The following is a 72089-nucleotide window of genomic DNA, read 5'->3' as shown; positions in this document are numbered from 1 at the left end:
TGGTTAGACAGTTCAGTTGAATGTCTTTTTCTCTGATCTCCTGCTTAAGAAGATTTGACTATGTCTTTAAAATAAACACTTTAGAAGACAGAGATTGTATAGGCTTGAGGAGTTTTACCAACTCTTTATCAGCATCTACTACTACACAAGGTACATGTGCTTCTGTATTATTGTGCCTTTCCCATCAAAGATTATGAGCACGAAAAGATAAGAAAGCACAATATATGATACAACTAAGTTGCACTGGAGTAAGCTTTTTCCAGCTTACAATGATTATCAGAAACATAGTTCATGTTTCTTTTAGGGAATTTCTGCCCAATATATTTTCTCCAAAGACGATGATCTTTTCTAACTCTAGAGATATGATCATGTGGAGAAAATGTACTAATGTGAGAATTCTCGGAGACAGCTAGATCTCTCTTAATTCTTTCAATGAGATTTTCATAAGATTTTCTGATTCTAAGGACTTCCTTATTATTCACATTAGTGTGATCATTTGAAACAACTATCGGAAAATCTTGATTGTTTCTTTTGGCAGAAATTCTCTCTTTCCCTTCCTTCTGAAGTCGTTCCTCATCAAAACCAGAACTGTTTCGATATGGGTGCGGAGGAACCTTTTTCCGGAAGCGATTATCAACTCTTTCCTCTGACTCCTTTGATTTGATATTATTGGGATGTAGTATAATCTGTCTTTCTATCGAGGAATAATCTTTCAGTTTTTTAAGACAAGAAACTTCTTTCAAAAATTTTACCACCGGATGTTGAAGAAGTATAAGTTTCCTATCAAGTGACTGAAAATTGTATTCCTAAGAGTCATCACGGAATCGGTTCAAATTTTCCTTTGGACAATATTTCGTTTGATCATCATTTGATCTAGAAGTTGGTTTCTCATCCTCCTCTAACTTGATGTAGTTAGGAAAACTACTATCATCTTGATCTGTTTCAGATGTGATTAACCCTGTTTTGTCACAATCTGTAAAAGTCGAGCAAGGACTTTTAGTTTCCTCATCAGAAGAAATCACAACAACATCATTAGTCAGAATCATAGGACGTGTCTCTTTATCTGTAAGAGATTCACCAAGAGATTCTAGTTTGACAGAGAGATCCATTTTCCTTTGGTTAGACAGTTCAGTTGAATGTCTTTTTCTCTGATCTCCTGCTTAAGAAGATTTGACTATGTCTTTAAAATAAACACTTTAGAAGACAGAGATTGTATAGGCTTGAGGAGTTTTACCAACTCTTTATCAGCATCTTCTTTTTCTTCAGAAAAAGACATAAATGTTTTTGTAACTCCTGGATCATGAGTTAACGAAGTATTAACATCTTCAATTTTTGAGCATTCAAACTCTTGCATAACGTTAAATGAATATGACATTAGATTCAATTCTTATAGGTTGGATCGCACCAAACACATATTGTTAGGTATTTTCGTGTTTGCCTGCTCTGATACCAATTGAAAAGGCGAGGGTACCCAAATATACCTCAAGCTAAAACTTTTCCTACCTATAAGTCCTTTCTCCGAAAGTGATTGTCTATGGACTGAGTCGAGATAATACAACTAATCGGTTCACACTTCGTGTGATCGTCTATGGATACGATATCGAGACAATACAACAACGAAGTATGTTTACTTGATACAAAGGTTCGGACTTAACCTAACACAATGGGATTGCTTATCAAGTAAATAGGAATTAACGTTTGTGTAATTTAATTTAATTATAATGTGGAATATAAAAGTAAATGACACGGAAAGATTTTGTTAACGAGGAAACCGCAAATGCAGAAAAACCCCGAGACCTAGTCCAGAATTGAATACTCTCAGGATTAAGCCGCTACACAAAATTACATTAACTTCGTATAGTTGAGACCAAATAACTAACCCTATAGTTCACCTAGTTCCTTATGTATTCCCACGCCTCAAACTTATAAATAAGTCACGTACTTGGAACAATTCCTTTGGTTCGTATTCCAAACAGTAAAGAAACAACAAATCTGTTTGGTATCAACTCTATTTAACCAACTGATATGAGTCGGACAAAGGCTCTTCCGTTTATCTCAACATAAACTCATTCGTCAGGTCCTTGGATCTATTTTATATTCAATCACCCAAAGGTAATAGATTAAGATTAAGCCAACAACACCTTTAATCCGAAGAATCGTGTTGATGCCGATCTACTTAATTAATCAATCCAATCTACCACAAGGATAGACCGATTATTAATTGGATCCTCTTTTACCGAAACAAGTATTGTGCACACCAAAGATTATAAAACCTAAGTTAAATCTTCAATATCTTCTTTGTCTTCAAATCTTCTTAAATCTTCAATAAAAATCTGCACATAATCACTTGAATCTCTTGTGATCAATCACGCAGAGAACGAAGTCTGTTAGCAATGGATTATCACAAGATCGTCTTTAGAAATAACAACCGTCTAAATATCCCTGTCGAAACTCTAAACTAGTTTGAGTGAATCTTATATCAAAAGAGAAGATTCTCAAGAAATTCATAAAAGCACATATTCGGTTTTCACAATTCCTGGAAATGCTATGTCCAAAAATAACGATTGAAATCTCTCGGAAAATCTAATTAGTAAATGCAAATTACTAATTTTTTAATTTCCCTATAAAATGAAATTAATAACCTTAATTAAAAGATTCTTAACTTACTTATGTTTCGATCCTGGGATTCTCTTCCCTTAGCCGTTAAGGAATATCTTTGAACAATTAAAGAAATATACATTCACAGCACGTGTTCAAAGTTTGTCGACATCTTAACTTTATAATTTATGTTTCACACTTATAACCTTGAAACCGATTTTCTACACTTCCAAACAAGTTTAGAATTGGTTCATCTGACTTTCAAGAACTATGTGATTGATCAAACCAACATTCAATCACAATCATGGGTTTACGGTTCTACCAAAACAAGTTTCGGTTCTACCTCCATGTGAGTACTGTGCATAGTCACACTAGCTTTCCAAAAATTCAGTTGACTAGGTACTAGGATCGGTTCCCCACATATATATGGTATCTAACTTATATGTGTTGCACATGTCCATAGGATAGGTTCCCCTTTTCCTAAACACGTGTTGCACATGTCCATAGGATCGGTTCCCTTTTCTGCTATAAACCTTGTTGCACCATATATAAGGATCGGTTCCCTTTGATGTACTGCTCCCGTTACAAGGATCGGTTCCCCTTTCCTTTTAATTGGTCAGAAATACAAAATCCGATCATACCACGGGTGATTACTTAAGATCGGTTTTACTAATAAAAGTTATACCAATACATAAGTCAGGCCTTTGTGAATAGTTCTACCAAGAACACAACAAGTTCTGAGTGGTTATACTCTATCACACATATTGGTTGTTCATAAGATATGCAATGAATAACAAAACCAATAACACCTGGCAATTTCCTTTTCGGTCCACAAACAAGTTTATGAACTTACTTCCTTAGAACACATGTAAACATTGTTCCCTATGATGAAATCCTCACCTCATACCCATACATAATCACAATAGCATTCAAATGATTACGGCGGTGTCTTATCTATAAAGTTTAATGGTTAAGCAATAAACCTCGTATTGTATTCCTTAATACTATGTCTATCTAGATTTCAAATATGCTTCGCAGTTATGTTTTCAATATGCACGACTTGAAAGATACGTTAGGGAATGAAACAGCTCAAGCCAAATATCACTAACCTCAAGTGGAAGAATGATTGTTGTCGTTGTAGCTCCTTTCTTCTTCACATCTTTTAGACTTCGCAATACTTGTAATGTCTCATATCCTAATAATTTCAAGCTAACCTATACGAAGTTGACTCTAGTACATAATCAAGCGACTCTTAACATGAGTTTTGATTCACTAAAATATGACAACTGGCATACCAACGCTTGGTGGGTTCAACCGACCAATTCTCTAACAATCTCCCCCTTAGTCAATTTTAGTGACAAAACTCTTACATCATATAGATAAACAAATTACAAGGATTCATTACAATCCGCTTGATTCCCGATTCAACAGCACGGTAAAGCTGCTTACATTCAATCCTTGAAAATGATGTTGTTGACATTATAATAACAAACCTAATACTCCCCCTAAGGAAGATAGGTATATATTCAATCCGCACGTCTTTGTTACACCAATTTATATAACATGTTACTCCCCCTTAGTCTGTGCTTATACTCTTTCGTCATTCAGTACCAATGTTCTTTTCCCTAGCGATGCCAATCAACATAAAATAAATGCCAGCATCACCTGTTTACTCCATATATTTTCCCCCCTTTTTGTCACAAAAATGACAAAGAAACGAAAAAATAAAGGACAACACAAAAAGAATCTTATAAATCTCAGAATAGACTTGCAAACCTGTAGAGTTAGGCACGAGGGTTCCACACATCACGTTCTGATAACCAGTATCAAAATCGAAACTACAAGTATTCTTATTTTGATATGTTACGAAGGAAACAATTGTCTGAAACAGTTTTTCCAATTTAGTTTAGCAAACAAAAAACAACTAAGCACATTAGTCCCTTTGCTAAACCGATTGTTCAAAAACAACCTCTTAATTCGATAAGACCAAAATAAAGATAAACTCCATTTTTCTCATCAGGTTCTAATTATCCATAAACTTAGACCTTTCAATTTTAAACAAGACAAGTACTAGGTTAGTTAACTAGCATTCCTTGTTTAGGCATTCGATTAAACATGAATAAACCTCACTTTGATAAGACTAAACAATTGATATCACACAATAAAGCAAGATAACAATAGTTTTTCTTAACCGGAACCAATTGAAACACACATCCACACACACATCATGGAATAAATATCAATTGAACCGAAATTTTGTTAAGCAAAAGCAACAAATATATATAATATAAACTCAGGCTTTTCTTAAACAGGAAAACAATTAACTAACAAGATTGTTGCCTCAAATTTCGCATCCACTTCTCCAATATGATAGTATCTTCGTCCAGGGAGAATTGATATCGAAATATCACCATATTTTCATCCTTATGCATAAACAAAAGAATAACAACACACCTCAACCTTTACCAGAGAAAGTTTGAAAACCGGTTTTAATAATTGCAAGCAAAAGTTGAAAACCGTCGAAACACATATGATTTTATGCTAAACCAAAACCGATTCAGCATATTGTGACTTTTTCACATATTCTTTCTATCAGAACCCCTCATGATCCTTTGATAAAGCCTACCTACTAGGGCTAGAACTTAATCACGCTAAATCAAAAAGTCACCCAAACAATAAGGGTTCACAATATATGAGATCGAATATTAGGTAGTAAAACCAAAATCAAATATCCCATAAACATACATAGAAATAAGATAAAAGCAATTAAGCACAGGCTATGCAAACCAAAAACTATCACAAGAATCAAATAATTTTATTCATAAAACTTTTATTCATAATAGACCAATACAATCAATGAAAGAAATCAAAAATTGATGTCTATTAAACTAGATTAAGTATTACAGTAAATAACTTAATTTCTAGTGGTGCTGTTGTTATTCACCGAGGTCTCTTCAGTGTTCAAACTCTTAACGCATGTCTCAAGAGACTTTCCTGCGACCACTTTTATTTCAAGTTCTTCAATTAGAGCTTTGAGCTCAGCAAGAATTCCTCTTGTTCGTTCGTACTTCTCTTTTACCCAATCTTGATTGAATAGTCATAGCAAGATTGGTTTCTAGTTCATCAAAACCTTGGATATATTGAGACATACTATCAGAATGAATCTATTGGGTTTTGTTGGATATTGTTTGGTGTAATAACAGACATGACTCATCTTGTGATTCAAATTAACTATCAGAGTCATAATCAGACATAATGCCTTTCTTCTTTCTCTCTGTATTGATTCCTTGACAACCCTTAACCTTTTGAGCTTCCTCCTTATTAGTCTTTGAGACACTGCGAGTTACTAGAGGCATGATCGATTATGAACGAATATAAAGGATTCCTCAGGGTTTCGAATACAGACAAGAAAAAGTTTCTCCTCTTAAAAGACACAACTTTCGGACCAAAAGACCTCTGGAAAATCCGAAAATATAAAAAAACATATTTTGTTCCCTTAATCCGAGAAACTTAAGTTGGAAGGTTTATTAAAAACATCTGAAAATTCCAAATAACTCCAATTTGGAGAAACATGTTTAAACATGAACTTTTTCTAGACTTCCATGGATTCGCAACAACCCATATACTATCACAAAGTATTTCTGATAAACTACTACACAAGGTACATGTGCTTCTGTATTATTGTGCCTTTCCCATCAAAGATTATGAGCACGAAAAGATAAGAAAGCACAAATATGATACAACTAAGTTGCACTGGAGTAAGCTTTTTCCAGCTTACAATGATTATCAGAAACATAGTTCATGTTTCTTTTAGGGAATTTCTGCCCAATATTTTCTCCAAAGACGATGATCTTTTCTAACTCTAGAGATATGATCATGTGGAGAAAATGTACTAATGTGAGAATTCTCGGAGACAGCTAGATCTCTCTTAATTCTTTCAATGAGATTTTCATAAGATTTTCTGATTCTAAGGACTTCCTTATATTCACATTAGTGTGATCATTTGAAACAACTATCGGAAAATCTGATTGTTTCTTTTGGCAGAAATTCTCTTTCCCTTCCTTCTGAAGTCGTTCCTCATCAAAACCAGAACTGTTTCGATATGGGTGCGGAGGAACCTTTTTCCGGAAGCGATTATCAACTCTTTCCTCTGACTCCTTTGATTTGATATTATTGGGATGTAGTATAATCTGTCTTTCTATCGAGGAATAATCTTTCAGTTTTTTAAGACAAGAAACTTCTTTCAAAAATTTTACCACCGATGTTGAAGAAGTATAAGTTTCCTATCAAGTGACTGAAAATTGTATTCCTAAGAGTCATCACGGAATCGGTTCAAATTTTCCTTTGGACAATATTTCGTTTGATCATCATTTGATCTAGAAGTTGGTTTTCATCCTCCTCTAACTTGATGTAGTTAGGAAAACTACTATCATCTTGATCTGTTTCAGATGTGATTAACCCTGTTTTGTCACAATCTGTAAAAGTCGAGCAAGGACTTTTAGTTTCCTCATCAGAAGAAATCACAACAACATCATTAGTCAGAATCATAGGACGTGTCTCTTTATCTGTAAGAGATTCACCAAGAGATTCTAGTTTGACAGAGAGATCCATTTTCCTTTGGTTAGACAGTTCAGTTGAATGTCTTTTTCTCTGATCTCCTGCTTAAGAAGATTTGACTATGTCTTTAAAATAAACACTTTAGAAGACAGAGATTGTATAGGCTTGAGGAGTTTTACCAACTCTTTATCAGCATCTTCTTTTTCTTCAGAAAAAGACATAAATTTTTGTAACTCCTGGATCATGAGTTAACGAAGTATAACATCTTCAATTTTTGAGCATTCAAACTCTTGCATAACGTTAATGAATATGACATTAGATTCAATTCTTATAGGTTGGATCGCACCAAACACATATTGTTAGGTATTTTCGTGTTTGCCTGCTCTGATACCAATTGAAAAGGCGAGGGTACCCAAATATACCTCAAGCTAAAACTTTTCCTACCTATAAGTCCTTTCTCCGAAAGTGATTGTCTATGGACTGAGTCGAGATAATACAACTAATCGGTTCACACTTCGTGTGATCGTCTATGGATACGATATCGAGACAATACAACAACGAAGTATGTTTACTTGATACAAAGGTTCGGACTTAACCTAACACAATGGGATTGCTTATCAAGTAAATAGGAATTAACGTTTGTGTAATTTAATTTAATTATAATGTGGAATATAAAGTAAATGACACGGAAAGATTTTGTTAACGAGGAAACCGCAAATGCAGAAAAACCCCGAGACCTAGTCCAGAATTGAATACTCTCAGGATTAAGCCGCTACACAAAATTACATTAACTTCGTATAGTTGAGACCAATAACTAACCCTATAGTTCACCTAGTTCCTTATGTATTCCCACGCCTCAAACTTATAAATAAGTCACGTACTTGGAACAATTCCTTTGGTTCGTATTCCAAACAGTAAAGAAACAACAAATCTGTTTGGTATCAACTCTATTTAACCAACTGATATGAGTCGGACAAAGGCTCTTCCGTTTATCTCAACATAAACTCATTCGTCAGGTCCTTGGATCTATTTTATATTCAATCACCCAAAGGTAATAGATTAAGATTAAGCCAACAACACCTTTAATCCGAAGAATCGTGTTGATGCCGATCTACTTAATTAATCAATCCAATCTACCACAAGGATAGACCGATTATTAATTGGATCCTCTTTTACCGAAACAAGTATTGTGCACACCAAAGATTATAAAACCTAAGTTAAATCTTCAATATCTTCTTTGTCTTCAAATCTTCTTAAATCTTCAATAAAAATCTGCACATAATCACTTGAATCTCTTGTGATCAATCACGCAGAGAACGAAGTCTGTTAGCAATGGATTATCACAAGATCGTCTTTAGAAATAACAACCGTCTAAATATCCCTGTCGAAACTCTAAACTAGTTTGAGTGAATCTTATATCAAAAGAGAAGATTCTCAAGAAATTCATAAAAGCACATATTCGGTTTTCACAATTCCTGGAAATGCTATGTCCAAAAATAACGATTGAAATCTCTCGGAAAATCTAATTAGTAAATGCAAATTACTAATTTTTTAATTTCCCTATAAAATGAAATTAATAACCTTAATTAAAAGATTCTTAACTTACTTATGTTTCGATCCTGGGATTCTCTTCCCTTAGCCGTTAAGGAATATCTTTGAACAATTAAAGAAATATACATTCACAGCACGTGTTCAAAGTTTGTCGACATCTTAACTTTATAATTTATGTTTCACACTTATAACCTTGAAACCGATTTTCTACACTTCCAAACAAGTTTAGAATTGGTTCATCTGACTTTCAAGAACTATGTGATTGATCAAACCAACATTCAATCACAATCATGGGTTTACGGTTCTACCAAAACAAGTTTCGGTTCTACCTCCATGTGAGTACTGTGCATAGTCACACTAGCTTTCCAAAAATTCAGTTGACTAGGTACTAGGATCGGTTCCCCACATATATATGGTATCTAACTTATATGTGTTGCACATGTCCATAGGATAGGTTCCCCTTTTCCTAAACACGTGTTGCACATGTCCATAGGATCGGTTCCCTTTTCTGCTATAAACCTTGTTGCACCATATATAAGGATCGGTTCCCTTTGATGTACTGCTCCCGTTACAAGGATCGGTTCCCCTTTCCTTTTAATTGGTCAGAAATACAAAATCCGATCATACCACGGGTGATTACTTAAGATCGGTTTTACTAATAAAAGTTATACCAATACATAAGTCAGGCCTTTGTGAATAGTTCTACCAAGAACACAACAAGTTCTGAGTGGTTATACTCTATCACACATATTGGTTGTTCATAAGATATGCAATGAATAACAAAACCAATAACACCTGGCAATTTCCTTTTCGGTCCACAAACAAGTTTATGAACTTACTTCCTTAGAACACATGTAAACATTGTTTCCTAGGATGAAATCCTCACCTCATACCCATACATAATCACAATAGCATTTAAATGATTATGGCGATGTCTTATCTACAAAGTTTAATGGTTAAGCAATAAACCTCGTATTTTATTCCTTAATATTATGTCTATCTAGAGTTCAAATATGCTTCGCAGTTATGTTTTCAATATGCACGACTTGAAAGATACGTTAGGGAATGAAACAGTTCAAGTCAAATATCACTAACCTCAAGTGGAAGGATGATTGTTGTCGTTGTAGCTCCTTGATTCTTCACATCTTCAAGACTTCACACAACTTGTAATGTCTCATATCCTAATAATTTCAAGCTAACCTATACGAAGTTGACTCTAGTACATAATCAATCGACTCTTAACATGAGTTTTGATTCACTAAAATATGACAACCAAACTTGACATACCAACGCTTGGTGGGTTCAACCGAGCAATGCTCTAACAAATTGAATTATCCATAAAAGAATTCATAATTAATCCAATCGAAATGCACAATTAAATTAATCACAAGAAGACTCATAATTAATTCAATTGGAATTACACAACTAAATTAACCACAAGAAAATGATCAATTCAATCGGTCATGCTCAACATAAGAGAACTTGCGGAGCAACACAACTAAACAAATCATGGAAATGATCAATTTAATTGATTATGCTCAATCATAAGCAAACTTATGGAGCAACACAGTACATACACAAAGATGTGGATGGGAGATCGACCAATACTGCGGAATATACAAGGATTCATTCTATCTTTCATCACTATTTGCATAATGACATATAACAGACTTTAATCCTTGTGAAACAAAAGTTTTATCCTTTCTTTTATCAAAACAATGACAAAAAGTCTTTTAACTTTTGTAAGTCAAAAGTTCATTCTATTTTTTATCAATAAATTCATATCAACATAATAGAGATAAATTTTGAACTAGTATGCGACAATCATAGTCCACGGACGCAAACACACATATCTCATAATAATTTATAATATATAAAACCATAAAGATTAAAATTGCAAATATCATCTTCCAAATAACTTAGAATTTAAATTAATAAATCTGAAACCATTGAAGATGAAAACGTTTGGAGCTAGCTATGTGTAATCACAATAATGGCTATTCCAAACCCTAGTTATTCTTCTAAACAAATACAAGAATAAAAATTCTCATAAGAAGATTTATTAGACAAAAAAAACAACTCTAAAATCAAAAACAATTCTCAGGCAGAGCTCAGAGTTCATGTATGGAGGCTTCACTGGTACCTAGACTTTCAAGTTTTTGACGGACAGAGTTGACAGCATCTTCAGACACGGCATTGAGACGATCCTTAAGCCGTGTCCTCATAAGAGAAATTTCAGAGTCGACATTTATAAACTCGGTTCTTAACACATCAAGGTCTTTGAGAGTGTTAACAAGTAACTTCTTTGCATCATTAAACTGATCGATAAAGTTTCGAACAACTTCATTAAAAATCTCTTCATCATCCTCAAAATCTGAGAAGTTATCAGAAGATTCAGAAGATGTGTTATCAACTTCCACTAGAGAATTTTCCTCATTCTCTTCGAGACAAAAACCCTTATCAAGAAATCCTATTGGAAAATTACAAGTTCCCTACGGAGAAGCCATTCTTGATGAAAACGTAGCATGATTATGCGTACTTCTTAAATAGGGTTTGATATTTAAAAGGTCTTACAGGAACCAGGAGACTAGGGTTTCTAAAGTTGGTCTGTAACATGTAACAAGAATACTCGTAGGAACACAACATTGGCTCGTTATCCATAACCAACCCAATAAGATAACGAGTCAAATAAATTAAAAGACCTTTCAACAAAGAATGTTTGCTTATGTGAGAAGTCTCACAAGTCTTAGCTCAATAAATTTTATATACTCATATGAGAGAAAATTTAGAGCATAAGAGTAGCAATTCTTGATACACAACATTTCAAAAAGAAATTAGGAAATCAAGATCTTGACACGACAAATACAAATACTCATGAAAAAATGTTTGTGATTGATAATCCAGCTAAGAGCGATAAGAAGATAGCTAGAGAGTAAGAAAACATTTTGCCATCAAGTATACCTGACTATATCTCACTCAACCAGGATTTTTGTGAGTGAAATTTCAACCTTGTGATTAATTAGCACAAGTATGAGACTTGAGCTCATCAAATGACCGTTGTTTACGATTAAATTTCTTTCTACTAAAATTTGAAAAAGAACCGTTATGATGTGAAAAGTTATCATAAAATTTGCTATCATCAAAATACGATGCATAGTTTTCATTCTTAGCTGAAGCAGTTTGACAGGGGAGATTTATCAACCTGTTAATGATCTCATTATATCCTTTATTATCATTTTTAGATCGTCTTTATGCTCGCCATTTTTGCTTCCTTCTTTTGGTACCTTTTCGACATCGAGAACAACATACTCTCCCTTTTTAATCGAAGAAGATCCTTGAGCTCTTCTCGAATAAAAGGTGTTGGGGAGTTTGTTAAGTTTTTTAACATTTTAAGAACATCTCGAACTGACTTCCCTGATAGGATATACAGGATAAGTACTAAAACCAATTGGCTTAGACATATGAATGTCAGTTACACCTTTGAGAATTAAATCTAAGGTGCGTTGAAGACAAATAATTGATTTGTCATTCAATCATATTTCTTACTCTGTTCAACATGACCTTTTGAATTACAAAAGAGACTCATCTTTTGATCACCTGAGTGACTAGACAGAACAAACTAAACACTATCGTTGGGAGGTTTCTTCCTTCCATGTGATGTGGACATTCCTTGATTAGAGGAACTCTCAGGCACATCTTTCTTAACGGGAAGGGATTTTAATTTTGCTTTTGAAACAGAAATGTTTCCGATTAAATCATAGGCAATTGGCATAGTGGACTCTTTGGAACGTTCTTGAACAGAGAGTTTATTCAAACGTTGTTATATTTCCAAAGCATCCTTTTTGAGGTTTTCCCCTCGAAGGATATTTAGAAGAGAGTCATGCTTTTTTACCATACTCATAAGAACATTGACTTTGTGTTTCACCCTATTGACATCATCAGCCTCAATCCTAAGGAGTTTTAGAATCGATGAACTCTTTTTGGCTGTATTCCTTTCAACTTCTGAGTCAGACTCATTAGTAAGGTAGTCGGGGTAACATATGTCAATATACGTCTGTTTCCTTGGAACATAAGGTTCTTCTATATTCGAGATCGACAAATGTTTCTCTTTAATAGATTTTATAAAAAAAAAAAATTTAGCTCTCGCAATGCGTTTATCAGAGACGATATCGTCCATCCTTAGATCGCTACAAACACAAACTTATGAAATCTTTAATGTGTTTGCCTGCTCTGATACCAATTAAAAGATGCGGGGGTCTAACAACCACACCCAACAATTCGTTTGGAAATCTGAGAGGACTTACTCCAATACACTTTCTAGAGAATCAACTAAACAGTCAGACTCAATCTAGAGAAAAGTATATCAAAGAGCTTAATATCTCTAACTCTTAATTCAATCCTCAATCAGCAAATAGTAATCTGCGAGCCCGATTGAATATAAGAGGATTTACTTGAACGGTACCAAAGACCAATGTTCAAGTGACAATCAATGAAAATCAACAACCAAAGGTTGGATATTCTAATTGATATATCTTAACGCACAACCTGTGATATTTCAATTATATAACGAAATATAATGCGAAAAAGAAATAACACATACACCAGAATTTTGTTAACGAGGAAACCGCAAATGCAGAAAACCCCCGGGACCTCGTCCAGATTGAACACCACACTGTAGTTGAATCCTAATCAATCTCAAACTGATTCAAGGTACAAGTGCGTTCTTTACGTCTCTGATCCCAGCAGGATACTACGCACTTGATTCCCTTAGTTGATCTCACCCACAACCAAGAGTTGCTACGACCCAAAGTCGAATACTTGATAAACAAATTTGTCTCACGCAGAAAATTCTATAGATTGAATAAATCTGTCTCCCACAGAAATACCTAAGAGTTTTATGTTCTGTCTTTTGATAAATCAAGGTGAACATGAACCAATTGATAAATCAGACTTATATTCCCGAAGAACATCCTAGTATTATCAATCACCTCATAATAATCTTAATCGACTAGCGAAACAAGATATTGTGGAATCACAAATGATGAGACGAAGATGTTTGTGATTACTTTTATCTTTCCTATCAGAAAAAATAATCTCGAGCCAATTAATTCAATTGTACTCAATATGATAAAATCAGGCAAGATCAGAACACGCAACTACAAATAAAATAGTTGGGTATGGCTTCACAATCCCAATGAAGTCTTTGAAGTCATTAACCTACAGGGTCTCGATAGAATCCTAAGGCTAAAGGAGAATCGACTCTAGTTATGAAACTAGTAACACACAGGAGGTGTGGGGATTAGGTTTCCCAGTTGCTAGAGTTCTCCTTTATATAGTTTTCAAATCAGGGTTTGAAATCCAGGTTACCTTGGTAACAAAGCATTCAATATTCACCATTAGATGAAAAACCTGATTCAGCCAAGCTAATATCTTTCAACCGTTAGATCGAACTTAGCTTGTTACACACAAATGAAATGTACCCTCATTTAGGTTTATGTAACCGTACCCAAACGTGTACACCATGTTGGTTCACAAATAATTAACCGAGGTTAGCCATATAATTATTCTCATATCAACCTTATTCATCTTAACCATAACTAGTTCAAATGACTCAAATGAAACTAGTTAAAGAGTTGTTCAATTACTATATTCTCATAGAATTATACAAGAACACAATTGAAGCAAAATCGATTTGATTCAATCACGAACATTATAGCAAAGATTGCATTCCTTATTATATAAATATTTTTGTTCATGTTTAAAACCGATTTTAGAACTTTAACCTTCAAGTATGCAAACGGGTACGCATACTTGAAATACTCGGAGTAAGATTTAGTTACTGCAGTGCGAACTTCAAATCCCATAAGAAATTCTCGGACATGAACCTGTACACCAGTACACAAATGGGTACGCATACTTAGGTTCCCAGACTTCTCAAACCAACAGGTACGCAAACGGGTGCGCATACTATGCAAACGGGTACGCGTACTTGAAATACCCGGACTAAGATTGAGTTACGCCGGTATGCAAACGGGTACGCGAACTTCAAATCCTAGCAAAAATTCTCGAACATGAACCTGTACGCCAGTACCCAAATATGTATGCATACCTAGGTTCCCGGATTTCTCAAACCAACAGGTACGTAAACAGGTGCGCATAATATGGTTCCCAGACATGGATTACATATGTGCAAGAGTGCATACTATGTTCATAATCCAATGATGGTCTAGTGTTCTAAACTCTTATTTCAATCATTGAAACTTTCTTAGAAGATGACAATAGCCGTTTTCACACACTATTAGCATCAAAGCAATTTTCAAGTTATTGAAATAATCATTATGAAACATTCAAAGACAACACCAAATGATTGTATCACACAAACCATATAAGATGTTAATCGGAAATTTTCACATGATACAAGATGTACTTGGTCGAAGCGAAAGCTTACCAACACATATTTCGAGAAATATGTAAGCGAGTTAAACTCAGATCGAAATCTCAAATGTGTATATAAAAAACTATATCGTAACACGACTTATGTCTCAATATAGGAGATAGAGTAGAAATAGGCTTTCCAAGTGATAGATGAGTTTAAGTCTCCACATACCTTTTGTCGATGAAGTTCCACAATCTCCCCTTAGTAGTTCTTCGTCTTCAAATGATGAACGCCGTGAAAACTAAGCTCAACTACAAAATCTATATCCTATTCTGAGACATCTATAAATAGGCTAGAAATCAAGACTTATAGTTTTGATCATTAACATTGACAAACATGCTTGAGATAGCAACGCATGCGAGTTCGACCGAGCAGTGCTCTAACAAGTTGGTACAACGGTTTGCCAACCGTAGGGCTTGTTCACGAGTTAGGTTGCTACGGTTCATGAACCGGGTTCTCCAACCCTCTAGACTACCGAACTCAGTTGACCACGGTTTGTGAACCGGGTTCGCAAACTGCTAACCTTTCATCCAACTTATAAAATCCAGTTCACCATGGTTCGCCAAAAAAATGAACAGTTCGCAACTGAACTTGCGGTTTGCGAACTGGTTTGTCAACCTTCTTGTATTTCTGTATCTCAGATATCTATGGTTTACGAACTGGTTCGCCAACCTACCCTGAGTAGAAATATCAGTAAGTTCATATTTCTCTCAAACATTCCCAAGTGATATAATCATTTCATGGGAAATTTTCTGTTAGAGCATTGCGCGGTTGAACCCATCAAGCGTTGGTATGTCAAGTTTGGTTGTCATATTTTAGTGATTCAAAACTCATGTTAAGAGTCTCTTGATTATGTACTAGAGTCAACTTCGTATAGGTTAGCTTGAAAGTATTAGGATATGAGACATTACAAATACTGCGAAGTCTTGAAGATGTGAAGAAGCAAGGAGCTACAACGACAACAATCATCCTTCCACTTGAGGTTAGTGATATTTGACTTGAACTGTTTCATTCCCTAACGTATCTTTCAAGTCGTGCATATTGAAAACATAACTGTGAAGCATATTTGAACTCTAGATAGACATAGTATTAAGGAATACAATACGAGGTTTATTACTTAACCATTAAACTTTGTAGATAAGACATCGCCATAATAATTTGAATGATATTGTGACTATGTATGGGTATGAGGTGAGGATTTCATCCTATGGAACAATGTTTACATGTGTTCTAAGGAAGTAAGTTCATAAACTTGTTTGTGGACCGAAAAGGAAATTGCCAAGTGTTATTGGTTTTGTTATTCATTGCATATCTTATGAACAACCAATATGTGTGATAGAGTATAACCGCTCACAACTTGTTGTGTTCTTGGTATAACTTTTCACAAAGGCCTGACTTATGTATTGGTACAACTTTTATTAGTTAAACCGATCTTAAGTAATCACCTGTGGTATGATCGTATTTTGTATGTATGACCAATTAAAAGGAAAGGGGAACTGATCCTTGTAAGGGGTGCAGTACATCAAAGAGAACCGATCCTTGTATGCGGTGAAGCAAGGTTTATAGCAGAAAGGGGAACCGATCCTATGGACATGTGCAACACGTTTTTAGGAACAGGGAAACCGATCCTATGGACATGTGCAACACATATAATTTAGATACCATATATATATGTGGGGAACCGATCCTAGTACCTAGTCAACCGAAATTTTGGAAAGCTAGTGTGACTATGCACAGTACTCACATGGAGGTAGAACCGAAACTTGTTTTGGTAGAACTGTAAACCCATGATTATGATTGAATGTTGGTTTGATCAATCACTTAGTTCTTGAAAGTCAGATGAACCAATTCTAAACTTGTTTGGAAGTGTGGCAAATCGGTTTCAAGGTTGTAAGTGTGAAAGAGAACTTACAAAGTAAAGATGTCGACAAACTTTGAACACGTGCTGTGAATGTTTATTTCTTTAATTGTTCAAAGATATTCCTTAACGGCTAAGGGAAGAGAATCCCAGGATCGAAACATAAGTAAGTTAAGAATCTTTTAATTAATGTTAATTTCATTTTGTGGGGAAATTACAGAATTAGTAATGTGCATTTACTAAATATATTTTCCGAGAGATTTTGATCGTTATATTTGGACAGAGAATTTCCAGGAATTATGAAAATCGAATTTATGATTTAATGAATATCTTGAGAATATTTTCAGTTTTGGAAATTCCTTGGTGTCGAAACTTCCTTGTCTATAAATACTCGTAGTTTGCCTTTCCAGCAAACTAATCCTTCATAATAAAAGATTTACTCTTTTTTTCTTGTTACTGGTGTAGCCGCCTATTCGGAGAGGAGAGTAACCTAATTAGGTGAAATCTCTTACGGACGCACAGTTTAAAGTCTTCTTTAGGATTGAGAAGCTCTAGCGTGTACCGTTGGTGGGAAACTAGATAATTGCGGTTTATCTTTTGTTTTCGATTGATTTGATTGACTAACGGTGGTTGAAATCTGATTGCACCTAGTTTGTTGATGAGTGCTAAAAAGTGCATATTTTTATATATTTTTCTTGGCATTTAACTCATCTTTTGTGCATTAATTCTACATTTTATCCCATATTCTGTATTTTCATTGTTTTCAAGTATAAATATTTTTATTAATTAATTTTGCATTTTTAGGTTGTAAATAAAGTTTGGATGAATTACGGAGCAAAAAGAGCAGAAAAGTGGTGGAAGCCAAGAGGAATCACACAAGGAAGACGCGAAGAATGTTTTGCGCAAGACCAAAAGGCTAGAACTGGGCTTGAAGAGGAAGAATTGTTCTTAAAGAAGATATGGGCTTGGCATACCCAAGGCCCAAAACCCTCACCCAAACCCATTTCCAATATCCATACCCGCCTTCATCTTCAGCCGTCAGATTGAATCATCTCAGCATCCTACGGTCGCCTCATCGTCGTGCATCAAAATCTGAAGATCCTGCTTCACACTATAGCACCTAACTCTAATCTGCGCCGTTAATTTTGATGTATTATACATCCAACGATCGCTACAAGCTCCCTTCTATCTTGCCGTCAGATTGATCTATCAATTCCACATCCAACATCTGAGCTTTGCAAATCATCAAGCTTGCTATCCCCGCCACACACCCAAGCACCTAATACCTATACCCATCAATCAAACACTCCCCTCCTTCTTCTCCATCGACTTCACCTCCCTCACCCCCGTCTGCAGAACCATTCCCCATCGCCTGCACCACCATCATCACCTCCACCACATTTCTCAACCACTCCACAACCAAACCAACTACAACCCATCTCCTTTCCCATCATTTCCCTACCTCTCTACCTATCTATTTCATCAATCTCTCTTCTTTTCTTTCTCTGAAACCCTAGGAGAGAAATTAATGAATTAGGTCGAGTTAGAAAAGCAATTGGAAGGCATGGAGAGGAGCAGGAGAGTCAGAAGAAGAATGGGTCGACGCATGGAGTAGTTATCATTCCATCAAATTAGGTAAATCAGTAACCCTAATTTATCTGATTTGGGGGAAAATTGTAAACCCTAATTTTGGGTATAAATAGAAGGCTTGTGTGTTGTGTTAAAGATAAGCCTGGACTAGCCAGTGTTTCACCCAAGAGGACTGGAATAGCTAGTGCCTCAAGGGTTAGTTTTTATTTTAAATGATGTTGTAAACTTCAATTGTTTTTATCCTATCCATGCTCTGATCTTGTTGTGCTTGAATTGTCTAGGATTTAATATCCTTATAGGTTGTTAAAACACTAAGCAAGCTTCTCTGCGGGTAGTTGCAGTGTGAGAGCCCCAACTACCACAAGGTTTAGAATTCATCTTAGTTCCTTTAGCCTCCTTTCTAGACCAACCCTTAGATGAACAGCCGGCTTTGAACCGCAACTTTCATCTAGTTATTCAGAAAGCATAGAAGCTGACTGATAACTAACAAGGGACAAGAACATAGTTGGAAGACCTGCCTTTGTTTCTTTATCACTGCCCTTGGCTAACAGCCTTGGTTTGTTTGTCTTTGTTTCACTGTTCTTATTCACTGCCACTGATTTTTCTTGTTAACTGTCACTTGCTTCATTACTTCAATTCACACCCAAGTCTCTGTGGTTCGACCCTGCCTTGCACACTCACTACAACAGACCCTGTGCACTTGCAGGTATCATTTCTGTGACTCTTTTAGAGAGACACCATTTGTTTATTCTTGAGAATCTTCTCTTATGATATAAGATTCACTCAAACTAGTAGAGAGTTTCGACAGGGATCTTTAGACTGTTGTTAGTTCTAAAGACGATCTTGTGATAATCCATTGTTAACAGACTTTGTTATGTGCGTGATTGATCACAAGAGATTCAAGTGATTGTGTGCAGGTTTTTATTGAAGATTTAAGAAGATTTGAAGACAAAGAAGATATTAAAGATATGACTTTGGTTTTATAATCTTTGGTGTGCACAATACTTGTTTCGGTAAAATAGGATCCAATTAATAATTGGTTTATCCTTGTGGTAGATTGGATTGATTAATTGAGTAGATCGGCATCAACACGATTCTTCGGATTAAAGGTGTTGTTGGCTTAATATTAAACGATTACCTTTGCCTGATTGAATATAAGATAGATCTAAGGACCTGGAGAAGGAGTTTATGTTGAGATAAACGGCAGAGCCTTTGTCCGACTCATATCACTTGGTTGAATAGAGTTGATACCAAACAGATTTGTTGTTCCTTTACTGTTTGGAATACGAACCAAAGGAATTGTTCCAAGTACGTGACTTATTTATAAGTTGGAGGCGTGGGAATACAGAAGGAACTAGGTGAACTATAGGGTTAGTTACTTGGTCTCAATTATACGAAGTTAGTGTAATTTTGTGTAGCGGCTTAATCCTGAGAGTATTCAATTCTGGACTAGGTCCCGGGGTTTTTCTGCATTTTTTGTTTCCTCGTTAACAAAATCTTGCTGTGTCATTTACTTTTATATTCCTCATTATAATTGTTTTATTATAATTAAAGTAAATTACACAAACGTTAATTCATATTTACTTGATAAGCAATCCTATTGTGTTTGGTTAATTTTGAACCTTTGTATCAAGTAAACATACTTCGTTGTTGTATTGTCTCGATCTCGTATCCATAGACAATCACACGAAGTGTTAACCGATTAGTTGTATTATATCGACTCAGTCCATAGATAATCACTTTCGGAGAAAGGACTTATAAGTAGGAAATTTTTTAGCTTGAGGTATATTTGGTAGCATCGCCTTTTCATTTTCAATTAATCCACATATTAATTCATTGAACTAATATTGTTAAGGACGTTTGAACATCTTATCGCTAAATCATATTTCGAGATTTTTCACAAGACAATCTCAAAATATATTCTTTGTTATTCTAATATAAGTTATACGACATAGTCAATAGAGAGAACCATGGTATAATGAGCAAAATATAATGGTTCAATCTTCACATACCTGATACAGAAGTTCCCCAAATGTCTTCGTCGATATTCAGTCTTCAAGGGTGATATCTGATACTCAACTACAATTCTAACCTATCCAAAATTTGATTTGGTAGACTAGAAATCAAGATATAGTTTTGATCATCTAACATTGACAACAAGCTTGAGATAGCAAAACTTGTGGGTTCAACCGAGAAATGCTCAAACAATCTCCCGCTTTGTCAATTTTAGTGACAAAACTATTCAATACACATGGATACAATAAATAATCTTTTAGGATCAATCCACTATACTTGATTTCCTTGGTTCTTCAACACACATCTTGAATTTTTCGTACTTGATCAAGTTCTTTTAATGTTCTGCATGTGTTCGTTCATCAATTTGTTGTTGAATATCTGTAGCGATAACAACTTATGAGAATACCTGTTTAGACCTTTTATAGAGTGAGGTAAATATACTCTACTCATTAGTCATTATACAGAAACATAATATTGTTACCTTCCTCAAAATTCAGTTGCACCACAATTTTGAAGCAATACTACGGTGATATGTTCTCCTCTTAATCAATACATACTACTTTTGCAAAATAGGTAAAACCTATATATAATAATTTACTCCCCTAACATGATGCTCCGTAAAACCATATGTAATTTAGTAAGATACCACTTAATAATTCACCACCACCACCCCACCCCCCCACCCCCACCCCTTAGTTGTCGTCCTTTATAGTGTAAGAGTTGCTACAGCCTAAGTGAAGACTTTTGGTACCAATCTGCCTCGATAAGATAAGCCTATTTGATTTATGTTTAGATCAAAACTCAAGGTGTGGAAATATATTTGCAATAGACAAAGCTAGTGAACCTCACAAATCCGGAACTTATGACTCCCGAAGAGCATCCTAGATTCTTAACCACCTCTCAAGAATAATCTTCGAAAGATCAACTAAGATGAGTCTTTAGATATCTATCTTGAGGAATCACAAAGTCTGCGACAAAGATAACTTTCCGATTACTATCTATCTTTCATGACAGAGATTACGAGAACCTCGATAACAGAAAAGTAAGATCATGATACACGAACTATAAGGGTAAAGATAGTCGAATGTGGATTCACGAATCCCCAAAGTGAAGTCTTTTAGTTGTAGACCTAATAATGTTTCACAGAGGAAACCTAGGTAAATAAAGGACGACTCTAAAATCAACTAGGACACAAAGTGTCAGGGATTGATTTTCCCAGTTGACAGATATGCTTTATTTAAAGTTTTCATTGACCATGGTTAGCTTTAAATTCAAGCTAAGATAACTTGAGAATCAAGCAGACACTTTCGGTCTTCCAAATACAGTAGAATACTATATACATAAGTTCGGTTACGAAACCGTGTATAATGATTGTTCGATTTGGCAAGTATAAATTGGAAGTATAAATTGGGCCTAAACCGAACGGGCCTAAACCGTTAATATAAATTGGAAGTATTTTTTTAAAAAACACTAAAGGTAAGTGTGTGTCTTAAACCAACAAATCCAAACCTATAACTTTTTTTCCCGGATTTACTGAATCCTTCATATATGATAGTTCGGATTTGTTATTCACCCATTTTTCCGAACCTAGATACTTTTTTTTAAATGATAATAATTACTGACTGTGTTCTTCGTGTTCTTGGAAAAAAAGATTACTTATTCTTCTTATTGAGATGTTTTTCATGTTCATGATGTTTTATCTTGATCCATTAATTAGAAGTATTATCATCATCATCTCATTACCACTCTAGTCATGAATTGAATTTCTATGAATCAATTCATCATCTTGAGAAAAATTCAATATTATTAACTTCTTAATTTTTGTATCTCCATATGGACTCTACTAGTTTATATCACCACCATGGACAGATAAATATCTAGGTTCAAATTTTCTCTTCACAAAATGGTCTGAACTTAGATATTTTCTCTAAAAATAAATTTTCTAGATTGTGTTCTGGGCGATCTTTTTTTTTTTCTTTGATTGAGTTGTTCGTTGTGTACTTGATACCTGATCCATCAAGAAGTTTATCGCCACCGTCTCATCTTGATGGGTCTAAGACGCTTTTGATTTTGATGATTTCAAAGATAAACATCAAAGACAAAATCCCAAATGATTATTGGGCCGACCAACCGAGCGAAGCAAGGGAAGGAGAACCTTTTATATAGTCACTTTTTTGTAAATTGTAAGTGATCAATTGATACAAAAAGATTGCAAATGGTCCGGACCGAAAAACCAAAAATGCCCCTCTGAATCAATTATTTTTTTCTTTTAGACATTTTCGTTAATAAACCGAAGAGAAAGGGTAAATAGGTATTAGATATTTTCGTAAATAAACCGATGAGGAAGGGTAAAAATAGGTATAAGAGTCAAAATGTATTATAATTCCTTATGTATCATATTTTTTCAGGGGTATAATTGGCAAGCAAACTAGAATATAACATGCCTAAAAATCTGTGCCTTGTAATTTTATAAATTTTATCTCATTGGAAAGATTTTAAAGTGATCTACACAATCAGAACAAAAAAAAATATCACATTTAAAGTTTTACGAAAAAATCGGAGGCGTTTATCATATTAGGCACAATTTTCAAGATTGCATGGCCATTATGCAAACCTCCACAAAGGATGCATGACACATTCATTATGTCGCCATATTTTAGTTTATGCATCAACTAATTTTCCATTGCAACTAATAAAACGATGTACTCCCTCCATTTCAGAAAAAAGTGATACTTTCACTTTATGTACAAATTTTCTTTTACAATCTAATTGCAGCAGTGTTTCCTTTTTTCTTCAGTCGGCCCTCCCCACCGTGGTAGCGGTGTTCTACTTATAGATGGTTTGTTCCAAAATGCAAAAGAATACAAATTGGAATGTAAAAATTGTTTTGCTAAGGGATATTTTGTCTTTTAGTGCGAGGAGTGAAAATTACATAAGATCTAAAGTATTTAGTTAGAGATATAAATATCAGAATAAGGAGATTAGAATCATGGGCCATAACCTATTGCTCATCAGACTAAAGAATGAAGCTGAAAGAGATGAAGTCATAGAAGATGGACCTTGGCTAATTGATGGAGTGATATTTCATGTTCAGAAGTATCACAACAACATTCCTCTGAAATATTATGTGTTTGACAAGCAAATTTTCAGCATACAATTTAAATACTTGAGGCTGGAACACATGAATGTAGTTGTGATTGATGAAGCCGTTAACTTTATGGGAAGAGAGATTTCAACAAAGCCAAAGAACTGCATACCTAGAGCAGGAACCACAGTTAAAGCTAGAATTGAACAAACCCCTTCACAAAGGAAGATGGTGGAAGACTCAAGCAAATGAAGATGTTTGGATCATATATCACTGGGAAATGCAGCCAAAGAACATCTGTCCAAAATGTTTTGTAATTTATCATGATGAAGAAAAATGTGAGTATACTTCTCATTTACTCTATTTAGACACATTGTCTAATGATGAATATGAAGCTCTTCTCAATGAGGATAGTGAAATCAATAAGGATAAAGACCAAGGTAGCTCAACTAATTATATGGAAGAGGAACGAGCTGAAGAAGGTAATTTAGAAGATTCCAGAAATGTCAAAAGAATGAGAAATTCCACTCTTAACTCTGAGCCTTCAGTGAATCCTCACAACATTCATATTCAACCCCCTGCAACTACCCAGAACCAGGTTACTACTAATTTGGACCAACAACACAATGCAATGATGGAATCGGATGAACCAACTGCAAGGATATCTTCACCCATGGATGATTGTGTCGGAGTCTCCTCTCAGGTATATAAAAAACTCCTTATGTTTTTTAATTCTTTCAAATATCTTAAATTTCTCAAACAAACCATGAAGTTACTTTCCTGGAATGTTCAAGGATTAGCAAAAAAGTTTACAAAAGACCAAATTTTTGTCTTAATAAAAAAACAAGATCCAGACTTTTTGTTTTTAACTGAAACAAAAATAGACAAAAACAGAATGGTTGACTTTGCTAAATCTTTGAATTATTGCAATCATGCTTGCATAGACAGAGTAGGTCTAGCTGGTGGCCTTATCTTAACGTGGAAATATAGAATTAAATGTGAAATATAGGAAGCGTCTAATAACATTATTCATGTTTATCCAACCTTCATCCAGCCAAATCAGATGTTTTCATTTCTTTTATGTATGGATCCACTTATACTGATCTTACAAAAATCCAATGGGAGATTATGAATAGAATCAATGAATCTACCAATCAGCCTTGGCTTGTCATAGGTGATCTCAATGTTCACCTTCATAGATTAGATGTCTCCTCTCCAGTTTCACGGGATGATAAATTTGTACAAGAACAAATAAATTAATGTGGCCTCACGGATCTAGGTTATATTGGTAGAGACTTTACTTGGTCTAGCAACAATGTAGGTACTGGTACTAGAAAATCTAATTGACACGGCTTTAGGGGATCAACAGTGGTGTAATGAATTCCTTAATGCAAAATTATATTATCTTGTCCAAGCAGGCTCTGACCATTGTCCTATTATTCTAAACACTGATTGTCTTAATTATAATTTGTGGAAACCTTTCAAATTTTATGTTATGTGGCTTAAACATGCAGGTTTTAAAAACCAACTTGACATTGCCTGGAACTATGATATCTTAGGTTCACCTGCTCACCAATTAAATGAGAAACATAAGATTACTAGGAAAACACTTTCCACTTGGAACAAAATAGAATTTGGTGATATAGACACTAATATCAACTCTCTGCAAGACTAATTACTTTCCATGCAGAATGAACCTATATCTAGAATATAAAATGATAAACTTATTGAGGTTAACAAAAAACTAGAATTCTGGTTTGAGATTAAAACTGATTTCTATAAACAAAAATCAGGAGATAGGTTTATCATTGATGTTGATAAATTCTAGATACTTTCATACTCTTGCTAATAGAAGAATGCATAAGAAAAACATTGATTGCTTATATGATATAAATGGTAACTGGTATGACAAGAGAGGTGATATGGCTAATATTCTCATTCAGCATTTCAGTTCAGTAAGTAGTTCTAATCTTCAAATTATTCCTGATGATATATTTGATATTATTCCAACTATTATTACTGATCATTTTTCTGAGGATTTTACTAGAATTCCAAGTGCTGGGGATATTTTTTATGTGATTAAAACTATGGATTTTTGGAGCTCTCCAGGGCCTGATGGCTTTCAAGCTCGCTTTTACAAAGCCAATTGGAGCATTGTTGGTAACACTGTTACTCAAGCTGTTCAAAAAATTTTTATAACTGGTAACATACCTAGGGATTTTAACAAAACTTTTCTTACTTTGATTCCTAAAGTTGATGTTGTTAAATATCCTGCTGATTTTAGACCTATAGGGATGTGTAATACTATATATAAAATAATCTCTAAGATTTTAGCAAATATGATCAAACCTTTTCTTAAGAAAAAAGTGTCACCCTACCAGTCAGCATTTGTCCCTGGCAGAGCTATTCAGGACAACATAATAATATCCCATGAAATGATTCACACCATGAAACATAAAGAAGGAGCTAGTGGCACTACGGCCCTGAAATTAGACCTTTCCAAGGCTTTTGATAGTCTTGAATGGCCATTTCTGTTAGGAATGATGAAAAGAATAGGTTTCCCTGAAAAGTTTTGTAAATACATTGAGCAATGTATTTCTACTACCAACATCTTCATTTTACTTAATGGCTCTCCCACTGCTGTGTACAGTCCTACCAGAGGATTAAGACAAGGGATCTATTATCTCCTTATCTTTTTATTATTGCCATGGATTACTTATCCGGATTGCTTGTGAATGCTTCTTCTAACCGGATCATTGTTGGTGTCAAGGCTGCTAGGAATGCTCCTGCAATCACCCATCTTTTATTTGCAGATGACATACTCATCTTTACTAAGGCAGATATGCACAATGTTGCATGTATTCTTGATACTCTCAACTTTTTTGGTAAGTACTCTGGCCAAATGCTCAATTTCAATAAATATATTGTTTATTTTAGTCATAATATCAGTCCTACTGCTAGAACATACCTTTGTAATGCTCTTAGCATGATTGAAATGAAGGACACGGATAAATACTTAGGAGTTAATTTAGTGATGGGTAGAGACAAATCGAAAGCCTTGAAACCAATTTTGCAGAGTTTTAATTTTAGATTAATTCCTTGGAAAGGTAAAAGTATGAACTATGCTGCTAGATCTACCATGGTTAAGCATGTTCTTAATGCTCTACCTACTCATCAGATGGGGGGTTTTAGAATCCCTAAGAACATCATTAGTCAAATTGATTCCATCCAAAGGAAATTTTGGTGGGGGAAAGAAGGTAATTCTAAGGGCATCTACTTTATAGGCTTGGATAAACTCCAAGTTCTTAATGCTCTAGGAGGACTAGGTTTTAGAAATTTAGAAAATTTTAACACTGCTCTTCTCACCAAAGTAGCTTGGAAAGCTTGCAATGATGATAACTCTCTCTGCTACAAAATCCTTAAGGCTAAATATTCTAAGAATGGAAATTTTCTTCATTTAGATAAGCTTAAGGATGATTGTTCTTGGTTATGGAGAAGCATCTACTCAGGCCTGGAAATTGTGGAAAAAAAGCACAATGTGGTTAGTTAGAAGTGGTACTAAAGTTAACATCTGGATAGATTGTTGGGTTATAGGAATAAATAGCCCACCTGTTCCTGTTTTAGGTTCATCTAGCTATGCTAATTATTCTATGGTCTGTGATTTTTTCTTAGAAGGTACTAGACAATGGAATATTGATATTATTAATGCCATTTTTTCCCCTGACTGTGTTTCTCTAATTTTGAACATGAGAATCCCTAATACAGGTGAAGATTTGATGATATGGAAACCTGGCAGAAAAGGTAACTTTTCTGTTAAAAGTGCTTATAATACTATATGCACAAATGAAGTTAATTCAATTGTTGTTAATAGTAATACTCCTAAAGTTGTATGGAAAAAGTTGTGGAATTTTAAAATGCCACATAGAGTGCAGATTTTTGTCTGGAAATGTATTAAGAAAATAGTTCCAGTTAGAACTATCATCTCTAAATACAAACCAGACATTGAAACTCAATGTTGTTTCTGCAAGTCTTATGCAGAAACAAAAAAACATATGTTTATGGATTGCGGATTTGTTAGAGACATTTGGTTTGCTATGAATATTAATATTGATGCTACCAAGAATGATTTTGCTGATTTTGAAAACTGGGTAATAAGTTGGTTTCATTCTTCATATTCTAACATCTCCACTTTGTGTTTGAGTGAAAGAACTTTAATTTGCAGGTTCATATGTGTTGTCTGGCAGACTTGGAAAGAAATATGTTCAGTCATATTCCAGAATAAGAATCCTAATTTGCAGATTACTATTGCTAGAATTAATCATCTATATACTCAGTGTTCTTATCTGCCAAATGCTCATAATAATACTGCCAGCAATATAATGCAAACCAAGATTTGGTTACCTCCAGCTAAGGAGTTTGTGAAAGTTAATCTAGATGGTTCTTATTTATCTCAGACAAAAAAAGGAAGTATAGGACTAATTCTTCGTGATTGTGCAGGGAACTGCCTAGGAGTGAAAGGAATATATTGCAATGAAGAAGTGTAAGAAGATTATGGAGTTGAGTACTTTGAGTGCAAGGCATTGGAGGTAGTTATTGAATGGATGGAGGATCTTCAAGCAACAAAAGTAATATTTGAATTGGACTGTGATTCAGTAGAAAATTCCACAGCGGGAAATGAGTTACAGGTTCATTAGTTCAATCAGAACAACATTCAATTTATCAAACTTAAATTTAATAGTAGTAGATTTTGGTTTTTCAAATCCATTCCTAGACTGTGTAATAATGCAGCTCATAGCATGGCTAAAGAAGCTAGAGAACAATCTGTTTCTTTTCATTTAACAGAGAATTTTCCACTTTACATCTCTACTGCAGTAGAGGAAGACAAATGTAAAATTTTCAGTTAATAAATGAAATCTTTAGTATCAAAAGAAGAAAAAAAAACTGAAATTGGATTTTTTTTTTCTTTCGTTGATCAAATTACCGATTAGAGGACTTAGCTCGTATAAATGGCTATTCGGTTTAGCTTGTATCCACTCCTTGATGCCCATCGCAAACTCTGTGACCGAAGGTGGGCTTGATTTTGAAGTCCATTAGATATGCAAGTCTATTAATTGTTAATGATAGTTACTTTTTTTGTGTTTGAAAGGGACACGAGTTGATGATAGTTACTTAGTTACGCTTATGCACGCAGTAAGCCAGATTTCCATAGATTATATAAACCCTAGAAGCTAGAAGTTACTCATACCACCCCCACCCCCACCACCACCACCACCACTGTTGCAAGATGATAACACCGTGGAGCAAGATGATTTTTATTTTGGTCGGCAAGATGATAACATTGTGGAGCAACAAGATGATAACACCGTGGAGCAAGATGATATTTATTTTGGTCGGCAAGATCATGATAATATTGTGGAGAAAGATGATAACATTCTGGAGCAACAAGATGATAACACCGTGGAGCAAATTTGACGATGTAATGGTAGAACTAATATTAGCAAGGCTTCCTACGGTAGACATTATCCAAAGCCAACTCGTATGCAAGAGATGGAAATCCATCGTTCGTTCTCCAACTTTTGCATACACTTCGTCAAAACAGTATTTCCTTCGGACCCCATGTAAGGCGAAAGATGACAATATAAACACACAGCGGAGAACACAGGAATTACGTGGTTCATCTCATAGCTTACATCCACAGGAGAAGAGAGAAATCATATTACTGTTATACAAATACAATGGAGGCTCATGCACTAAATAGGAGTTTGGGGATATAATTCTTGCCATAAACAAAACTGTATACAGGGCAAGAATATCACTCACAGTATATGACAGAGTGCACACTCTTAACACAAAAGGAAAGAGTATAAACATAGAAGATCCTCAATATTCTCTTCTCCGCCAACACTCCCCCTCAAGTTGGTGCGAAAATGTCAATTGAACCCAACTTGCCCAATATTTCACGAAACTTCGCAGTTGGTAATCCTTTCGTGAAGATGTCAGCTAACTGTTGCTCACTGCGAATAAAGGGAGTGCAAATGATTTTGGCGCTCAATTTCTCACGTATAAAATGACAATATACTTCAATGTGCTTGGTCCTTTCATGGAATACCGGATTTGATGCTATATGAATTGCCGCTTGATTATCGCAAAACAATTTTGCTGGTTGAGAAGAACCAAATCCTAAATCTCTTAAAAGGGAACGGAGCCAAATAATCTCATAAGTAATTGATGCCATTGCTCGATATTCTGCCTCGGCACTTTATCTAGAGACAACATTTTGTTACCTGCTCTTCCATGTAACTAGATTTCCTCCAACAAGGGTACAAAAGCATGTTGTAGATTTCCTTTCTACTGGACAACCAGCATAATCAGCATCAGTATACGCAGTTATGAAACTAGCCGTTACAGAACTGTGGCCATTTTTCCGCATCCAAATACCTCTCCCTGGAGAACCTTTCAGATATTGGATAATTCGATCGACTGCATGCATATGACTGATTTTAGGAGCATGCATGTATCGGCTAACCAAACTCACTGCATACGAGATATCTGGGCGGGTGATGGTCAAATAGATTAGCTTACCTACCAGTCTTTGAAACAAACCAATATCTGACACTAGCTCTCCATCATCACCAAGTTTGCTGCCACTATCAATAGGTGTGTCAGATGGTTTTATTCCCATCTTTCCACTCTCCTGTAGTATGTCTATAACATATTTTGTTTGGTTAAGAAATATACCCTTATTTGAATAAGCCACCTCTATGCCAAGAAAATACTTCAATATACCCAAGTCTTTAATGGAAAACTTTTTATGTAAGAATGCCTTTAACTTCAAGACTCCTTGTTGATCATCACCAGTGATAACAATGTCGTCGACATAAACCAACACAATAATGGTACCTTCCATTCCTTTTTTAGTAAAGAGGGATGGGTATGCAGTACTTGTTTTAAACCCACTAGTCTTGAGAACACCACTCAATTTCGCATACGAAGCTCGTGGCGACTGTTTAAGACCATAGATTTCCTTTTTAAGTTTACAAGCATACCCATACCGAGTCTCTTGAGGGTGACCAGGGGGTATACTCATATACACTTCTTCCTATAAATCTCCATGTAAAAACGCATATTTTACATGGAACAATTTCCATCCTTGATTGACTGCCAAAGATAGAAGTACTCGAAATGTATTCATTTTTGCTACAGGTGCAAACTTTTCCGTGTAGTCAACTCCATAGGTCTAAGTAAATCCCTTAGCCACCAATCTAGATTTGTACCGTTCAATGGTTCCGTCGCTCTTATACTTGATCTTGTATATCCAACGACATCCAACTGTTTTCTTCCCTACCGGAAATTTGACAATGTCATATGTATCATTGTCATCAAGAGATTGTAATTGTTCTTTCATGGATTTCCTCCAAATTGGTTTTGAGTTAGCCTCTCTGAAATTTGTGGGTTCACGTTCATTTGATAATGAACTCAAGAATGAAAAATGAGGTTGAGTGACATTATCATATGTTATATAATCTTCTATAGGGTATGAAATTGTGTGATATGTGAGATAAACTTTTAGCTTTTCTGGTGGGTGACTATCTCTTCCCGAGCGTCGTAAAACAGGAGGAACTGGAGCAGATGGTTCTGCAGATGATATCTCAGGTGGAATTGTGTCACCATTATACACCTCTTCGGGTTCAGATACTAAGGGAGAGATCATGTCACTACCAACTGGAAATGTATCCTCATTATTTGAAGATACGGTTGGTTCACTTGTTGTCGGAGCACAACCAGTTGGAAGTGGTAAAAAACTAACAGGTGTTAAATCACCTAAATACTCCCCCTGAGAGCGAATCTCGGAATCAAGCATTGGACGGAAGAACGATTCTGTTTCAACAAACCTAATATCACGAGAGACAACCAACTTTCGAGAAGTAACAATGTAGCATATATATCCTTTCTTGGTCGATGAATAACCAAAAAATACACAACGCGTTGCTCGGGGTTCTAGCTTATCACGGTGAATTGCTTGGAGATGCACGTAACAAACACAACCAAAGACCCGCAGGTGAGATATAACAGTCTTGTGATGTTTAAGACTTCTAGCAGGGACTTGAATTCAATAATAAGACTAGGTAGTCGATTAATTAGATAGGTAGTCGTTAAAACCCCATGAGACCAGTAGTTTTTCGGTACATTCATATGAAGTATAATGGCCATGGATGTTTCAAGAATGTGTCTAAGTTTCCTTTCGGCTACCCCATTTTGTTGAGGCGTTTCCACACAACTAGACTGATGAATAATCCCTTGATTTTTAAGAAAAATAGGAAGTGAACCTTTGACAAATTCTGTACCGTTATCCGATCTAAACACCTTAACTTTAGCACAAAATTGAGTAACCACCATAGCATGAAACTCCATAAAAGCAGAATACACTTCAGTTTTTGATTTCAATAAGTATAACCAAGTTGCTCGAGAAAAATCATCAATTAATACTAAGAAATACTTGTATCCATCATAGGAATCAATAGGTGCAGCACCCCATAAATCTGAATAAACTAAAGCAAATGGCTCACTAGAAATAGATGTTGATTTAGGAAATGGTAAGCGAGATTGTTTAGCATATTGACAAGCATCACAAACAGTTGATACAACTGACAAAGATGGAAAAAGACTCGACAAAATATGAGAAGACGGATTCCCCAAACGATAATGTAGAACCTGATTGTCCAATGAGCTAGTAGTACGCAAAGCTTTGTTAACAAAATTGCAGGGATTAAATAGATAGAGCCCTTGCGAATATATTCCTTCACCAATCAATTTCTTCGTCTTTCGATCCTGAAATATGACCGACGTAGGAGTAAATAAAACATTACAATTCAATGAATTTGTAATTCTCCCAACCGATAACAGTTGAACAGGAAATGATGGAACAACTAAAGCATCATCACTTGAAGAGTTTGGAAAAATATTAATTTTACCACTTCCTAAAATGGGTACATATTTTCCATCAGCAACAGAAACCGTTTTCTTTTCACAATTAGAATTAAACGATTATACTGAATCTGGATTGTTTGCCATATGATCAGTGGCTCCAGAATCAACAATCCAGCTATCCATTTTATGATTCGAAATAAGATAGGCTTGGAGAATACGTGAAGCATTAGTAGAAGGGTCTTCAGATGACTTCGTTGTTGACTTACTATATTGTTGAAGAATGTGGTTTAACTGACTTAAAGTGATAGAAGTATCAGCTACAGCGGCTTGATCCTTTTGTTCTTTCTTTTTATTGCTGTCAAACGTGGGTTTTAAGTGCGGGTGAAGCTGCCAACAACGATCCTTTGTATGCCCGGTTCTATTGCAATGATCACAGCGGTAGATTTCTCGTTTCCCTTGACCCTTATTGCGATTACCATATGACTTTCCTCTTTCAATAGCAAGAGCACTAGATTCCTCTCTAACAGGAACAATTTTGGAGTCCATGACTTCTCCTCGAGTTTCTTCACGCTGAATAGTTGCACAAATGCTAGAAAGTGAAGGAACGGTCGAGTTCATCAATACATGACTCTTAAGAGCTTCATATTCAGGCTTCAAGCTGTGAAGTAAGGAGAAAATTTTATCTTCTTCAGCGCGCTTAAGAAGTACTTTTGGATCTATAGTATGTGGTCGATAAATAGCTAGTTCATCCCACATTCGTTTCAAGTTCCCATAATGCTCAATAAAGGGTTTATCGCCTTGAGTTGCTGCTGCAATTTCATGTTGCAGCTGGAATATCCTTGCGGCATTATTTTGATTACCATATAACTCGGTTATAGAATCCCACATGTCCTTTGAAGAATCAGAGAAGTTAAAAATGTTTGAAATAGTTGGTTCCATGGAATTGAGAAGCCAAGTCATAACAAGATGATCTTGAGAAATCCATTATTCTAATTTCTTATCGTCACTTGGTCGACTAATTTTGCCGTTAATGTAACCAAGTTTTGATTTCCCACCAAGAGATAAAGTCACAGCTCTTGCCCATGCTACATAGTTGGTACCATTAAGAGGGACATGAGATAACTTTATGTTTGTATTCGAATCAGACTCCGACATATTAAAATTTTATCAGACAGGGTATATTGATTCAGATCTATAAATATACAGAAGGACAACTTCAACCAAAGAAGTATAAGAAAAAAAACTGATTTGACTTGAGATTTAGTCAGATCACTTACCAACAAATATAGAAGAACAATGACCTCTTCAAGAAGAAATATGACAGAACAACAAAAAAAAACCAGCAATAACAAGTTTCAGAAATCAATGACCAGAGATCGCAATAACCTGCTCAGAAGAATTACGTGGTTCAGCTCATAGCTTACATCCACAGGAGAAGAGAGAAAATCATATTACTGTTATACAAATACAATGGAGGCTCAGGCGCTAAATAGGAGTTCGAGGATATAATTCTTTCCATAAACAAAACTGTATACAGGGCAAGAATATCACTCACATTATATGACAGAGTGCACACTCTTAACACAAAAGGAAAGAGTATAAACATAGCAGATCCTCAATATTCTTTTCTCCGCCAACACCATGGCTTGCTATGGTCCCAAAATCATCCCCAAATCCATTCATGGTTTACGACACAGAAGTTTCTAAGTTACGGTATATACAACAACCTCATCCTCCATTATTAATATCTAATTCAGATAGTAGTACTCCGGTTGCAGCATCTGCTGGATTAATGTGCTTTAAATATCATACCGCAAATCTTTTTCGATTGATTGTTGCGAATCCCTTAACCGGGTGGTCGCGTGTTTTACCTGAGCTGGATATTGATATTAATCAATTCCCACTCATGGGAATTGCAATGCATGCTTCAAACTCGTTATCACATGCAGATGCAAATTACAAAGTTTATGTGACGTTTGGGTATTCGAACCCTGATTTGGCTCTAAAGGTTTTCTCATCTGAAGTAAAAACTTGGAAGGATATCAGGAAGTTCGTGCCATTAACACGTACTAATGAAGCTTGGTTGGATCATGCAAGAGGTCCCAAAATCAACCTTTCTGGCGTGGCAACTTTAGGTAGTGAGGGTCAAATCATAGTGAACTACTTTGAAAGATATAAAGGAAGAAGGCTAATCCGTTTTGATACATCAAAAGGGACAAACTTGGTAAAGGATATATTTCACTCACGCTCATCTTGGCGTGACGGTACTTTTGTTGGGTGCAATAATTAAAATAAAGAAAAAATCAAATAAGCAAAAGTTATTGATACTTATCTCCTTTATAATGGAATTGATCGATTGACGAAACGAACGAGCTTCTCATATCTCCACAACAGCAACAAGGCAAAACTTTGAAAAAACAGAGTGAGTCACGTGTTCAACACGTTGCCCTTAAGACATTAGCGCCCGGCTACACTCAAGAGTGATGCTATAGCCCTCACAGGACGGATATCTCCAGGATAAAACACCCTACTACACCTACTACTAGCATATGTAGTAGATGCTCAACTTGAGCTTGGCAACTCCGAAAAAACCGTTAAGGAAAATCGCGAACTCTTAAGAAACGCTATAAAATATTTTCCCTTAGGGGTCCCTCTAAAATATAGAGCAACCCCTTTCCCATAGATTTTACAAAAGTAGTGAATTTCTTTATATAATTGACAAATACAACTTAAGAAGAAAAACTCCCCGATGTGGGACTAAAAGGTTTATATAGTTTCTTAAAACTACTAAAAATTGGAAACTCCACGATGTGGGACTAAAAAGTTTCATTCACAAAATAAAACAATAAATTATAATTTTTTATTAAAACTTTAAAAAATTATTTTTTTATTAATCGTTTTCCAACAATCCCCCACATGAATGAAAACTCAATAAAACATGAAAACACAGATAGATCTTGGTAAATCAACATCCCAACCTCACGATCCAAACAGACTGATCGTGCAAGTGTTGAAATCATACTAGTCATTTCTACGTCCTCTCCCTCACACAAAAGTGTGTTGACCCCAGGGTCATACTATGGATTGCATAAATCATAATAGTATTGAGAGCTTTCATCTTTAGTTCTCACATGGTGAGACTATAGGTATCTTTCACCAAAGTGAAAAAGCATGAACTAGTGAACCCTTAGTGACCTTTAGGTCCTAAGTTCCAGTAATACCAAAACCATCAAAACGAAAATCACATAAAAACGCAGGAAATACCATTTTAGGCAGAGGTGTCCATGAGGTCTTGAACCTTTGCTTAGTGAGATATTACCGGAATTACTTGCTAGAGACAGTGAACTATGTCTTGAACTGCTAGCATTTGATGTAATTCGTGATAACAACCACGGGTGATATCTCCAAGATTGCTGCCAAGCTCGTGCCGTTTTGTCCAATTTGGCCCTGGACATATCCTGTTTCTCAGAATGCTCTAGAGAATCAAAGCTCATATTCTCATAGGAAGCGGCCCACTTCCTCATTCAGATAGGTGAGTTTCCATAAAGAGTGTTACTGCTACACCACTTCAAACTCAATCTTAAATTGAAACTATAGAACTCATTAAGACTTCTTAAAAGTCATCCTTCACATGCAGTCACACTATCACGTCTACACCATAGGGAAGGGACAGAGAATAAAATTCTCTGATAGTGTTTACCTTTACCCACCACAAATTAGTTGTCTCATTCGAAACCTTGATCTTGGGATCTCCAGTCAGCAAGGTTGAGTATCCTTCATGGCAAGTTTAATTTATGAGCTTAAGCCCCTCCCCCTCGATGCATTTCTAACATCTCTTGGATAACCTTTCGTCAAAGGTTGCGCGATATTCTCCTTGGACTTTATCCAATCAATGGAAATAACGCCGATGAGATTAGTTATTTTAGCTTTAGCTATTATAGCTTGGCTAACACAATATAGATATAGCTGGCACAGGCCTATGCCAGAGAGGAATGTCTTCTAAAAAATCTTAGGCACTCGCCCCCTCTCGTGCTTTATCTATCAATACTCTCAGATTCCATAATGAATTGAGCAATATGTTGTTTGTAAATCTTCCAAAACAAACCCTGCTAGAGTGAAACATATCCACTCGTAGACTTAGACTCCTCTGAGTCAACTATCCAGTTTCATCACAAAGTCCTCAAGGACAGCAAGATACCTTAAAACAAAAAAAGGTAATAGAGTATTTTAGGTACCATAATACTCTACTAGTGCATCTGAATGCTATTGCTCTGGACAACAATATATCTACTTAACTTACTCACAATATAGGCAATGTCTGGACTCTTACAGTTCATTAAATTCATCAGACATCCTATAACTCTTGAGTATTCAAGTTAAGATACTCCATATCCTTTTTCTTGAGTCTACAAGAATAATCGTACGGAGTACAAGCAGGCTTACAATCACACTGATTGTATCTCTTAAGCACAAATTCAATAATGAGAATGACTAAGACTACATATGTTAGATTATTTTCTAATCCTCATCCCTAAGATTACATCAACAGGGCCTAAGTCTTTCAAGTCAACGTTCTCATTCAGCGCATGTTTTTAGTGGAATTAATCACATCTATGTTTGTATCAAGTATAAGCATATCATCAACATACAAGCATACAATCACACAGGCATCCTTAACAAGTTACTTGTAAATATACTTGTCAGATTCATTAACTTAAATCCACTACACATTATCACATGATCAAATTTTCCATGTCACTGTTTACGTGCTTATTTTATAAACCATACAAAATTTTGTTCAACTTACAAACTTTGTCATCATAACCTTTCACTACAAAGTCCTCAGGTTGGTCTATGTAAATTTCTTTATCTAATTCACGATTTTAGAAAAGCTGTCTTAACATCCATCTGATGTATCTCTAATTTGTTTATGACAGCAATAACAATTAGCATCTCAACGTAAGTAAATCTCGTCACATGTGAATAAGAATCAAGGAAATATACACCTTCTTTTAGTTTATAGCCTTTAGCTACCAACTTAGCCTAATATTTTTCTACAGTTCCATATACCTAATGTTTCCTCTTAAAGACTCATTTACATCTCATGGTCTTACTCTCTGGAGGTAAACTATAAACCTCCCAAGTCAGGTTCCGACGGACTGAGTCCATTTCACTAAATGAAGCTTCTTACCAGAATGGGGTTTCAGTAGATATCAAGGCTTCTTTACAAGTCCAGGGCTTAGACTAGCTAGGCATGTTATGAAGTCGGCTTCATAAGAAGTCTCAAGTCTAATTGTTTTACTTCTCTTAGGCTCAACCTTAACTTCATCTCTTCCTTTAAGATAAGTTCTGACTATTTGAAAATAAATCTAGGGGATCAACAACACATCTCTAATGAGGTACAGGTTTAAGAATAAACATGTTCAAAGAACTCAGCATCCCTAGATTATGTAATAGTATTCACAACAAAGTCAGAAAAATCACACCAAAGTATGAAAAATCAGAACACACAACCAAAAATCTATATGTAGAAGTATACTCAGCATACCTTATATGAAGACACAATCACCATTTTTGGTTTCTATCTAGTTCTTCTAGGAAGAGGAATGACAATCTTAGTCAAACACCCCCACACTTTGACATATTCATAAGAAGGTCATCTACCTTTCCATAAATCATATGGAGTTTCATCTGATCCTTAAGGGTACTATTCAGGATATACTAGTTAAGAGGACTTCCTCCTCCCACAAGACCGCAGGTAATCCTGAACTAATCAACATGTAATTATGATCTCCTTAAGGATACAATGTTCAAGGCTTCTAATTGGTTTTCAACTTCAAGTTTATACATCTTAAGGCTTCTAAGGCATCATCCTTATCCCTAAGCAATATACAAGACAGTACCTCGTACAATCATCTACGGAAGTTATAAACCATCTTTTACCACAGTGATTTTAGGTTGAACTCATGTCATCTAGGCCTAACTGAATTAATTCTAAAGGCTTAGAATTACTATGAACATTTGTGCTAAAAGGTTTTAAAGCAAATTTGATTCTTCACAGATTTCACTTTGTGTTCAAAGTCCAAACTAAATTTGGGTACGCAGCCTATGCTATCCAGTTAAGCATTGACTTATAAGTTTACGGTTACAAGCTTACCACATAAAACAATCAATCACATAAAGAAAGCACAAGAATCAACTATGTTCACATCATCAGTTTTTTCCGTTAAGCTTATATAGACCCAAGTCCTATAACTCTTGCTTAAAAAAAACTGCCTTGTTACAACAAGTTTTCCAGAAAATTAAGATCTTAAATCTTTTTCCATCTACAATAGAACAAGATACAAGATTCTTGCATATGCTTGGAACATGAAAACTTCATTCAATGTGAGAGTATTACAGATATGAGCTTCTGCTCGACCTTTTCCTTTTATGCAACCTCTATTGCAGATGAGTTACTCAAAAAGAGTTTCTCGACATCCCCTATCCTCTGATAGGAGGTGAACAGGTCTCTGTTTCAACAAACATTCTTGGTGGCTCCAGAGTCCACCTTCTGGTCTCTCCATTGGTTGTTAAAAAACTTCCGACATCATGTCAATGAACTCGTTCTAATTTGTTTCAACTAAATTAGCATTAACTTTCTACTTATTAAGGTTTTATGTTGTCTACACTTTACTACCGTATGGCCCGGAATTTTACAAACATAACAATCACCCTTAATTAAAGTAACGCCGGATTCAGTTTTACGAAACATACCTTTCTTATGAAGACTACGGTTAGAGTTGTGTTTGATATTCCGCCTTTGTCAGCTTTGGAAGACTTGTGTTCATCCACATGCGCCTGGTAGCCATGTTCCTTTTCAATTTCATGTCACAATCTTCGTTTATACTCTGACCACGGACACGGTAATTTCCCAATCACCTAATACACCACATCTCACAAACCTTAGTTCCGAAACGGAAGATAAAATATGAGTTTTGAAGATAATATAGATTTACAAACTTCGTTTGAACCACCATATCAAAAAACTCATGATTACCCCATAAAAAAACTTTAGTTAACAACAAAAGTTTGCCCGTCAGAATTTTTCAGGAACATTTGTCTGTTTTGTAAAATATCAAAAAAATACTTTTACAACTCCAAAAATTCTGAAATTTTACGTGGGTAACTATCAGGATGTCTACTACGTTGTGTCAAAAGGGTTCATCGAAATTCCTTCTAGGTTAAGAGATAATCGAAACTCTACAGCTGACCAAAAAATTCGTTTTTGTTTTTCACTCCACAATTAACATCCATGATTCACAAACCAACCAACCATTTTTTATTATTACAATATAATGTCTTAAGATTGTTGGGTGCAATAATTAAAATAAAGAAAAAATCAAATAAGCAAAAGTTATTGATACTTATCTCCTTTATAATGGAATTGATCGATTGACGAAACGAACGAGCTTCTCATATCTCCACAACAGTAACAAGGCAAAACTTTGAAAAAACAGAGTGAGTCACGTGTTCAACACGTTTCCCTTAAGACATTAACGCCCGGCTACACTCAAGAGTGATGCTATACCCCTCACAGGACGGATATCTCCAGGATAAAACACCCTACTACACCTACTACTAGCATATGTAGTAGATGCTCAACTTGAGCTTGGCAACTCCGAAAAAACCGTTAAGAAAAATCGCGAACTCTTAAGAAACGCTATAAAATATTTTCCTTTAGGGGTCCCTCTAAAATATAGAGCAACCCCTTTCCCATAGATTTTACAAAAGTAATGAATTTCTTTATATAATTGACAAATACAACTTAAGAAGAAAAACTCCCCAATGTGGGACTAAAAGGTTTATATATAGTTTCTTAAAGCTACTAAAAATTGGAAACTCCACGATGTGGGACTAAAAAGTTTCATTCACAAAATAAAACAATAAATATTATTTTTTTATTAAAACTTTAAAAAATTATCTTTTTTTTATTAATCGTTTTCCAACAACTTTTAGAGTGGAAATGTTGTTTTGCAGTGGAAGAATCCTTGCAATATTTGACCGTCCAATGACGATACTTGAGCCACTGAGTATATTTGAATTAGATACCGAGAATTACAAGTTGAAATTAGATCCAATCGCTGTGTTCAATCATGGAAAATTTACGTATGTCTCAAGTTGTACAAGTCACGGTGATTACATAATGGTTTGTCTGCACACAGTACTTCTCGGTAAATACTCCATTGAGGTATTGATGTACAACCTCAAAGCGAATAAATGGACATATCTGCCCGATGGTTTTAAAACAAATGACTTATCTTTGATGCATGCATCCGGTCATGCTTTCCTTCCGGATATTCAAGCCAAGGCATAATCAAGCAGTGCGCTGGGTTTTGTCGCAAGAAAGACATGCGAGATTGGTGATCTTTCTTTTAATATCTGACTGATATTCTTAGTATCCCTTAAATTTTATGCCTTTATCAATGGCAAATATTTTTGTCTTATGAAAACCAATGACAAACATGTATCAGTCAAATTATTTGAAATTTTCTTTTTCTTACTGTTTCTTTTTAACAACAATTTGTTTCATAAATTTTTGTTAAAAGGATGAATGCACATGTATACGTTACAAAAGGAACCAAAAGAATTGGTTCCAATCAAAACTGATCTTTTCATTATGTTGCTATCCATGCTGGACAAGTTCATCCTATCATTTTGAGAGTCTAACCAGTAGTGAAAAGATAAGGTGCCACTTAGGATAAAGGAAAAAAATTATATGGGGAGAAAAAAAACACCCAGTCACCCATATTACCTCTTCTTGTTTCCAAAAATATCCATGCACTTAACTTTCTAAACAGAGGGAGAGAAAAGAAACACAAGAAAATGGGGAGATACAGTTCATCGTCTAATCATCTAATGAAGAGTCCAAAGGAGGAGCAAGAAGTTCCGGAATCCGTTCCGGACACCAACTCGTCGAGAATGACAAAAAATGAGGATGAGGAAATTGATATACTGGATGAATTAGAGAGTATTTGGGGAAGTAATGATCAAGAGGGAGATGCAAATTTACTAGGAGAGAGTGACTTGTATGGTGATGACTTAGTTGAGTTGAACTTCATGGAATGGGATGAATTTATGGTTAATAATGAAGATGAAGAAGAATGTGAAGCTGATGAAGAATTTTACAATATGGGAATAAAGAACACTAATGGATACATGTTTGAAGAAGAACGGAATGGTCGATACGGAGATAATAAAGTTATTAAAAGAGAAGATTCCGTGTCATTTGGGTATGGAGAGGATGAAGAGAAGAACATATCTTTGAAGTTGAATTTGAATTATCAAGAAGTCATGGATGCATGGTCTAATCGAGGATCCCTTTGGGCAACCAATGATGAGTACAGCTCTCATTCCGCGGCCAACGCCACCTTCGTACGTACATTATTAACTTACCTCTATTTTCTTGTTCTTTTTTAAGTATCAGGAAAATTAGAGCCATAAGAGATGTAAATTTAAGTTGGATATTTTTCATTTATTTATTTTATGGTGATTATATTAATGTGTTTGTTTTTTTGTTGTTAATGGTTGTGATCAAATTTATTGAGATGGGAGAAGTGCCGGTAATGAAAGAAGAAAAAACAAGAAGAGAAGCTAAAGTTCTTAGGTACAAAGAAAAACGTCAAAGTAGGTTATTTTCCAAAAAGATCAGATATGAAGTCCGGAAACTCAATGCAGAAAAAAGACCTAGACTCAAGGTAAATGACTTTGTCTACTGCCAATAACCTGATTTCCATGCATTTAGTAAATGTTGGTCAGTATATATAGTTGGCACAGTAAAAATGGTGTGTGCCACCATATGTTATCTGTTGTCGATGAAAGTTTACCTTTTGAAATCAGAAAGGAAAAAAAAAGTAAAATTTTCGTGTCGGTAGCGTGTGTTTTGTCTTCTGTATATTAATTATGTTGCATTTTAATGGTGGTTGCAGGGAAGGTTTGTAAAAAGAGTTCCAGAGAAGATATTTATGAGATGACATTTGAAAAGTATTTGACAGAGGAAATCTTTCTTGTGCTCACAAGACTAACTACGGAATGGGTCATAAGCCCATGAGAAAAGCTTAGCAAATTCCTCTGGGTCCATTTCTTTTGGGAGGTCTGGTTGAAGCACAAAAAAGAAGCTTCACTTCACTGTCTTCACTCTTCGGTCACATCACATGTAAAGCATGTGAAAAGTCACACACACAAAAAAAAAATTGAAAAGTTTTCTTATTTTTTGAGATATTTATCAGAGCAAAAATATCTTGGGAAAAAATCAAGCAAAAATGTGCTTCTTATAAATAAAAGAAAAAGGAAAATCACAAGTGGAAAGATATGGTTGGACCAGAGACATATATCTATAAGAATCAATAAAGATTTGCTCCTCATTTTATTTAAAGTAGTATCTGAAAGATTTTCTCAAAAAATGATTGTATTTTGTTACTTTGGCTTAAATTGAATTTCTAGGTTCTAGTTTCTTTTTGATGGGATCTTTGACCCAATGCATGAGTGCATGGTTGGCTTATCAGATTTTTCTCGTTTGAAAATTGATGAAATTATGCATGCAAGTAGTTTTATTTCACAGCTATTAAAAGTTTCACCATTTCTTTCTACAATCTTCTGCGACTACACCAAGAGATGCTATTAAGATAATCAACCCAAACCCTGATCACTTTCACTTAAATAACCATCCGCGAAAACAACATGTTTCAGACACCAAGAAGATGTTGAAAACCTGAATTTGTTAGCGGGAACTTTGGTTTCCTCCGACATCTCATTTCTTGTTGGTAAATGTGATTTCTTGGACTAGTGTGCTTTGGTAAATATTATAAGCCCACCGTATGAAAACTTAAAAAATCACTAGAAACTTAGACTAGTGTCAAACTAGCGAACATTTATATGCACATTCAAAACCTTGGTTGTTTATAGATTCTCATGAATTCCTTGCCTGTGCATAAATTAAGTGCAGATAACTAACCAAAGAACATGTATGACCGGTTCATTCAAATAATACCTACAGTATTTGCTAGCTTTCCTTTTATCAACAACCGAGTGAGTATATTCATGCTTCAGACTTGGCTAAGTTGTTGTACCTCATTGCATATAGGGAAGACAATATCATCTGCGTACCAAACCCAAGTTGAAAAGCAAAGAAAAAAAAAGATAAAAAAAATCTGTAAAGACTGAAAGCACCTTACCACATCATGATACAAATTATGGTCCAAAACTGGCTCATGTCAGTAGTGGAAGAGGCATTTTGCAAAATTGCACCTAAATTTTTGGCGTGGCAGAATCCTTTTGGTCCCAATATTATTGCTTAGCCTTACTGCATTTTGATAGAGTATGGGGTTCACCTGAAAGCACCAGTCTGAGCGTAATTATGAAATATCTTTGTCCTTTCCTTTCAAACAGAGGTACGTGAAAAAAATTCCTAAATTCCTGTTACGACGTACTTCTTTTTATCCTTAAAAATCTCAGTATGGAGATGAAAGATTCATGTACTATATGGTGGAGCAACTTCACCCATAATGGAGCTCAAACTCGGCCTGCTACAGAGGAACTCGACCATTTCTCTAACAAGGGGTCATAAACCTCGTTATTGCTATTTGCTACTACTAGGTGGATAATGTACAGTACCAATACTAAGAACCAAAGAAAGACAAAATTGAGATCTATATTTATTCTGCTACAATTCCTTAACCGTAGTGGTACATAGAGCCGTAAAAAAATTATAATTTTACACAATTTTCTTTGCAGGAACCATATGAAGGTTGGGAATAGCAAGCATCTCTTTTTTAAGATCCAATCTCTCTATGCGCAGTTGAGTTGGCAGATAACTCCACAGTTCTAAGGTTCTTTCTTTGATCCCTCCTCTCTGAGGATGCCAAGGTAACTACACTGCTGCTCAAAAATCTTCTGCCCCTGTCAGCTTTGCAAATTCGGCTTCATCAATAGTACCCTTTTTTAGCTTCTTTAGAGCGCGATAGTCCCTGTCCAACTCCTCTGCATCATCAACTGTCTGAACAGCTCGTCCTTACTTAGCTGTTTGTTTCCTGGTAACTGATTCTTTTGGATTTCGCTTGGGTTTATTGAACTTTGGTTGTTCAAGTTCTGCTTCTTTCCTTGCTTTCAGGTTCCTCTTTCTTTGTTTCTCGCGATTTTTATCTCTAAGTAAATCAAATTGTTAAAACCAGTAACCAGTTACTAGAGGCGCAGATATGACGATAAAAAATGGTATTTGTAGACCCATAGACTCTTACTTTTTGACACATAACAATAATACAAGCGCAGGGATATTCATGCTAAAATTCTGCTATGCCAAACTTAATCAAATCCGATGATTGCAACGGGAAGATCTAAAAAGATATAGACAAAAAAAATCTGCAGCATGCACGTCACCAAAAACTGACAGATAGAGGGATTCAATTCTGGGATCCCTCTAGCGTCTACCTTATATTTCCAAAATCCCAATTAAGAAGAAGCTGAAAGAGTAATTAAAATTTCTTACTTGTATTTGATCTCTGCCACATTGACATCTTCAGCTGGAGCAAAACCATGGGTAAAAAGCGAGTGATTCTTCAGCTCCGACATCGATGGGAGATGCAACAGCCAAATCCCATCGCCAACTTTCCCACTGCTAGTTCCTTCCACCTACAGAACACTCACATGAGGAGATTGAAACATATGGAGGATTTGTATATGGGATTCTGCAGCTCACCTAAAAATGAAAGAGCAGTGATGCTCCTTATATGCACGGATAAATGAGACAAACCCCTTAAGACCCTTTTCCATGACATCACGATCTTTCTTTGCAACGGTTCGTATCTGAAAGTCAGTTTCCACAAGATCAGGGATGATTTACAGATTCAACAGATTGGAAAGTTGAAAGCAAAGCAGCTGATCAAAATCAAGCTAAGAATAATCGAGAAGTCAATTTTAGAAACCATAAAATCATACTTGTGACAGTGTGAGTTGTATAAGAAAATGCGAGCAAAAACAATCGTGTTAGAAGTTGTAAAGAATCAAGGCTGATCATGCTTCATGTTAAGGCTTCATTTTTTTCCTAGAGTATTTCCATATCCCTTTTCTTTTTCCTTCCACTGCAAACATGGAATTTTTTTTTTTCTAATGCTTAAATAGAAAAGATTATTTCATGCATATGAGATCATGGTAGATGTACAAATAATATGAATGGTAGGTTTACTGGCCTGAGGAGTAATATCAGGAACATCATCAGAACATATCCTCTCCTGAAGTGGGACCCTTCGTATTCGCTGGAAGTCTACATATTCTTCCTCCTACAAAAATAACAAAGCAGTTAACTTTACGAAAAATCAGATACATGGCATTGGCTATGACATCAATGATTTTGGCAGGTAAGAGTTGATTAGACACAGAATGAGCAGCTGCAAGAAGATAACCTTCGGCAAGAGAAAAACAATGGCTCGTCCTCGTCTGCCTAATCGTGCAGTTCGACCAACTCTGTGTACAAACATATTTGGATCTTGAGGAGGATCATACTGCATAAACAACGATAAGAAAAACCCTTAATTGGAATTTTTGTCATAATAAACAAATTACCTTCTTTATTATTTTTTTGACGAGGAAAACCACCGTTCTGCGACTTCTTTTGTCAGATACAGAGGGAAATACTTGCGGAATGAAATGCTTGTAAAACTCATGACTTGTTTGTATTTATGAAACAGAAAGAACAAAATCTCAACAGAACATACCTGCACGACTAAATCAACACCTGGAATGTCAAGTCCCCTCGCTGCTACATCAGTACATAGAAGAATACCACTTGAAATTTCTGTAAAAGATGCCAATGCTTTTCCCCTTGCAATCTATAAAAGGTGAAAGGAACAGTAACTATCAAAATATTACCAGCTTTTATGGACCACTAATCTTGAAGTTATTAAGACATATAACTACCTGATTCATTTTCCCATGAAGAGGAATAATGGAGAAACCTTTGAGAGCAGCAATTCGTGGAAGAACAACTCCCCAATAGTCAGCAGAAGCACATGTCATGAAGTAGCTGCAACAAAGAGAAAAACAGACATACAAATAACTGAACAAGTGAATAACCGTATCAGCTGATTTACCTTACTTGTATAGAAACTAATTAACGATCAGAAAACAGAATAGGCCAGCTCATAACTTACACGATCATCTTTTCATTCATGTTCTTCGTCAAGAAATCAACAAGCTGTGATGGCTTCTTATCAGCTTCACAAATCATGTACTGCAAGATCAAGGATGTCATAACACAGTATGAAATGACAAGTTGGGGTCAGAATAGAGGATCCTATAGGTGTCCCAAGTACAAATCAGACAGAAACTAAATGACAGCCTTAATTTCTGAATCCCCTGGGTCATGCAAATCAGACAGAAACTAATCAAGTTTTATTTAACTTCTGTTGAACCAACTGGTTCAAAGAACATAACAGCTTGGCCTATTCCAATACAACAAGTCAACAACTATACAAGGGAAGTGCTAGTGGTATACTTCTTCAGTACTAAGCAAGTTGCCTAATCACTAACTGTCTCTCTTGCTCTTTTTCTTGGACGTCAACCAAAAATATCATCAGAACCTTTTCCCAACTAATCTGGACATGACATTCGCAAAATTAGTTTTTCGTAATACCATAAATAATTGTAATAGTATATGGATCACCAAGTGTCCATAGCCGAACTTGTCTGTCACACACTAACATACGCCTATCCAGAAGCAACAGAAATAAGAGAGACTCGGGATGGATACATATTTAGAAATCATCTATTCATACCTCCATCTCAAGGCCCAATGGTGTTTTAGAAGATGCAGATGCTAGCTCATCTTTCGCTTCTGTTTTAACTTCAACCCTCACTGGATTCCTCAATCCTGCTTTAGCAAGCTCCCCAACTGCCTCGGTTTGAGTAGCTGAGAAAAGACCAGTTCTGCGAAGCTTTGGTAAGCGAGGTAGAATAGAATTTATCTGCTTTTGGAATCCCAACTCTAAAAGCCGATCAGCCTCGTCTAAGATAAGAATCTGTCCAAATCAAATTCAAATCAACAAACAATAAGAGAGAACCAGCTAATCACTAATCAGAGGTTGGAAGTTGGAACCAACAGACAATGTCCATATCAGTGTTTGATTCAACAGAAAATCCAAGGTAAATTTTCACTAGTGTAGGATAAATTCCTTTGCATTAGAAACTCTCTAGGTCATTTTACGTTAGGATTTTAACCAATTCTTGTGTCCAAAATTTAGACAATTTTGTTTCACATCATCATTTCCAATCCAAAATACACTCTTATCGTAGATGTTTAAGCCATTTTTCATTCATAACGTCAAACTAACAAACCACACAACTGATTATGCCATTAAAATTTCCTTAAAAACCAACACAATAACATTGTTTACCTCAAAATTTCGATAATCCAAAATATCCATTCGATCCATAATGTCGAATATCCTCCCAGGTGTGCCTATAAGTAAGTTAGCTCCTTCCTCTTCAATTTTCTTCATATCAGCTCTTACACCCAATCCACCAACAAGTAGCATTGGTTTAACATTAGACAATGTCGAAATGAAAGGCTCTGCAACATTATATATCTGCGACGCCAACTCTCTAGTTGGAGACAAAATTATTCCCAACACCTGTACAAATTGAACTCCAATCAAACACAATAAGAAACTAAAATTAAGGGTTTAAGAGAAAAAAAAAACTTAAACTTTATTGTTACCTGATGAGGTTTAGGCTTATCTGGAGAACGTCTTAAGAGTTCAACAAGTGGAACAACAAAAGCTAAGGTTTTACCAGAACCAGTAGCAGCATCAACAGCAACATCTTTAAATTTACAAAGAAGAGGGATTGTGGCTGCTTGAACTGGTGTACAATAGTTGAAACCAGATTTAGTTAAGGCATCAAGAATAGGTTCAGATAATGGAGGGTCAAGCTCTGAGAATCGAATTTTTGTTAAGGCTCTATTTGGAGCTTCTGTTGATGCCTCCATTGCTATCAATTTCTTACTTCCGTTTTTTGTTTTGATTTTCAGTTAAACCCTTTTAGGTTAGGGAAGATGTACGAACAGGGGCATTTTGGGAAGTAAGTGTTTGTTAAAGGTCGTTGTTGTTAAAGGCACCCTGTTTCTGATGAGGGCTACCTATAAGCTTCTCATTGTGAAGACCAGAGGTCCAGAGTACAGCACTGTGAGAACTCACAGTACAATTCTGATTCTAGTGTGCACGTTAAATTACAGGTAATGAATTAGTAGTACACTATGTTTTTTTTTTCTATTTTTATTCAAGTTCATCGTTTCTAATCCGGTATACAGAGAAGAGAACCCTGAAAATTAAGAGAACATTATTGTATATATGTACTTTTTATGACTTATTTATCAGCATCCATGCGTTTAAGGATTCGCCGTGCTTCCTCCTCGGTAGCAGGGACAACACTTCGAAACCTGAAATCATTTTCCATTGCATGCAGATTACGAACACTAAATGTGAAATGGAATGAGTTTGAGACCTCACTAGTCCTGAGTTCGGGCTTTGTAACATGAGCTACAACTTCAATGTTGATGAGAGGCTGCAGAGGGTTGTCGAGTTCGGTGTATAAAACGCATGATTTGAAACGTAAGAAGTCCCCAACATCCACAGGTCGTAAGAAATCCACATGCTCAACTTCGAGGAAACTTGGGACCAGGCCTGCAAAGGCATAAGCTGTTGAATAAGCCAACTCAAACGCTTTGTGCATTAAAAATCCTCCGAAGATCCGGCCATGTGTGTTCCGCTGTTGTGGTTGGCATATTAAAGAGTACTCATGACATGTATCCCTTAGAAGAATGGTGTCTCTGTTTGCTAATGCTGGCATGTCACACAAGATCCTTCCTTCAGCTAACAAAGCCTTAAGCCTCTCGCTCTCCATGTTTTCAGTCTCTCTTTTTTTCTCTCTTCTCTTCATCTTCCTTGTTTTGTCTCTGGCTTCAGCTTCCTCCCAAAGAATCTTTTCTTGCTCGGATTCAGGTGAGAGCCGGTTCACAGCAGCAGACATTCCCGTCTTAGAGTCACGAGCTACAAATGTAAAGTTTGCAGTAAAAGCTACGGCATCTGAAGCATGAGAACTCTCTGGCAGATACTGACTCACTTCCAGATGAATCTCAATGGAGGAACGCCCAACCCATGTGACAGCCCCAGACATGCTCAAATCAACATCAACATGAAGAGGCTTCCTTAAGACCATCTTGTCAACAGAAGCAGTGACCAGCAAGAGAGGTCTTGTCAGGATACATTTGTCAGAGCAGTGTTTGACAGCGATAGTACCTGCAAGGGCGTCCAGATCTTCAAGCAATTTACCAATCCTAACACCATTCCAAGGATCTCTGTACTCTTCTCTAAGTATATAACCGATAGAGAAGTTATAAACAATACTTGTTCGACTCTCGGATGGAGTTTTAGTAAGCAATTCACTTTGTGCTGGAGCATTATTTGCATTTGCTGGATTGATACTAGACCTTGCTTCCCATAGAGCCTTTGTTACAGGAGAATGATAAGTACCTGGCCATAAAAAAATTGGTTTTTTTATCAAAGAACTTGCATCTACTTCAAATGGAGATGATAAAGTTGAAGGGTTAAGTGGCAAAATGCCCCAAAATGGACCACATGGTTGTGAAAATGTCTAAGTGGCAAAATGCCCCAAAATGGACCACATGGTTGTGAAAATGTCCCGGCCGTTACGCGAAAAATTAAAATGCCCCAATCCGTTAATTTGGCCATTAGGCATGGTTAAGTGGTCAAAATCAGAAGCATGTGATCCGCACGTGTGTTAACATGACATTTATACCCTTCTGACAAATATGATGACATAAGGGTGATTATTTTGGCTTCTGGGGTGATTGTTTTGACAAATATGATGACACAAGGGTGATTGTTGAGCTACAAAACCACCAGACTGCAACCCTAACCACCTGCAAACTTCTCAAGCAACCATTTCCATCATCTGCCAGTGCCATTTCAGCTCAGTTCAGCTGCACCTTGGCCTAGATTTTCACACACAACCACGGCAACAAACCCTGCACCTGCAATCCTCATTTCATCTTGTCCTAAACATACATCTATTTTATATACACTACTCCTTTCAGTTTTTTGCAACCACCAACAACCAGCTACAAGACCAGCAACTCAACCTCAACCACCCTATTTCATTAGCACTATCTATAGCTGTATAGCTCCACAGTCAATCCCCGTCTACAACCATTTGAAACTGCACCACGCTTTAACTTCAAGCAGCATCACCCATTGAACATCATCAGTACCACCAACAAACACCCATCACCTGCCATTCAAAATCAATTTACCCATACACACAACATCCTTTTGAATTTGACTCAACCCTAACTTCAATTTCAGACCCATTATCACCATCTGCAACTGATTTTTTCTCGAATTCAATATCAACTCCAAATTCTTCTCCTCCATTAATCATCTCCAGCACGACCATCTCCTTCGAGAATCTCTTAAAACCCTTATTTGATTTCATCTGTTGCTGTCGATTTAAGAACATCAACTCCATCAATACAACAACTTCATCAATTACATAAGTAAGATCTCTTTCTCGTCTCAATGAAACCCAAAATCATCTCAATCATCAAATCCTGCAAATACCATCCTTCCTGTTCATTTGAGAGCATCAACATCATTATGTGCCAATCTCAGAATCAAATCAAACCCTACTTCGAATCAACAGTACCCATGACTCAACACCTTCTACATCTATGAATTATTTCAATTAAAGAACAGATCCACTTCTAATTCTTCATGAACTCTCCGTCAGTATCATTTAATTCTTCCATTCCTTGGTTTCAAATCTTCAAATCCCATCGGGTTTATGAGCAGCTGCAGCTATGGGAGAAAGAAGAAGAAGAAGAAGGAATAAAGATGAAAAAAAAAAAACATTTGGAGGTGGTCGGGTTCGACCTTTAACATTAGGATTCATGATTTCGATACCCATACTCTGATTCTTCAATTTCGACACAAACCCTAACTTCTGTGCTCAATTTCTTTCTTTATCCCGATCTCCTCTTATCGACACAAACCCTAACTTCTCTGCTCAGTTCCTCCCCGATCTTATCTTCTCCGTCTCATCTATCTTCTCTTCTCGATCTGCAACTTCACAGTTCTTCCCCGTCTCTCGATCTCTCTCGATAAATCTCTTTGTCTCTATCGTTCTGGTGTTTTTGATATTTCTGAGGTTGAAGATAAGAATCGTGGTACTCGAGCGAACCACACGTGTGTTTGACCACGTGTCAACAGTCTACATTGCACGCATGTAATGAGTTCATTAGCACATGTGTGACGTAATGATTGGGTTATTTCTGTCGAAGGGCAAAAGAGACCATTCATATAACAGTTGACCAGTCAAAAAAAATAAAATGCCCCATTTTGACTATTATAGGCAAAATTAACGGATTGGACATTTCGATATTATTTTGGGACATTTTAATCTTTCGCCTAATGGCCGGGACATTTTCACAACCATGAAATCCATTTTGGGACATTTTGCCACTTAACCCAATGATCATTTGCGTTAGTTTTTGAATTAGTACTGTGTGGGTGGGGTTAAATAGAATACAATGATCATTTATGAGTTTGAAGATTTCTTAATTTCTTTGGGTTGGTTGCAGAATGCTGTTTAAGACAGTTGAAATGGGTTTCTTTGTGAGGGAACAATGAAATTTTCATCATAACTGAGGTCAATATTGGAGACTTTAGTGAATATTCTTGATGAGTTCTGCATTGAATAGTTGAACTGGGCTTCTTTGTGAGTAACAGTGAACTTTTCTTGTTGAAGGTTTCATCACAGTGAATGTTCTTCATGAGTTCCACCATAAATTTTAAGCATATACTCCTGTATTTCTATTGTGCATTTTTAGAAAGTCTTATAATAGTTGTATTTTGACTGGCCCTTTCAATGATTTTTAAAATGTCAATGAAGATATTTTATCTTGTGTCACTAGTTTTGCAGCTCAGTCAAAAATGCTATGCCAGGGAATAACTATTGAAAAACATTGAAGTAAAATTAGTTGGGGTAATTTGCGTTACCTCCCTCCTAAAGATTTGTAATTTGCATTACCTTCCCTACAAAAATAAAATTAGCAAAACCTTCTCTCGTCAATAATTCCGTTTATTCCAAGTTAGCTGACTCCGCATTAACTTACACGTGGTTTTATTTTTTGGGGTAATTTGCGAAACCTCCCTGTAAATATTGGTAATTTGCGTTACCTCCCCTGTAAAGATTGGTAATTTGCGTTACCTCCCATACAAAAAAACACGTGTAAGTTAGTGCTGAGCCAGCTAACTTGAAATAAACGGAATTATTGATGAGAGGAGGTTTTGCTAATTTTATTTCTGTATGGGAGGTAACGCAAATTACTAATCTTTACAGGGGAGGTAACGCAAATTACCCCAATTAGTTTGTAGGAGTGAAAATTGATATATTCATTTTAAAACTTTATAAACGTGTTTCGGTGAGCCATTCCATCCATAAGTGCATGAAGGCTGTTTTGAGGCATACTCAACATATTTTTTAAGCATATATAAGAGAATTACCTTAACTAGTGTAGGTTAATAAAGGATATCCTAAGGCTAGTTAAATCAGGTTAATTTATTTATTTTTGTATTTTTTACATTTATTTTTTGATCGGTATTGTTTGTTATTATTTTACTAACTGCGTTTAAGAAATGAAATTATTTTTCTTCCCTTCTCTCTTCTCTACTCCAACTAAACGTTAACCTGACTTCAATTTTCATCATCTTCGACTAAAGGTAGAGGTTCTAATCGTTTTTCTAATATGCAAATTAGTGAAGAAGAAGGAGTTGAAGCAGAAATTGAATTGAGTGAAGTTGGTGAGTGAGAACAAAATCCTCACTGCAAGGGAAAATATACAATAAAAAGTATTTCCCACAAACCCATGTTTTACTTTCTTGTGTTTGATTGATAGATTACGGCAGTGACGGAGTGAAGTTTGGCTGACAATTGAAACAAATTATCAACCGAACTACTCATTGTTCTTCATTCTGAAATTGCTGATGAACAGCTAGACTGATAATTAACCACAAAAATAATAGTCGAACTTCACTTTATGAAGAACAATACTTAGTTTTTTAGTCCTATTTTTCGCTCGATTCGGCCGAACTTAAGTTCGGTAGTTAAAGAGTGAAGTTCGGTTGATAGTATATTAGCTGAATCTAAGTTAAAAATCTTGGTTCGATTGACAAGTTATCAACCGAATCTACGAGTATTCTTCATATACGAAGAACACCCAAGGTTCGAATAATAACATGTCAGGAACCTAGGCATGTTTTTAAGAAAATTTAGGTTCGGCTGACAACGAACCTTGGTCAAGGTTTTGTAAATAACTTTTAAAAAATCAAAATTTTATAAAATTTTAAAAAAAAAAAAAAAAAATTAATTGCTAAAATATAAATGATAAGGGTGTTGCTGTCATTACTGAAATATGGTGGATAAGGGGTTATTGGTTTTACTACATTGTGAATCTATTTTATCTTTATTGAGTATGCCTCAAATGTTTTGGATATGCCTTAAAACAACTTTCTAAAGTATTTACTGCATAGTTGTTATAAAGACTCGCAACTAGACAATGGTAAATCCACTATGGATGAAATGATACTTTGGAGAACATTATTTGACTCGTTACGGAAAATTCTGACTATGAATCATTTGTGAAAATGTAACTGTAATATCCCTATTCGACAAATAGGGTTTTCCGAATAGAATATAAGTAATGGTTTGACTTTTACTGATACAGACTTTTCAGCACAGTTGGTTCCAGCATTGGTAAAAAAGCTCTGTAGTCAAGCGTGCTCGGAAAAGATAGTTGACCTCTCGGAAATCTATCCTTGGATGAAATTTGTGGTGCCCGTTGAAAACCTCACATTGTAGGATGACCATGCAGGCTAGTAGGACAGTATCGTTGTAGGATTGAATCATTAAAATAAAAATACTTCAATTTGCATGCCTAATAACTATAATACTACTTTCTATAAGGTCTAAGGGTGAGCACCTTATGCAGGGACGTATTTGTATTAACGATTGAGTACCGATACATAGCTTCATGTATTTTTATATTTATTTCTGATCTTTTGAAATCGAGCAAGCTTTTCCCAACAGCTTTAAGATAAAATTGGTATTTATTTTTCAATTTCTAGTTGTGTCGAGGACTCAAACATAATGATCCTTCAAAATCCTAGATCGCAAATGTCTTTCACTGTAACAGATGTCTAAAGAATAACACTCATTCCTTTTTGTGGATATCATTGTTAGCCAAAGAATTAATAAGTATTCGCGTGGTGTGAGAGTAATACACCTCTTCTTTTATTTGTTTAGTTTGTTTGCGTGTGTACATGTGTGAGTCCTTTATATGTTGTTAGTGTGTCCTGCACATGTTTTGTGAATGTTATAAATAATAGCATTCACCTTGTAACTCAGTAGACTGAAATAATATCTTTATCCCTTTTACCAAATCTTTCAGGTATCATTTTTTTTTTACCTCTACGGAGACAAAAACATTTTATCCTGGTTTTTAAATATCGTATGTCAACTACTACGGATCTGAGGATCTCTTGATTGATTTCATAAACCACTAACAAATCTTTTACTTATCTGATTTATCAATTTATTTTCTTTATGGAGAACCTTATAACTCATAATATGTATTTTGAATCTTCTTATTCATCTCAATCTAATTCTCTTACAAGAAATTCGTTTTTACAACAATTTTACATTTCCCTTTACCTTTTCAGAATTTTTTACAATTTTGTTTCTATCCAATTGGATCGTACAAATTATTTTTTATGCAAACATCAATTTGAATTCATTTTGATTAATATAGATCTTATGTGTTGTTCATATATTGTTCTTGAAGCTGTTGTAATCATTGATGAAGTTTCTAATATCGATCATGGGTATTAATGGTGTTCTTAGATGTATAGGTTTCTCATGGCTTTTCTTAATATCACTTTTCAAATGACGAGGGTACCAAGTATAACACAATATTTTCGATATCGATCTATGTAAGACACACATTGTGTGATCTAATACAGACAAGCATTGTCAAGAAAATTACTTAAACAAGATGTACACTTGGTACATAAAGTAAGTTTGAATTTGAACCAAACTATGAGACCAATCCAAGTGTTGAATTAACGTACACTGATATTACTTTAATTATAACTATAACAATAATTATAATGCAGAAAGTAAAGTAAAGGCACACAACAAGATTTTGTTAACGAGGAATTAAGCCGGACTATTATAACTTCATATAGTTAATACCAAGTAAACTAACTCCAATTTACTCAGTTCATTCAGTATCCCTGTACGTACAACCAATCTGGTCTACACACGTAAACCCTAAGATAAACTCCACTATCTTAAGTCGCTTCACCTGCTAAGAATACATGTATCACTCAACTCTTTTGAATCGTATACCAAACAGTAAATGACTAATCTAATTCAGTAATCACTCTATCAATCTCAAGAAATCAATCAAAGATATAGTTAAGTATAAAAGTTATTCTGCTTAATAAACATATGCTCCTTTGTATCGGTTAGATCAACTAAGATCAATATTACCGAAATAATAAATATTAGTTCATGATCTCAATGATAAATACACAAGGATATATTGTCAATCTGTACAACAAGCTTAAAAAGTCTATACAAGATAAACAAGGTTGTCGGATCCAAGTCAATCAAGTGTACACCGAAGTTATCACAAATACCAGAATGCCAAAAAGAAACCTTCTAGTCTTCACTTTCAGTCTTCAAAGTACCTATAAAAACAACTTGATTCCACTAATAATCGATCATGCACAGAACGAAGTATGTTAACAATGGATAATAAAAAGTCCAATCTTCATATCTAGATGCAATAAAGCGGATTTGAAATCGTTGATCCTCGAGCTAGATCCAATGACCTTATATCAGAATAGAAGGATCACAAGATAAACACACTAGATTTACCAAGGTACAATACACCATTAGTCAATCACATCAATAATCAAAAACTAAATAGCAATACGATCTAATTTCCCACTAATGGTGCTACTGGAAGCTTCTTGATCCCAAAGAAGTCTTTAAACAAAGAGCACATAAAATATTTTCCCTAATTAGGATACTCTCATATGCGATGAGTATTACGAGAATACTACTAGTGGTATTCCCACACAAACAGTTAGTTCAATGTGTTTCGTAAGAATGACAAACTTCATTATATATAATGACCAAGGTAGTTTGGACAACAAGGAATTACCAAATCCAAAAAGACTAAAGTTATGCAATAAATGTTTATTTTGGTTTGGTTTTCTATCAATTGTAATCCAACTCATGTACCGAAATATCTCTTGGATAACAACTAATATTAGCTAGCATACAACATACATTTAACTAATATAGTCACAAGAGATATGTTAATCCACAAGCATATTACTTCTGAAATTCCGAATATCAAAAAGATAGTTAGAATACTTTGGTTCGCGAGTATCAAAAAAAAATACTTGGACATTAAGTAATAAGAGTTTAGCAAATGTTCAAATATACCATGTCAGATCTTGTAAACTTTTCATATTAATCTTTGGTATCTATGCAAACCCTAAAGTAATAGACAAATCGAAAACGTTCATATTGGTTAACCTAAGGATCAGTCATGCCAGGGATCAGTCGTACAATGTTTAAAAAAAAACAATTTTTTTCCCCACCAACAGTACTACTAAAAGCTTCTTGATCCTTAAAGAAGACTTTAAACGAAAGTAACACAAGATGTTTCACCTAATTAGTTTACTCATATCTGTTAATTAACAAGTTGGCTTACTACACGATCAATCAAGATATATGTCAAGGGATTGGTTTGTAAGAATACAAGACTCCACTATTTACAGTGTTATGACCAAAACTTGTTTGGAAAACAAGATCTAGCAATTTCGAAAATCCTTAAGATATAAAACGAATATTTATTTTCAAAATTAACAAAACCAAATGTGTTCCTACTATTAAACTGATACATCTTATAAATGAAAACTAATATTAACTAGCACACATCCGTGTATTTACTAATATAACAACTAGATAAATGCAAACCTTTGGGATATACTTGAACAATAAGATAGGTAATGAAATTTGGTATTGAAAATTGATATATCCAAGTATAAAATACGTATTGAAAATTAGTTTTAGGATCTTTCCTTGAGTATCAACTGTTCTCTCAAATTTCATCACAATCTCATCAGTTTTTTTTCACTCTTCAACCTCATCTCATCTAGCTTCTGTAGTAGGTGTTCAGAAAATAATTTTCCAACACTCCGGACCACCGGTGGTCAGAGTCCGTTTTATTAACAGGAGTTTCAGGAACTGTTTTCTTCAAGGTAAAGTTAAACATGGTTTTTTCTGTAGAAAGTATGAAGCTCTATACTTTCCTAATCAAATAAATAATCAAAAAAAAAAAAAAAAAACACGATTTCGTTCCCCACCAAGAGTACAACTAAAAGCTTTTTGATCCTAAATAAGACTTTAAACGAAAGTAACACAAGATATTTTACCTAATATTAGTTTACTCTTATCTGTTAACAAGTTGGCTTATTACACGATCAATCAAGCTATATGTCAAGGGATGAGTCTGTAAGAATACAAGACTCCAGTATTTACAGCATTATGACCAAGGCTTGTTTGGAAAATAAGATCTACCAATTTCAAAAATACTTAAGATATAAAATGAATGTTTATTTTCAAAAATCTGTATGCATATACTCCCGTATTTCTATTGTGTATTTTTGGAAAGTCTTATGATAGTTATATTTTAAGTGGTCCTTTCAATGTTTTTTAAAATGTCAATGAAGATAATTTATATCTTGTGTCACTAGTTTTGCAGAATGACCGTTGAAAAAAATTGAAGTAAAATTATTTTGTAGGAGTGAAAATTGATTTTGATTTTAAAACTTTGATAAATGCGCTAGGGTTAAGCCCTTCTATCCATAAAGTATTTAGTGCATAATTGTTATAGAGAGTCACTACTAAACATGGTGAATCAACTACGGATGAAATGATATTTTGTGGAGGTAGAAACCTTTTTTTTTCTTTCCTTTGCATAGTTTTTACGAAATGTTTATGAGCCTTGTGTGAGAGTATAACAAACTTTAAATTCGAATGCCTTATAATTGTAGTTAATTTTTATAAGGTGTGATTACGGTATATTGGGAGGAAACATCCATTAATACCATATGTGGGTATATATTTGTATTAACAATAGAGTATCAATACTCGACTTCATGTATTTTTATCTTTTATCTTACTATTTGTTGACGATTTTTTGAGAAGTCGAACGAGCTTTTCCCAACATATCTTAAGATAAGCTTAGTATTTTGTTTTTCGATTTCTTATTATGAGGAGGACTCTAACACACTAATCCTTTGAGTCCCCATATCGCAAATATCCTTTATCGTAACAAATATCTACTAAAATAATACTCATTCTTTTTGGTGAATATGTCTAAATAATAACTTTTTTGGGGGAGTATCCATGTAAGCGAGAGAATTAATGAGTATATATATGGTGTAAATTAATACATCTTTTCTTTTGTTTGTTTATATAAGTATGTCTATCTGTGTACATGTGTATGTAAGTACTTCATCTGTTTTTAGCGTGTCTTGCATATGTATTAATGTTCACCTTGTAATTCAGTAAACTGGTTCTTTTACCAAACTTTTCATGGTATCATTTTTTTCTTTCTGTCCCCTAAGACAAAAAAAATCGATCCTGGTTTTCAAATGTCAGACCCCAGTTACTATAACTCTCGTGATCTCGTAATTGATTTAATAGTCACTAGTAAATCTTCTACTTTTATGATTTATTTCTTCGTTTCTTTTGTGGAGAACCTAATTCACAATATTCTTCTGAATTTTATTTTTCATTTCAATCTAGTCCCTCTTACAACAAATTCGTCTCAACAACAATAATTTGAATATTTAACATTACCTTTTCAGAATATTTATAATTTTGTTTCCGTCAAACTGCATCACACGAATTATCTTTTATGGAAATATCAGTTTGAGTCCATTTTGATTGGTATAAATCTTTTGCAATTTGTTGATGGTTCATATATTGTTCCCGAAGTTGTAATAATCATTGATAAAGTTTCTAATTTCAATCCGAAGTACTTATTTTAGTCTCAAATTGATCGGTTTTCATCTCTTGTCTTAATGCTACATTTACACAATCGATTTTTAAACAATACTGGCATTATTTGAGATATAATTCAACAACCAATTCTTTTCAAGGAAATCTATCTTACGAGGTTAATTACAGATGATTCGTCCAAGAAATCTCAATAATGATGAATATATTCTCCAGATCAAGGAAATTGCAGATAATTTAGCGACGATTTATGAAGAAAAAAATTGTTGTTTATGATCTTGTTATATATACATTTAATGGCTTGGGAAGAAATTTCAATCAATTTGTTGTTACTACTTAAAATGGTGAAAAATATTATGTCTTTTCTGAATTGAGATCTCGACTCATTCATCATGAATATTGGATGTTGTAGAGCATCGCTCAATCAAACTCGCAAGTTGTGTTATCTAAAGCTTGTTTCTGATATTAGATGTATCTTGTTTTCTAATCTACTAAAGTAAAGTCTCGGACTAGGATTAAAGTATGATAATTGAGTATCAAACACCACAGACCAACCCTCGAAGACTGAAGACTGGAGAACAAACAAAGACATTTGCGAGAACTTGACCAACAAAGAGATATGTGAAGACTGACCTATCATATTTACTCACGCCATTTACCATTCTATATTATGAGACTATGCCGTATGATTTTAGTATATTTGATATTTCAAAAAAGAAATTATGAGTTCAAGCTTGTCTTGGTTAAACTCTCAAAATATGATTCAAGCAATGGATGTTCATAGATCCGTATCAATCTTAGTTAAAACAATTTGTTGTTCACAAACTATTTTTGTTTCAAGTTGATCATTGGAAATTGCTGAAGCGACAGTGTATACTTTCAATGGTTATCGGGAAAGTTTCAAATCAATTATGAGAGCTATGAACTAATTGGCACAAGGTACACACTTGTTTGTGTTACTAAAAGTCAGTCTAAATTCTAAGAACCGTAGAGGTTTCCAAACTCTAGTTACGTACCCTTTACTACTGAGTTCGGGAATTAAATAGGTTCGCGGTTTTCAAACCACTATCTACTGACTTCATGAACTCCCAAGGTTTGCTAACCCAATTTCCAAATCATTCAGGTTTGTCGCTCACGAACTGTCCAAATTTGCAAACTCTTTGGTATTATTCCGTGAACTGATAGAGGTTTGCAAACCTATTTTGCAAACCTACTCAGTTCAGTATTAGCAAAAGGTCACGAACCATTATACATATATGCTCGATTTTGCTAAGACTCTCATAGACACTTCTAAGATAATTTTATTCACCAAATTATTTGTGTTTGTGGATATTGATCTTGAGTGTTGTTGAGCATCACTATGTTCTTGTAAGTTCAAAGGCCACTTAGCTGTTATGAAACATCATTGTGCACGTTTCTAGAACCCTGGACAATAATGATTATTTTTTTTGTATAATTTTAAGGAAGTCTTTTCACATGCTTACATGAATTACTAATAAAAATTTCATCTAAACTGAGAAAGTGTTTTCTTGGATCTCAATCCATCTTAGCTTGTATTCAAATCTACCTAGAGCCTTGAAAATCTGTAAATATAGAGACTCTTGCAACAGGATTTCTTAATCCTTGAAACTCTTGTGTCCTAGTTGTTAAACTAAAGTCGTCATTTATAACTTAGGTTTCTTCTAAGAAATATTATTAGGTTAGGACTTTGAAGACTTCACTTAAGGATTTGTGAAGCCCGGTAAGGCTATATTTTACCTGATATTTTTTTATCGGGATCTTGTTCTTATTAATTTTTGAGGTTTTCGTAATCTTTGATCAGGAAAGAGATAGATAGAATTCACAAAGTTCTCTTCACCTCAAACTTTGTGATTCCTCAAGGTAGATATCTAAATTCTTCTTTGATTTGTTTGCATTGTTCTTGAGAGGTGTTTAGTAATCTAGGCTTCTCATCCAACTAAGTGTAAGTGCTCCGGATTCTTGAGGTTTAATGGACGTTGTCCACTGCAAATATATTTCCAAACCTAAAAACTAAAAATCAAAAGGTAAATCAAATAGGCTTGTTTGTTAGAGGCAGATAGGTATCAAAAGTCTTCACCGAGGTTGAAGAAACTCTTATAGGATGTAAAGGAGGTCAGCTAAGGGAATCAAGTGCGCAGAATCTAGTGAGGTTCAAGGGGCGTAAAGAACACGAGTGCAACTGAATTTATTTGAGGTTAATTCGGTCTCAACTACATTGCATTCTGAAGTCTGATAGTATGCTAGTGTATGTAGCTGTTTAATACAGTTTGGTGTTCAAAAATAGACGAGGTTCTGGGGTATTTCTGCTGATGCATTTTTCCTTGTTGACAAAAATTTTGGTATCTTGTGTTTTTACTTTTCCGCATTGTATCATTATATCTTTATAATAGGATAAGCATAGTATTAAGAATAACACAAGGTAGTATTTAATTAATCTAGATAGTTTATGTCCTTATTAATTGAGATAAAAAACAGGACTCGTTCTTGTTGAATTCATATTTAAAATATATATTGCAAGTTTCATACTTGTTAAAATTCAAATCCTCTTAATTCGGATATGACTAGATTGATCTTGTATATTGATTTTTGAAATCGTCCAAGAACTCTTCTACACAATCCGGTTCATGGACCCTTTGTCGATACTTATTGATTGTGAATAGAAAGAGACTTTATATACAATCTTATTTGAAGATCTTTTCTTTGACATACTTGTGATTGTATTAGTTTTTGTCCATACAGGTTGTCGAATGAAAAATTTGGTGGTATACTTGGTACCCTCTACTTTTCAGGATGAAAGCACAACATCAAAAACCAATTATTATGCTAGATACTATTAATACTAATTTTTAATCGAAAAAGATATTTTTTGAATCTCGTAATTCTTTTGATACTTTTATTGATTCTTCTTCTGGACCTGCCTCTTCTAATTACAAAGGTAAAATCCAACTGAATTTTCAAATAAAATCTATTAATGCTAATCGATGTCATTGGAGATATGCTACACCAAATGAAAATAAATCTCAGGGTTGTTGTTTTAAAAATCCAAGTAATCCTACACAACAAGCCTTGTTTACTTCTACTCAAGCTACTAAGAGAATTTTCGATGATTTTGTTGCAAGTACTCAATGGATTTATGATTATGGAGCTTTTGTGCATATGACTAACAATTTCGAGCAGTTGCAACATTGTATTTGTTACCCTGGTCATAATTAATTTATGATTGGGAATGGACGTGTCTTGCTATTACTGGCATTATTGGTGATGTTATTCTTCTGATAAAAATCATTGAATTTCTTCTTAAGAATCTTTTATTAGTTTTACTACTTACTCAGAATCTTATTATGTTGTTCACTTTACCAAGGACAATAATGTTTCATTTTCTTTGTATGTTCTGGGTTGTCATATTAAAGATCCGGAAAACAATCACGTAATAGCTAAAGGAGCAATGGTCAACAATCTTTATCCAATTTGATTTTCTCCGCCTCTAATTAATGCTTTTAGTTGTATTTTTTTCGCACATAGTCACTGGCACCAAAGGTTAAGACATCCTTCTTCCCAGATTATCCAGAGAATTTGTCCTTTATTTATGTTATTCAGTTTTCCGGTTGTGCTTCTTCCGATTCATTTTTTCATGATTGTCAGTTTGGTAAGCATAGGAAACTACCATTTTTACCTTGTACTAAAATTTTAATTATTCCTTTAGCTTAAATTTATTGTAAGTAACTGATTGAGACGTAAAGCTTCAAAGATCAGCAGGAAAACACATTTGTCTTTCCAAGCATGCTCTGAAAACATGATGCCTTCAAAGTAGCTCCCACACTATTCTAACATACTTTTATTATACGAAGGGTACAAGTCCATATATGTTAATGCTGATGCATGCAGGATTCCAAGTCCTGTCCAGGCATAAGGCATGCCTTGGACTTGCACATACTCCATTGCAAGCCTATTTCCAGCTTTCTTATTTCACTTAGTCACTAAAATAATTAAAAGCATGCACTGATCTTTCTCGTCACAAGAGTGCATCATCCAGGCTCATTTCATTCTTTCCTTGCATCATCCTTTTGGTGGTATTGTCTTACGCATGTTCCCCTAACTTTCATATTTGTTAGATTTCTTTCCTTGACGTGTCCAATTCGCAATTGCCACATTCCTATATCGAATGACTTGATAGATAGTACGAGCATCTAAGGAATGGACTGCAACTACCCTATTAAGTTTGTTGCAATCATATCGCAATTAGATAGTATGGGCACTAAGGTGCTTGATCACTAATGCTATAATTCATTGCGGTTATCCTGCTCCGAAGTTCGAAGGTATCAATCACATACCATAATGTTAGAGAATTGCTCGGTCGAACTCGCATGCGTTGCTATCTCAAGCATGTTTGTCAATGTTAGTGATCAAAACTATAAGTCTTGATTTCTAGTCAGCTATAGCTAAGTCTCGGACTAGGATATAAAGTGTAGTTGAGCTCAAGGAATTCATGGCAATTCATCATACAAGAAGAAGAACTACTCAAGTAACCGATGGAACTTCTCGACAAAAAGGTATATGAAGACTTGAACTTATATGTCACTCAAAAGTCTATCTACTCTATCTCCTACTTCCTGAGACAAAAAGTCGTATGCTATATATGTACTTAGATTATACATATTTGGTATTTCGAGCCGAGTATACCTCGCCTATCTATATCTCGAAATATGTGTTGGTAAGCGTTTCGCTTCGACCATGTTTATCTTTACCTAGTGACGTAAATCATGATTGTTTTAATCACTTTGAAAATTGCTTTGACGAGAAATGGTGTAACAACTATATAACGTCCTCTAAGAATGTTTCAATGGTTGGAATGGGAGCTTAGATTATATAACCAATGATGGACATAAGTATTGTTGTGGAAACACATATGTGCATAAGTCCTATCCCTTGAACCCAAAGTTTGCGAACTTTGTTGATCAATAGAAACCGGAAGAATGGATTGTTGTCAAGTCCGCGAACTGCCGAACTTCTCATCCCGAGAAATTTTGCTGGAGTTGACAAACTTGTTGCATGAGTACCGGTCCGCGAACCCAGTCCGTGAATCGACGGAAAGTCTTTGCCGAGATTTTTTGTTGGAGTTTGTAAACTCTGCCCGGTTGCTTAAGTCCGCGAACCTAGTGTGCGAACTTAAGAAGGTTATATATCTGAAGATGATTTCTGAACTTAAACTTATAAAGACTAAGGAATGCAATTTTCAAACCGTGGCTATAAAGTTCATGAACCGATTCGAGTGAATCAAATCATCTTTGCTTCAATTGTGTCTTGTGTAGTACATAAGATTTCCTTGCAATTGAACAACTTTCTAACTAGTTCATTTGAGTCATTTGAACTAGTTATGGTGAAGAAGAATATGGTAATAGTTAACCAACAATGTACACGTTTGGGTACGGTTAACAAACCTAGAAGCGTGCATTTCATTTGTGTATAACAAGCTAAGTATTCGATCTAACGGTTGAGAAATATTAGCTTGAATCTAAATCATGTTTTCATCTAACTGTGGATATTGTTTTCTTTGTGACCAAGGTGAAACCCTGATTAGAAAGACTATCTAAAGGGACTGATAGACACATTTTTGTGTTTAATTTGATCTCAATAATATATATTGTTGGCACTCGAGTTTGTACTAATTTTGGTGTTTTATGTGTTTGTAGGCACCTTTGGAAAATAAACATTTTTTGGAAAATTCGGCTCGAAAAGTTGGTAAAAGCCCCGGAGGACACGTGTTATTCGGACTCTCACCGTTGGATAAGGGGCACCTCAATTACTAAGGGTCACCCCAGGTCACCCCAAAAGGCATCTGCTATTCGCACCCCAGTACAGGATTAGGGGGAGGTCATCTTCTCCATTTGAATTTTGTTTTTGGCGGGAAAATGGAGAACACTTCTGCAGATTTTTGATCGAATTGTTGAACGTGTTCTAGGGAGATTCAATGGCTGATTTTTGGTAGATAGTTGTGATATGGCCTATTAAACACACTGTGGGCGTTTGGTTCGATCAGAATTGGCTATAATCATCTAAACAATTCACGGGTTGAAAACAGGGCAGTTCGTGTATATCACGGGTTTCACGTGATTTGGAGAAGATTCAACGTGTTTTGTGCGTGCATGAAAGACCCTCACAGCCTGTTGGAGCGTGAAGGAGTTAAATATGGTAATTTGGAGGCTTGAAAACGCGTGAGAAGATGAAACAGGAAAGAAAATATTCCCGGAAATATTTTCTTTACTGCGGAGTTAAAGAGAATTATATGGAGTGAATGAGCGAGATTCGATGGGTCTGTTGGCTATAAATAGGTTGCTGTGGTTGAGTAGAAAGGGTGTCGAGAGTTCGGGGTCGATAGGAGAGCTTAGGAGCGATAAATCAAGAGTTGATGAAACTCTGTTTCTGCTGCTGCTGATGATGAAGAACACCAAGAACACGAAGAACAGACTCGCAGGGACAGTCGTTTATCAACAGTGAAACAGACTCACAGGCGTGGGTCGTAGGTGTGGGTCTTAGAACCACAACGACAATAGCACTTCTCTTTTATCGTTCTTTTGTGACGCTTCCTGTGGGTCGCACATTAGCTGTTTACACCATTTTCTCTTCTTCTCTTCATTGTAAACACCATTTGAGCAATAAATAAATATTTTGAGCGTGTTTTTATCATGATGAGATAAACCCAACACTGGGACGACGGAGGAGGGTGAATTTCATACACGGGTAAATTTATTTTATTCTTTTTTATGACTTTTGCATTAATTTAAAATTGAAATATGATTTGAATTAATTGGTTGTTATTTAATTTGATGATGTATGCTTATCTTAGGTGTTTTGATACATCATGCTTAGGACTTACAATCGATGTTTTGAGAATCTATCTTGGCAAAATCAGAGTCCATGTTAATTTTATTGAGTTTTAAATTTTCAAAGAATATATGAATGAACCCTGTGTAGTGAATTCGTCCAAATCCTTAGTCCCAGTACCTCTCGCCCATTGTTAATAGTTTTGTATATATATATTTTTTTTAAATCTAAAAACTCATTTTCCTTCACAAGTCTGAAACGAATCTTTTTACCACTATCACTACAACAACTTTTGGAAAACCATTAAATTTTGGCGCCGCCGACGCGTATTTGTGCTTAGGTAGAATTTTTAGGTTTTTATTATTTTTTATTATTCCATTTGTTCTTTTTACGTCTCTTTGGTTGTGTCTTTGTATTACAGGTTTGAATTTGGATACTAAAGACCTTGGAATTAAAGCTTAAAGCTAAAAGAGAAGAAAAAAAGACAAAGCAAAAAAATAAAGAAAAAAGAGAGAAAAAAAAAGAGAGAGAATTATTTATTTTTTTATTTTTTTAAGAGACTTTCCATTTTTTTTTTGTAATTATTATTATTTTTTTTTGTATTTCTTTTCATTGGACTGGACTTTGGACAATTTATTTTAATTTTAAACCCTACGGAAGGGTTATATAAAAAAAATATAAATTGTTTGCAGGGAAGGACGACGATTACAATATCGTCTCGGCCCCTCGGGTTCGCACACTTACACAGGAGTCAGTAGCCCGAGTCGACTATAGCGGTTCTTCGCCAGTCTGGTACGGGAGGTAAACTTCTAAACACCTGTGAATATCCTGTCAGCGGGTTTACTGTCTGCCTTAAGGTGATTATATGTTGGGGACTGAACCGGCTGCTTTAATTTCCTAGTAAAGGGCAAGAACTGGCCATATAAGATAAGGGTTCGGATTTCATCACCGTTCCCTTCTTGCCCGCTTTAGGAAAACGAAACCAAACGCGAACCTAAGCTTAAAATTTTGACTAGAAAGAGACCTATAGGGTAACGAGCTTAGTAGGAAAGTCGTTCGAAAAATATTGGTTACTCTTTTAGCATACTTCGAAGTTCATGATGGTTTCTGTGAGTTAAATGCGTGATTGCGCCGCCTTGTGATAGCGGTGAGGCCTTGGGTATCAAAGCTCCACTGAGCCTCCCTCGCCTCAATTCAACTTACTTTGACTCGGATTGATTCTAGAGGGGTTTGTTAAATTGTAACGAATTCCCTTTCGAAGGATTAGAAGTTGGTCTAGAAACAATCTAAGTGGAGCCATCATGCTTGTTGTTTGCTAGATTTTATAGGTTTGATTTGGTCGAATCAGCCTTGTTTGTGATTGTGTAGAATTCCCTTGCAATTAAGAATGTCGAACTGGTATGATAGAAGCCAATACAATGATTATCGACCTGAATTTGAACATGGACATCATCCTTTCTATGACCATGTTGGGAATAGTGGTTGGGAACGCCATCCTTTTCAAGGTTATGGTTCATACCATAGTGAGCCCAATTACTATCCACACGCGAATTGGTCTTACGAGCAAGAAAATCAGGAACATTATAGTACTAGTTACGCGTTTTTGGAAAATTACTTAAAAACTAGTCTTGATTATGATATTTCTGAACCTGTTCCTTCTCTAGAAGAGACCCAACAACGGATTAAAAGGACATATAAACGTTTAGTTGCAATGAATAGTATAAAAGAAGAGTGTACACGGTATTCTGAGATGATAAACGAGAGTAGTGAACGTATAAGTGTTATGCTCAGTGAAATTCAGGCACGTCTAGAGGCAGAAAATGAACAGTTAGCTAATGCTGCTCGAAATGATCTAAATTTCCAAAATAGTGTTTCTAATTCTACCCTTGATATCAATAGTGAATATTTGCCTAATTTAGAGGACGAGGTTAGAATAAAATACACTACTTATTTAGATAAGGTTCAATCATCTTCGTACTATTATGATGAGGATAGTAGTAATGAAGAATCTGAAATGTGTAGGCATAGTGATCAGGAATCTATTAATCCAATTGAGATTTATAATGATTCTAGTTCAAATCCAAATAATTTTTATGATTATTCACCTATTCAAAAGGACGAGGATTTGATTAGGGATACCACCGTTTTAGACGATGTAGTTTTTCCTTTTGATTACGAAGCCGATAATGCTTTAGAGGAACGGGTTTATTCCGAAAATGCTGTTTTAGAGTCTAGCGACTTAGAAACAATAGTCTTAGACGAAGAAAATGAACTCGTAGAGCTATTAAATATGAGTAAGGATGCGTCGCTTGAGTATAACCTCGAAGGAGCAATTGACTATTTTCAGGATTCCAATGATCTAGAAATTAAGGAAATTGTAGCTAGTCTATCTAGAGATACCCAAAAATCTAAGTTTGGGGGTGATTATCATTCTCCTTGTGCCATACCTTTAGCTCTTACAAAGATCCCTCATTTTGGACTTGATATCTCTGCCTCGACCATTTTACAAGATTACCTTCATACTCATTTTCCCGAACCTAATGATGTCCAAGAAGAAGTTCAGTCATTAGAAACCCATCCTATGGTTGATGTGGTTTGCTTAGGCAATAATACCAAGATTGAATTTGTTTTCCCACCAAATAGTTTGCTTCCAATTGTGGGAACGTATAAATTTCAAATGTGTCACTTATTAAGTTCTGAGACTAAGCCTAAGTACTTTAGGTTGATAGAATCGACACATTTTCTTAAGAATGACCACTGCTCTCATTGTGGTCAGTTATGTAAGTCAAACCTGATTGACTTAGAGGATCCTCAATTATTTAGGTTATTGTTTTGTGCTTCTAAGTTCTTATTTGAGTTTTTCCAGACTCTAGGACCTAATGATTCGGATCCCACCTATGAAGAAACGCAACCAATGAAAATATTTTATTTAGACCCTTTCTTAGAACCTGAACCTGAACCACAATTAGATATAAATATCTTAATCAGGAAACTAGATAAGGGCATGCTATCCTTGTTCACTTTCTTGGGTTATTGTAGTTTTCTTTGGTCAGCTCTTTTTGGTTTTGAAGACCCACAGTTATTTCGGCTGTTACTTTTTGATTCTATGAGGTGACTAATTACTTCTGATGTCTGGCTGAAGACTTTAAACTTAGCAATTCTTGGGAGGTAACCCAATCTCATGCGACACGGTAATATCTTTCCTTAACTCTTTTGCTTCAAATGGTAACAGTTTCTCCTTGTTCATATGCTTTTAATTTTATCTTTAGAACATTGAGGACAATGTTAGATTTAAGTTTGGGGGTATGGGAGAAACTTTTTAGTTGCACTTTTGAAACTTCTAGCGTCACATGGTATCCGGTTAGCTAAGTTTACATACTGTTTCTCACCGAAAATATAGAAATTGGAATGCTAGAGATAACAACTTATTGAGACATTAGAGAAAAAGACATTGAGATCCTTGAAATTCAGGAGAGAACTTGTTCCTTTTATAGGGTAACCGTGATGGACCTAGCCATACATGATGGAAAGGCAAGTAGGTCAGGGAAATGCCAGAAAGACAAAGCAACCTCACAATGTAGTCTTAGTTACTGGATTGCGACTCTCTCTCAGTAGAAACTTATCATCATCAACAAGCGGAGCGACATCAAAATCTATGAAGAAAGTTGAAGACGTTTTAGGTTTAGAAGCAACAATAGAAGAGAATAATTCAAAAATCAAAGTTGAAGTTATAAGAGCAAATGATATAAGTTGTTAGAATCCATGATACCAAGACATCACAAGTTGCGAAGATCCAAGTTTTGAAAGTCCTTCTCTCATGGCCATGTAAATTTTTGTCTTGTAATTTTTTGTTATCAAAAAAAAAATGAAAAAATGAAAAAAAAAATAAAAAAAATGAAACATCATTACGTTCTTTTTGTTCAATAAGGCCATAGGGAAGAAGAAATTTATAAGTCAAGCAAGAAATCGAAGAGAAGAGTTAATTGTCAAGGTTCTATGAGGTTCGAGAGTTTATCATCAACAGTTGAAGACCGAAGAAGGCGTTGTTTCTACTGAGCACTGTGAGAGAGTCGAAGAAAGATGCATTTTCTTAAGAATGACCACTGCTCTCATTGTGGTCAGTTATGTAAGTCAAACCTGATTGACTTAGAGGATCCTCAATTATTTAGGTTATTGTTTTGTGCTTCTAAGTTCTTATTTGAGTTTTTCCAGACTCTAGGACCTAATGATTCGGATCCCACCTATGAAGAAACGCAACCAATGAAAATATTTTATTTAGACCCTTTCTTAGAACCTGAACCTGAACCACAATTAGATATAAATATCTTAATCAGGAAACTAGATAAGGGCATGCTATCCTTGTTCACTTTATTGGGTTATTGTAGTTTTCTTTGGTCAGCTCTTTTTGGTTTTGAAGACCCACAGTTATTTCGGCTGTTACTTTTTGATTCTATGAGGTGACTAATTACTTCTGATGTCTGGCTGAAGACTTTAAACTTAGCACTTCTTGGGAGGTAACCCAATCTCATGCGACACGGTAATATCTTTCCTTAACTCTTTTGCTTCAAATGGTAACAGTTTCTCCTTGTTCATATGCTTTTAATTTTATCTTTAGAACATTGAGGACAATGTTAGATTTAAGTTTGGGGGTATGGGAGAAACTTTTTAGTTGCACTTTTGAAACTTCTAGCGTCACATGGTATCCGGTTAGCTAAGTTTACATACTGTTTCTCACCGAAAATATAGAAATTGGAATGCTAGAGATAACAACTTATTGAGACATTAGAGAAAAAGACATTGAGATCCTTGAAATTCAGGAGAGAACTTGTTCCTTTTATAGGGTAACAGTGATGGACCTAGCCATACATGATGGAAAGGCAAGTAGGTCAGGGAAATGCCAGAAAGACAAAGCAACCTCACAATGTAGTCTTAGTTACTGGATTGCGACTCTCTCTCAGTAGAAAATTATCATCATCAACAAGCGGAGCGACATCAAAATCTATGAAGAAAGTTGAAGACGTTTTAGGTTTAGAAGCAACAATAGAAGAGAATAATTCAAAAATCAAAGTTGAAGTTATAAGAGCAAATGATATAAGTTGTTAGAATCCATGATACCAAGACATCACAAGTTGCGAAGATCCAAGTTTTGAAAGTCCTTCTCTCATGGCCATGTAAATTTTTGTCTTCTAATTTTTTGTTATCAAAAAAAAAAATGAAAAAAAAAATAAAAAAAATGAATCATCATTACGTTCTTTTTGTTCAATAAGGCCATAGGGAAGAAGAAATTTATAAGTCAAGCAAGAAATCGAAGAGAAGAGTTAATTGTCAAGGTTTTATGAGGTTCGAGAGTTTATCATCAACAGTTGAAGACCGAAGAAGGCGTTGTTTCTACTGAGCACTGTGAGAGAGTCGAAGAA

General features: G+C 35.2%; 2 protein-coding genes and 1 pseudogene across 2 annotated transcripts; 1 reads left to right on the top strand and 2 right to left on the bottom strand.

Moving 5' to 3' along the window:
* The first annotated feature begins 41427 nt into the window (after window positions 1-41427).
* LOC113338957 (zinc finger protein CONSTANS-LIKE 16-like) lies at window positions 41428-43190 on the top strand. Its single transcript, XM_026584350.1, has 3 exons — window positions 41428-42033; window positions 42207-42356; window positions 42588-43190. Exons 1-3 carry the CDS (start codon window positions 41485-41487, stop codon window positions 42630-42632), a joined length of 744 nt encoding a protein of 247 aa, XP_026440135.1. The 5' UTR covers window positions 41428-41484; the 3' UTR covers window positions 42633-43190.
* Window positions 43191-44288: 1098 nt separating this feature from the next.
* LOC113338678 lies at window positions 44289-48885 on the bottom strand (annotated as a pseudogene).
* An 89-nt stretch (window positions 48886-48974) lies between these two features.
* On the bottom strand, window positions 48975-50635 carry LOC113338914 (acyl-coenzyme A thioesterase 9, mitochondrial-like). The gene is made up of 2 exons (XM_026584309.1): window positions 50591-50635; window positions 48975-50301 (listed from the first exon to the last, which is right to left on the bottom strand). Exons 1-2 carry the CDS (start codon window positions 50633-50635, stop codon window positions 49015-49017), a joined length of 1332 nt encoding a protein of 443 aa, XP_026440094.1. The 3' UTR covers window positions 48975-49014.
* Between the last annotated feature and the right edge of the window lie 21454 nt (window positions 50636-72089).

The sequence above is a fragment of the Papaver somniferum genome, unplaced genomic scaffold (genome assembly GCF_003573695.1).
Source record: "Papaver somniferum cultivar HN1 unplaced genomic scaffold, ASM357369v1 unplaced-scaffold_19, whole genome shotgun sequence".
Taxonomy (NCBI): domain Eukaryota; kingdom Viridiplantae; phylum Streptophyta; class Magnoliopsida; order Ranunculales; family Papaveraceae; genus Papaver; species Papaver somniferum.
This window is presented reverse-complemented; position numbering and strand designations above follow the sequence as displayed.

Coding starts and splice junctions, on each gene's coding strand:
- LOC113338914 (XM_026584309.1), bottom strand. CDS start 50,635: ATGGCACTGGCAGATGATGGAAATGGTTGCTTGAGAAGTTTGCAG. Junction 50,302..50,590: donor GTTGCTTGAGAAGTTTGCAG/GTGGTTAGGGTT, acceptor TTTGCCACTTAG/ACATTTTCACAACCATGTGG.
- LOC113338957 (XM_026584350.1), top strand. CDS start 41,485: ATGGGGAGATACAGTTCATCGTCTAATCATCTAATGAAGAGTCCAAAG. Junction 42,034..42,206: donor CCGCGGCCAACGCCACCTTC/GTACGTACATTA, acceptor AAATTTATTGAG/ATGGGAGAAGTGCCGGTAAT. Junction 42,357..42,587: donor AAAAAAGACCTAGACTCAAG/GTAAATGACTTT, acceptor TGGTGGTTGCAG/GGAAGGTTTGTAAAAAGAGT.